Raw genomic sequence first — 72089 nt, 5'->3', positions numbered from 1 at the left:
ATAGGATGTGGGAATCGGAGGTTTAAGCCCCCACTGTGCCATCAGCTTCTTTGGTGACCTGGGATAAATCAAAAGTGTGCAAATGGATTAGGACTGCAAAAGCAGCCCTAATCTGGGGAGCAGGAGAGCAGAGTTGAATAACAACAGAAAAAGCAGTTCTGAGTGGACAAAACCAGTCACTCGCTGTCCACCTCAGGCATGAGGAGGTGTCCCCTGGTGGGGTGGCTCTAGTTGCTATCCCCAGAGCAGGGCTGTGGTCTCAGCTCCAAACCGGCCTCGGAGCTGCTTCGTGCCAGCAGCTCCATGCAGCAAGACAATGTCTTTTGAACCCACAGCCAGGAGGGAAAGAGCAACTTAAAAATGGATGAGGTAATGATACAGGGTAGAGATTTAGTTGGCATTATCATGTGTTAGGACTCTCATACCTCCTGTTGTCCATGCTGAGAGCCTGGGAGAAGAGTGTTTTCAATTGCACAGCTGATGAAAGAAACTAAAATAAGAACTGGAGGGGAGGGTGGAGAAGAAAAATCCAGACAGACCCGATTCTCCCCACTCCTGTCTAAATCAGGAAACAGACAGAGGCTTGTATGGAGGGGGGAACCCTGCTGTTTATATCATGGTCTCTCTCTTTTTGTTATCTGCAGACTAAAGTTTTTGGAAGCCAGTGATTAAAGAGCCGCAGTGACAGGAATGGGGCAGTCAACTTATCTGGGAGCAAATGTAATTTTTGCAGTTGCTTTGATAATAAGCCTTGGAAAAGGACCCTGAATAATCCAAATATGAATGACGGAGTATCCATATAGTCAACATGAAATTCACATTGTAAACACAGCATTAAACAAAAAAAAAAAAAAAAAAGAAAGAAAGAAAGCAAAACAAACCTATAACTTTGGTATTTTGCAGTTGTTTGGTAAACAGTTCTTGAAGTGCAACTTGTCTCTTTCATGCTAACAGGGCTTGTACTTTAGTTGAAAGACCACATCCAAAGCAGTCATTGTGAAATCTGAGATACACAACTTCGTTTGCAGAACAATACAATTCTGATAAACCACTTCTATGTCACCACATGCCTGCCCTTTGGGCTAATAGTTTTTTAGTATTGGCCTTAATAACCACCTTCATGAACGGATTTGATCAGTATTGTGTAGTATTGTTATTCTTTATCTCCTGATAGCAACAAACTGTATGAATACACCAATGCCCAGTTGAATCCTTACCCCCAAGAGCCCATAAATTGTTCTCCAGACTTTTTGTGGCTAATTTTATCTGCTGCAAGGCCTGGTGTACGCTTCTGAGATATTTCCTTCCACTTTGCTTACTAGTACTGCTGCGCTTGCACAAGCAGCCTGTCATTCTCCATTGTATAAACTTAAGCTTCACAGCAAAAATAGCAATACCTGTTCTTTGTCTTTGCAGATCTGACACTTCCCTAGAACATTTGCAAAGATATTAATCCAAATAGGAATGTACAAAGGAGGAGGTAAAGAGAGAACACACAAATCTAGTCCTTCCTTTGGGACTGATAGGGGATTGGCCTCAAGACAAAAACTTATCTGCGCTACAGCTATCCACAACAGGAAAATATCAAACTGATTTACTTTTAGCCATGGTTTTGTTTACTAACTCTTATTAATTTGCAGTTAAAACAAAGCAAACCTTACACTACACTAAAAAAGAACAAGATTCACAAGCATACCCTAGCCCTGTTCAAAACTAAGAACCAAATCAAAACTACTGTAATTAAATGGTCAGACCACCATGGAGTGTATAATGGAAGCATCTTTGTCATTGTTTTGAGGTGAACTAGAACATTTGAAATTCAAAGACTAGTGACAGCTCCACAACTGTTTCACAGGAGTCTATTTCACTTTGTGATTAGCCATTTCAGAATTTCTTGTATGTATTTTTGAATCATCAGATATCAGATAGATGTGAGCAGTCTAGTATGGTAATTCCTTAGCAATCCTATACACTAAATGAAACACAGTCATACCTGTCTTCCTGTGAAACTGAAGTTACTGAAATTAACTGTTTACTGAAATTAAAATACAAAATGAAAGAAAAATACCTTTTCACATAAAGAATATTTAGAAAGGAAAGATGAAGTGATTAGATTTCTAGTTTTAGAGTTTCTCTGATCTTCTACCTCAGTCAGATTGATAAGCACACACTCCAGAGAAGTGTGTTCTAAAAGTGTGGAAATATATTGCAAGTAATTAATAGAAAAATCAAGTGAGTTAACTTGATTCAGGATACATAGTTCAATGTGCTTTTTTTCAGAGTTGCTGGGTTCTTAATTGTTCTCAACAATTTAAAACCACATGAGTAAGACAAAGTTACCTTTTTGTCTCTCAGACCTTCACTTTTCCCATTTATAAAATATTTAACTTTGTCAAATTTTAAAATATGTAAAATCATGACAAAAGCCTATTGAAATATAGACTTTTTGCTCAGGGATTGGTTTCCCATCAAAAGGTGAAACAAGACCTGCCTCTGAAGAAGGGAGTTTGTTATTGAATGCATTTGAACTTAATTTCCAACATTAACAGCCTTTTCCCTGCATAAACAGAATCAGGAGTTAATCAAAGAATTTCCAAGTTAAATTCTCAGTTTTCCATATCAATAAGAGGAATTCTTCCAAACCCACAAGCTCCATATTTTCACTTTGTGTTGAAAGAGTGAAACTGGTAGCCAAACCTCAGTATGCTACACATGCAACAGCATAGCATCCGTTACATGGGTAATAAATTGCCTCCGGAGGAAGAATTTTCCAGCTCAAATGAGCTTCCAACAGCAAAGCGCAGGTGTTCCAAAACACTCCTTGGTTTAGATGTGGTGACAGAATTTTACAGATGATAAATCATAACTATTACTTTAGAACAACTACCTAGTTTTTATTTCTAAATTACCCATTTGCATTACACCTCCTCATCTCTGTGTACTCAGTCTGAAACACTCCTTTCATTTACCAGCGTTACTGGCCACCCAGCGATTACAGAGAATATGTTCTGAGACAGAGAGAGATACAGGGAAAGAGTGCGGGAGTGCGCAGCTGCCCGCCACCAAAACGAGCACCCATGATTCATTTTCCAGAGTATGGCAGTCAGTTCAGATAACCATCAAACTGAAATGCAAATCCATGTCCCTCTTTTAGACATCTGAATTTATGTATCTAAATATTCTCACTGTGACACTAGTATCGCAGCAAAATGAGGGAGTGTGACTGCAGGCTGTGCTAGCAGTCGTGGGCTAGCATCACCAGGCAAGGGCAGAAGACAGCCAAGAAGCATCGGTGGCTTGGCCTTTGGGACATGCTAGAAAGCAAAATACGTGGCCAGGACTCTTGGAGAGTTTTTGGTGTATGTCGCACTTTTGAGTCTTTGTTATTGTCACCCATGCTACTGGATTTTGCTGGCAAGGTAGTCCTATCCGTAAAACAATGATACTTTTCTTTTCCTGCGTAGACATATCAGAAACTGTCATCACCAGAGCTTGAAGTAGAATTCAGGATCTTTCTTTGAACACCTCAATCACATTCTTTAGCTTCTGTGAGGTTTCCTGGCATTAACAGATGCCACAATGTTTGGAAAGAAATTTTTGTGGCACCTTGTTGCTGAGTCGGCATTTCAGGTCAGGTTATACTCGGAACCTTTTTTTTACACAAGAAAATGAGCCTCTATCTACACTTCTGCTACCTTAGATTCCGCATGTCTTGTCAAATTACCTTCAAATTCACACACTGGAACCATTCGTGTCTCTAAGGTGTAATAATAGCTCAGTAAGAGCAAAAATTTGTTCAGATGACTGCCCTTTGAGTTCCCAGATCAGAAACAAAAACAGTTAAAATCAGCACTTTTTTAATGTACACAAATATATGTTTAGTTTAAAGAGAAAATAAGTTCACACTGCATGAAGTTTTTTCAACATGCAAGTTTGAAATAAACTTCTCCTCCTCTCCAGCACATCTGCAGTTCACCACATGCAGACATACAACGTCCGTTTTTGTTGAAACAGAAAAATGCAGTAAAATAATATGAGAGAAGTCATAGCCACAAATGGCTTCTGTGGAGTCACTGAGCTGTTTGAAAAGAGCATTTTTAATATTTTCTTCTGGGCAATTTTTCTTGTCTCCCACAAAGAAGACCGCCAAAGACCCCACACTCAAGAAGCAGTCCTCCTCAGAAAGCCAAGCTGCTGTTTGATGTACCAGTCCTTCTCTGGATAATCATAGTCTGGTTCAACGTGTTTGTTGATGAACATTTCACAGATATATTTTGGTCTTATGGTTCCCTGGTTCGTAACTCTTCCAAGACCTTGTGTGACACCAAGCCACCATCTGCTGGAACTCAACTTTTAACTCGTCCAGGTGCTTCTGCATTGGCCCAGTGTTGGCCAAGCACCACGCTTTTCACCCAACTGCCATGCAAGTGGGAAGTGGGGGCGCACAAAATTTGTTAATCCAGCTACAGACCTGCTCAGCAGGAGGAGCTACATTCATTTTTAAGCAGATAATATTACACTCCAATCTTCTTTCTTACATGCATACTTGAAACCATCAGTTGCTGCATTGCACAGAACAACCTTTACTTTTAGGCTGCCCCTACATTTCTTCTTGCACTACTTCTCTACTGCTTCTTCAATGAAACTAACCACTCCCAGCCTCTGAGTAGGGAAAATATTTTGCTGTAAGCACTCCATAGCATCTCATTTTGCCAGCCTTTCCTTTTCTTTAATAGGAATCCATTTTTCCTAGTTACTGCTGCCTGCAGCTCTGCATAATCCCTGTCATTACAGAGTTGTGCTGTGCCCCTCATCCCAACTGCCTTCAGCCTGTCCCTGCTCTCACCAGGTGCTCCACAGGATGCCGACTCCAGTGTGCTGCTCAGGAGGCAACAGAAAACAGCCCTTTGGAGACACTGTGATTTTGCCTGTAAGAGCCTCCATCCAAAAGCACCATCTAAAAGCAAAACTTTTGGAAAAAATCATCTGCTTAGGATGCAGTGGATGACTGCTGTGGCTAGAAGAGTTCCTTCAGGTAAAATAGAAAGAGGACACCTTGCTTTTAAAAATGCACTAGTCTCTTTCCTTCCCCCAGTTAGTAGGATGAGAGACACATCTGTCACAGCTGGAAAACTTGCCTGTACCTTTCTGGTTTGCAGTATATGTCCAACTATCCCAGTCTCTATCAGAGTACCTCACCAGTTATATTCCTAGCCAAACTGCAACTGTTCAGGTTTCTTTCTGTTTCCTGGCTCAGGGAAGGAAGCCTTTTAACTGGCTTTTAGCTCTCCAGACTGCATTTTAGATACATGGACCATATCAGAAATTATTTTCTCAGATAACGCTATGATACGCATGGAAGTAGCCAAGGATTGACTGATGATCTTCTCTTTCTAATGAAAAATAGCTTCCTTCTGCCTGATTTTTTTCAACCATTAGCATTTTTGTTACTGGTTTGTTTCAAGAAGACTCTTGTCATTGGTTTGCAGACTGGCCATCTACATGCTACCTTGGCTAATAAACAGTCAAGAGCATATTCTTGGCCAATAATCAGTCAAGAGCATATTCTAGTCATGTATTTTGTAAGTTTTTAATTAAATGACCTCAGTGTGCCCACTCTTTGAAGTTGAATCTATCCAACATCATTAAAACTTACTCACATGCTCTTACTTGGGTATTAAAATCTACTGAATACCTCTGAAAGTCTTTCATTCTTCACCCTTAGCAAGAATTGTAATTACCTTACTATAATAAGTAGAATAAACAACCTAGTCTGCCAAAATTTGTTTACTTACCCATCCCTGCAGGGTAGCTCCCACTATTACGCACATTTTTCTAGTTCTCTAGAAATATAACAAAATGAAAAAACGTATTCTGAAAATGCTTAGTAGAACCACGCAATTAACAAGAACATTTTTTGCTTCTGATAATTTAGATAATACTTTTTTGAATAAGTCCTTTTGGACTTTGCACTAATGTTGTCAGACAATGCAATACTAGTTTTATTGGTTTTTTTCTAAGATAATATTTCAGTTTGATTTTAGTGCTTAGTAAATGCCGGATTGTCATCCCTTTGAGACTTAAAGCTCCAATTCATAGTTAATGAAGCACAGGCAATAAAGCTCCTATTCATAGCTAATGAAGCATAGTCAAAACAAGGCAAAAAGCCAATCTTTACAGGTAGCTAGGAAATAAAAGCAAACCAAAACATTCTCTAAATTCAAAATTCTTTGAAATCACCTTGACCAGTTGCTAGGATACGCTAGTGTTGGTGTGCCTTAGCTGTACGTGCTTGAATGCTTATTAAGCAAAAGTTTCAGCTGAGTTGGTGGTTTTTAAACATAGGTATAAATGCTTCAGCTAAGCCTACAGGCTCATTTTATATAGATCTTCCATAACTCTCATCAGCCTAAAACAGGCTCAAATACCTGTTCTAGGAGTTACAAGCAGTGTTGTACTGAGCACTGGTGTCCTGTACCCCATTGCTATTACTACAGGTAATTTTTATGTGAGTATACTAATCTATACTCTTCATTTCCACAAATGGATTATTCTTTTTGAATGACTTCTCCTCTGTTCCCCCAAATATTGTTGTAAATAGATGAAACAGTTTCAGGTGAGACAGAAGTTCCATTAGGTAACTTATTTTATAGTTCTACTGTATATGCCATACGCAGGAGAGATCATTGTATACTGTGACTAAATTATGTATTACAACATAATTGCAATGACTGCAAGAAACTCAATTTTCTTTGTGACTGTGAACAGTCCTCTGTGGTAAAATGATCTGTTCATTAAAACGTAAACAGGCAATGCCATTGAATATTCTTCAGCTTCATAAAATCACACTTGATAGCACTGTTGATTGAAGTGGGCATTACGTTCACTTTTTATTGACTCCCCTCTCCCTGCTGAGCTGCAGATGGCATTCCTGTGGGCTCCTTTGCCTTGGAGCAGGAGAGTGCGTGGGCCTGTTGAAAACTGAGAGGCATATCTGCAGACTAACAAAATATTGCTGTGTTGAACAGCAAAATTGCTACTTAAAACTCAGTGAATACTAGTTTATCGAATTCTGGCTAGCAAAGATTATAGAAATACTCTACAAGTAGTCCAGACTTAGCTCTTTACCCAGCACTCAAAATACAGATTTCCAACTTCACTTTCTTCCCAAAGGCAGTGTTTTTCATGCTCTCCCAACAGGATCTCTACAACCACTCTCCTATTAATTCTGCTCTGCTAGAAAACTCTTCCAGTTGCTCCTATATCCTGTCTACCTACAAGCTACCTACCTGTCACTAGGATGCAGCTGTAGTTACCCTGCGTCATTAAGCAGTGTTCAGGTAGCTGGCAGCAAGACAGGGTAGTTGAATTACCCAGAAATTAGGACTTTGCTGGGCTTCTGCAAACAGGTGACTGGATGCTTGGTTCTTCTTTTTTCCTCTGGAGAGTCATCCACTATTTGGCATTTAAAATAGAACTGAAGGGATACAGGATATAGCTACTCGTGTGGTTACTTCACTGCTATAATAATTCGATTTGCTTACTGAGCTGTAGGACCCTACCCATCGGCAGAGTCTTCTCTCAGGGTTTCCTGTCCATCTTTTCAGTTGACCACTTCAACAGTGGAAGCAGCTTTCACTAGAGCTGGGGTGTGTTCCCTGCTGACAGTACGTGAGTTCCTCTGAAGGGATGCACGAAGCAGGCTCTGTACCGGGATCTAAGACCTGCACCCCGGTGGTTGTGGACCACAGCTAATTGCTTGTGGGCATGGGCTGGGGCAGGAAGGCAAACAACTCCATGCAGGCCTTACCACAAGGCAGCTGAGGAGGTGGGGCTGGCTGGGTGCCTAGCATGGGGCAAGGACAGGCCAGGAGTCCTTTTCCTTCTGCATATGCGTCCTCCGGGTGCACAGATGTCCCCACGCAAACTGAAGGTAGGAGTCTGGGCACTGGATAATTTATAAAGACTCCTTGCCGTGAGATTTTGGCCTTATTAACAGGAAGTTACATTCCTTTCATTGTAGTTCGTGAACAAGTTTGTTGATATGCATGGAAAAATCCTGTCCCTCATGTGTGCATGTGGGAGGCACATTTTTATCTTCCTTAATTTTATTCTGGGCTTTGCTGCTCTGCACTTGCATACAGAACATATTATGCTAGCACCAGCAAAAGGTCCGTGTGCCATGTGTAAAGCACTGAATGGGAAGGGAATAGGAGCTAAAATGTGTTACTACCACAGGCCATCTGCTCAGGTATTAACTCTCAGTGTCCTCCAAAACTATCTTTGATTACCCTCAGACCAAGGAATAACACCTTCCATTAATGTCAAGTTTTGACTTGTCCCTGAGGATGGAAGACATGGTAATTTTGAATTACCATTTTGAATTTCCCTTGAAAACCAAACTGTAACACTGACTAACACACTGACTTGCAGCCCTTAGAAGGAGATATGATTATCATTACATCTGCAAGTTCCTGGCCAAATTCCAGCTCCAGCACTCCAGCTGTGGGGCTTCATTGTTTTATGTTTCTATCCCTAAGTTGTAGGATTTGTTCTACCTCAGCTATAGATGCTACTAGGAAATTCTTTGGTGCACGTTCTACTCTGTGTCATCCAAGACAAACACTTGTCAAAGCTTTCATTTCTTATAAATGGGAACAAGTAGTTTGGATTTTGCCAGAAATGTGATGCTATCAATGTCTTGCAAAATCTACAAGCAACTCACTCACCCATATGCTCACCAAACGCTCTTCAGCTCTATCTGGGCATCCTGGATCTGTCTAAAAGCCATCTGGAATAATGCGTTGCCAACTTCTGATCTTCAGTTAAGTACAGTAGCAACTTTCTGAGCTCATAGTTGATAAAATGACTAAATTTGGAAACATCATAAAATTGCACTACAGTGGAGGAGCCTGTTGGATGCTTTATAACCCCAAAAGCATACTCCAGTGTTTTCTTTTAGTCTTTTAAAAGAAGTATATAAATAATAAACAGCTTGAAGAAGCTTCCAGAACAACTCTGGGGGGCAATTTTTCTGTCATTTTTACTTTTTCTGGATCTGCCTTTGCCCCTTCTTTAGCAGTTGCCTTTTCAAAGAATGTTAATGACATTTGTCGTTTCAAGCCTTTGTTTCCTTAACCTCACTTATCATCCACTCTTGCTGTACCCTTGGTCTATTCTTCCACTGACTGCTCCTATATTAAACTACTGCCCACACATGTGACCATTTCTATCACAGATGGAGTCATTGACTTTGGAAGACATCTCGGGTCCTTGTAAAGACAGAAATAACATCTTCCAAAATGATTTACAAACTCACAACCCTGTAGATGTCATGGATGCCCACAGCTCTCTGGAATTGCTAGCTACAGCTAGTAACTGAGTTATGCTGTCTTTAGCAACTGGAGGCATTTGTGTTTGCAACAATAGCATAAGCAAGCACTGACGATAAATGAGATTTTCCCTAAATTTTGCTCCCATGAGGCCAAGCTGACAACTTTACATCTTTCAGAAGGTGTTGCTGTCAAGACACTGCAAACTGATACAGCAAAATGTTAATTTTGTCAACATTTTGCTGATGTTGCAATTGATTATAATGTTAAGTAGAAAGATTTTAAGAAGAAAAAGTTGTGAATAGAAAGTTGTGTATAGAAGCCTTTTATCAATGGATTTTTATTGGACTAGATGACTTTGAGGTCAACTTCCATGATGAAGAGAATATACTTTTCCCTCTGTACTGCTTCACTGAACTGTTATAAATCTGTGAAGACAGAGCTGTAGATTAAAAAAACAAACAAACAAAAAAAACCCAAACAAAAACAAACAAACAAACAAAAAAACCCCAAAAAAGCCAACCCCAAAACAAACCTTAGGCAAGCTTAATGAGTGTTTATCCCAATGCATCAGTAGCACGTTCTGTTCTGTTCCTCCACTGCAGCAAACCAGCAAGTGCTTTTGATGTCAGTGAGTTGCACTAATTTACAGTGTCTACAAGATGTGCTCCAAATTTTGTTTTCCTTCTGTTTTCATGTCACTGTTTCTGAAAACAGTAGAGACTGTCAACAAACCCAGCACCAGATCTGCCCACTGAAGTAGTATGTAGACCTGCTCTAGTCAGAGGGGTCAGAGCTTGTTTATCTAAAGTCTTCTTAAAAAAAACAGTCATCCCTCTTAATCAGTTCTATATTTAAACAAAAGTATTGCAAAATTTGAAAACAACAGTCCAAGCCTGTGCAGGAATGCCATTCTTATGGCACAGGTCTCAGGGAATACATACTGTTCCCAGTCTCTGCTTTTAAAAGCTCTTTTCTAGTTTAGAATCTTCTTACATTTCCTGTAGACTTTTTCCCTGCCCAGATAACCTCATCTTGTGTTTTCATCACCTCATGAGTTTTGTTTTGCTCTGAGCTGTCTTTTGTCCCTGGCCTCCATTATGCTTTTGTTAGGGGACATGTATGACCATTAGCTTGGTTACACAGCTTATAAGTTGACTGGTTTGTACGATGTTTCTTATTAGAATCAAAATCTATCAAATAAAAATCAAAACCAACTCAGCCAGGATAGTCTGTAGGTTTACTAAGTAAAAACGGTCTCTTGGAGGATTTTACTTGTTTTCTTTCCTCCTGTCAGTGTCTCAAGGGCTGTAGGTGATGCAATGCCCAAGTGGTGGACAGGGAAAGTGCCAGCAGATGGTGCTGAAGAACATGCAGCGTGTTCCCGAGTTTTGGTTGTTGCTCCCAGCAAGTGGCTGCTGGTGTTTAGAGCGCACACAGCTAAAGAAAAAAAAAAAGCAATCTGGATTTTCATCTTGTTAAAGCTGATTAAAAATCATAGAATCATAGAATCATTTCAGTTGGAAAAGACCCTTAAGATCAAGTTCAACTGCAAACCTAACACTGCCATGTCTACCATCAAACCATGTCCTTAATACTATTTTCTTGCAGTATTAACCACAGAACTTTCAGCAAAAGGGAAGAAAGACTTTGTCATCAGAGACATACTATTTCCTCCACTGTAGACCTTATGTTAGAACCTTATTCAAATGTTTCTTCCATTAAAAAAATCCATATTTCATATCCTGTCATGTTCTTTATTCAACCACTGCTGCTTCCTTTTTCATTTCTGTGTGTTTCATTACAGGATATGAGACTGCTAAGCATGGGGCAGCCACTGTGCACAAAATCATTTTGAGAGATTTACTTTTACCAATCAGTCAGGAAATCAAGTCCACATTGGTCAGATCTCGATCCCTTCCCATTAAATTAACAGTGAAACTCCTAGGACATGGTCTCCCATATTTGTGCAACTTTCACTTTGTGACCTGGTCAAGGCTAGGGACACTCTAATTTTTCATCCTGTACTGAGTTGAAGGAAACTTTCACTTTTCCAAAGAATAGAGAACACCACTTTTCTAACTTTTCTTCATTCAAAAGCTAGCAGCCTTGAGGTAGGAAGGTAGGTTTTGGGGGTAAATGGAAAGGTGGGGAAGGAGCACATTTGAAATAATTTAGATTGGTGGTGGTTAAATACCTAAATTTTTTGAATGTGATTGTGGCAGTTTAAATGAGTGACTCTTGCCTTAAATTTTACCTTATTAAACTTCATAAATAAAAGATTAAGGGGACCAATTTGTCTGCTTGTGTCTGTTTTTATCCCAGTCCAAATGATTCTGTAATGAAGGAAGCCAGAAATGCTGCCAATAAAATATTCAGCTCCATGAGACCTTTCTGTTGTCATCTAGGGCAGGGTATCTTTTGGCAAATTTAGATCAGTTAATTTCAGAAAATTCCTCTATGCCCGTCTGCCAGAGCTGCTCCCCCGCACTGTGGGGACAGCACAAGGGAAAGTGTGTCATTACCTCCCTAACTCACACGCTGGCTTGACAGCACAACTCCTTCTTCACCAGCAGTTTAACACATTACCCAGGTTTATGATGTACTGCAGCTGAGACCACGGCACATATTTGTTTCTGCTCCAGGGGTGACAATATCTGGCAGATTCCCCCAAAACTGTCTTTGTAGTATAAAGATCTCAAAGGCCTGACAGTTCCTAGACAGTTTTCTGTGCCGCCTTCACTTCAGAAGGCGTGTTCAGGTGCAGGAGTGAGGACTAAGAGGACAGATGCATAGCCAAGGAAACTTCTTGTTTAACTCCTCCATATGAGATGAACCAGCTCCACCAGCTCCTGCCTTCTGGGCACAGGGCCGCACACAGCTGCTCTGCTGCTCCGCCACCCGCGCTGAGTGTGCCATGAAGTACAGAGAGATCTTAGTTGAGCCTCAGAGACGCATCTGCACTGCCCTGCTGGAGGATTCCTGGATGCCAGGGCAGTGAGGGTACCTAATATTGAAATGCTGTGTTTGAGCACTAAACCTTAAGGTCTTGGATTATATCCAGAGTGCTTGGGGGATGTAGCAGCGTTGCATGTGGTTCCTAGAGCTGTGGGGAATGGTACATTTCCCAGCCCAGAGCCTGCAGCACTCCTGGAAAGGCTCCTCTAACGCTTGACACTGATTTGTCTGCACCACCCACACCTGGCAACCCTTCTATGTAGTTCTGCATCTGCGGCGTTCATACCGTTATCCACCATCTTAGAGTCAAGAGGAGGGTAGGATTCATACAGGCTAAAGACCAGACCTGCAGGCTAATGGCCTCCCACATTCCTCCCAGTTTTGCAACTGCTAAAATGCCTAGGATTTTTTGAAAATATGTAATTTATGCCTTGAAGGGAGGAAGTATCTATTTCAGCTTTTGTCTAATGAAAGTGACTTAACTTCTTCTGGCAAAAATAGTCCTCTGGGTGTATGAAAGTTTCTGTTTCTGCCCATTTTACAGTGCATAGTTTGTAAGAAAATTCTGCAGTGGCAAAAAGCATGGTCTTGTCCAGAAGCTCAGCCCATTAATAAAGCACAAAGATGCACTGTACTCTGCCAGGCAAAAACATCAGACAAGCTGGAAGCCAATATGGAAATATTCAATGATTTTTTCAGTAGAAATGCCAGCTACTGCATTTCATTAAAAGGGAGGAGGATTTTAAACTAAATAACACATAGATTTTGTAAAATGTGCATGTCATAATTTACAATGAAAATAATTTGGGTTTGGGTCACTAGTCACTGAAGGTAAACTTTTATTAAAAAAATGAACTGATTTTCATTTATGGTGGCTCAGAAAAACACCTCTGGAGAAAGATCAATATATAATTTTTCTTAAATTTATATATATGCCCTGACCATGTTCTCATTTTATAATTTATATAAAAACTCAGGTAAAAACATGGGGAAGTTTGGCATTATTAAGGAGGAAAGGGTATATTTGTTTGGATTTTCCTTCCTTGACTGGATTTTAGAAGACACTGTACTTCAGCTGGGAAGATCTACTGAGGGCTTTTCTGATCTTTGTCAGTAACAAGAGATACAGAGAAACTGAGCCAATACTGTAACTGAGAGTTACAACAGTAATCTGAGTCAAGTTATAAACTGTACTGGGTTGCACGTATTGCCATCAAAGAGATACTGTTCGGGATAGCAGAGACAAAATCTGTGGGAATTCCCTGGGTTGATCAGATCTCTGGGTAATCAGTAGGAAGTGATGACAAAATGCTACCAAACTGAAAGAGTCGTATTTCATACCTGCTTTCCACCACTGGAAGTGACCAGATGATGGAGCACAGTGGTTATTGGAGTTATAGAACCAGATAGGTTCGGCTTTTAGAGCATTTTGCGACGCGTCTTTAGAACTTGATCTCCAAATTCCACTTGCACTTCTGCATGTACGCCCACAAACATACCTTGAAATGTGCTTCTGCAAACAGTCATGTATCCCCATATGAAAGACTTCTCAGTAATACATGGAATGATGCTGACTGCATGATTTGACTTGAGTCATATAGCTAAGTGGTCTAACATTACATTAAAAAATAATCCATATACCTTTCTTACTGAAGGAAGTATCGCTAAAATGGAGGATAATTTTCTTTTCATGGATTCAGTGGTATCTTACCTGTTACAGTAAAGCTGAGCATACCTTTTAGTTTTAATGTGTATTCTTCTGTTAGGTCTCAGGTACATTTCTGGCCTCAAAATATGAGTGTGATCTTTCCAAAGAAGATTTTAGTCCCTCTTCATTTCTCTCAGCAAGTTTATTACATATTTTGCTCTTTGAGAAAAATGACTCTTGAAAACTGTCAGAAAGGTAAAATTTATAGTTTTGGGTTAGCATGTGTCAAACTGATTTGTCTACAAAAATGAAATAGACATATGGAGTAAAAGAAGAGGGTTTCCAGGCAATCAAGCATCATGATAACTGAGTGACTTATAGTGTTATGCAATCTTAGGGGCACTAATGCACTGCAAGATAAAATCCCACCCTTCACAAGTCTCAGGAAATGCATTTTATATGTGCTTCACAATCTCTGCTTGATTTAATGCTGGTATTGTAAAGTGCTCTGTAATCTACATCCAGGCTCCAACTGTACTTTAGGAGTACCATCAAGGAAATTAGCATTAATTAGATAGAGGGAAGATGAAAGACTGTAGGAAGCATTTAGGACCCAGTAATCACGTTTGCTAAAGAGAGAGACTGAGTGTGGTCAAATAAAGCTGCTGAGTGATTAGGTCAGAGGTTCCTGCCTTGCAGGGGCCAAATGCGGTGAAAAATGCTGAGCAGTCAGAGCTGACAGGGGAGGGCAGTTCTACACTCGCTATTTCCATCTGAACCTGTTCCCCCTCCCTCTCCTGCCTGTCCTTACCGTAGCCACTGCTGTGGGCTGTGAATCGGAGGCACCTTCTCTGGCCCAGCTTCATGTTCCTCGGAGAAATGCTTTGGTCATGCTTAGTCTTTGAGGTGCCTGGAAAGTAAACAGTAGGAGGACTGAAATAATTGCTCTTACTAGGGTTGTGTTCTTGTGGTTTAACTGCAGCATTTCTCTACTCAGTCCAGCTGCAGCCATTGGGCTACATGTAGCTGTAGAGAATGGTGAACACACGGAGCGGCAGTTCCCTGGAGCTGTGACTGCTGCAAGAGGGGAAGTTTACACATACATGAAACAAGGCTTTTGTCAACACTTATTTCTGTAGATTGTGCCTGCAGAGGTATACAAGCTCTCCTATCACCACAGAAATTATCAGCAAGATGGATGTATCCTGCAGAAAGGACTCCAAGGCTTAGTGAGGGTCAGAGGAAGGCAGTAGACTGGCAGTAACGCTGAGAGCAGAAGAAAGGAGAAAAGTAACATTTACAGACTTTGAGAAGTCCATGTATGAAGACTTGAGAAGGCTTGAGTGAAGTAAATATCTCCTGCTCAGTGTAATTGACCTGAGCTGGAGATTTGTCTGAGCGAAGAGAAGAGGTAAGGGTTTGGCTTTCAGGGCTCTGTCTTGGCATTTGTTCACAAAGTGTCCCCACGCCATCTGTAAAGCTACTGCATTTCTCGTGTGGGGTGTCGTCGTGTGAGAAAGGCAGACGTGAGATTATGCTGTAGAGATGGATGTGTGCCTCAATTTCATATTCTTTGTTTTCCGGAGTTTTCATTTGGAGCAATGCAACATACTCCATCTGCCTTACCATGTGAGGCACAGCATAAGACAATCTGAGATTAGAGTCTGAGGATTCATATCCAGAGCCCCACATCCCTTGTGGAATCACTTCCACTTGTCTGTTAGTGAATGTAAAATGCTGCACTTCTTATTTGGATGCAATTTATCTTCACATTCTCTTGGTGGAAGTGACCATGTAAACTCTAGGATAAAATCCAGGCTGCAGACTTCAGCGACAGATAGATCAAAATCAATTGGTAATTCATTAATTAAAAAATATCCTTTATAATACAGATTGGCTACTGAAAATCTTTGTTCACATTTATTCAGTTACATAAATTTACCCAATTATTAATTGCCAGTGGGAAGACAATGTGCTCAGGAATTTGAAGTCTGATCTTCACTGCATCATTGAGTCAAAATCTGGTGTCAGGTAAATCTGATCCACTCAGATTGCTCCATGAACTGGAAGTCACTGCCATGTCAGGGAGGTGTTATGAGCATAAATTAGTGGATAATTGGTAGGCAGTAGATAACCAGTTGATAATTAGTGGATAATCAAGTGTGCTTTGAATCAAAAAATGCTAAGTATTGTTATCAATATTTACTTTTTCAGTAGGATATGACTCAGCCTTCAATTTCTAACAGTTCACATAACTATATAATTTGATTTTAATATTTTAATGAAATTTAAATTCTTATTTTATTAGGCAAAATTAAAAGAGCCCTCTAGCGGACATAGTTTTGTCTAACAACAAGGATGTGACTGGCACCGATCTTCAGAAATTAAAAAAACCTGTTCCCGTCACAACTTTAAGGTCTGCTTCCTCCCACGCTGTGTGTGAGTTAAGCTGGAATACTGACGCTGAGGTTGGGCGCACATCTAGGGCAATGGCTCTTTTTCAGGGTGGATTCAGTGGCATTCAGTGGGGTTCAGCTGAGGAATGGGGTTTTAAGGGTACTTCAGCTATTTGTGTGCTTCCAATTTTAGATCTGTGTGAATGACTGTGACATGGCAGGTGACGTGTGCATGCCGGGGCCAGCACAGAGTCCTCTCCAAATCGGTAACTTCCATGTCAACTTCCATGGCTCCTTGTAGGACTTCTCAACGAACAGTAGATCTGATGGACAGGCTGGTTTGTACTTTTATGTTTTATTATGTCTTGTGCAAGGTATGGATGTCCAAGTGTTGACAAACACTTTCAGCCAGCAGAAATTGGTATCAGCTGTTGCTGAAGGAAGCAGTCTCACCCTGGCCTGAGCTGCTAATGCCCTTACCCTGATTATCCCCTACGTGGTGCCAATACACGTACTTGGGCAGCCACAGGGTGAGCTGGAGAACTGATCTGGCTTAAAAACAGTTATATTGGCATAAGAAAAGCTTCTCCACCCCTGGAAGTGGGGACATGAATCTGGGGTGCGCAGAGGGGGAAAGATGGCAACAGCAACTTAAAACATTTGTCCAACTAGAGCTGAAAAGATCTGGTTCAAATATGGGAAGTAGCTCGGCTGCAATTATCACAGGGCTCTTTGAAAGCCCATTTATCCTGCTGAGAGCCATCATTAGACAGATTCAGGTAGAAGACATATTTAGCTTATTATCAGAACCCCTTCACTGAATTAGGAAGTACAGAATTGGTTTAGTGATGGTTTTTGTCAGAGTTAGGTTGATGGTTGGACTACGTGATCTGGAAGGTCCCCTCCAACCTAGGTGATTCTGTGATTCTATGAATAAACACATCTTGTGCCAGAGGTGCAAAGTTTGGTTTGGAGTTAGGCAAATATCGGGTGTTCCTGAATCACGCATGCTGATTTCAGTATATGCAGGGCACTAATAACACCCAGTGTGGACCACAGGAGGACTAAACAAAATGTATGTTACTGCTATTTAGAGACCCTTGAAATATATATATATATGTATCTATAAGTGTGTGTATGTGTCTATACTTGTGTGAAAACAAGTTATATGGTTAAACGGTTTTAAAAGTATATGTACAGGGTCAAGTTTAAGGGAGGAAGAAATGTATTGCAAGGAGAAGGCGTTTCTCAATATGATCATAAAACGCATTTATGATAATTCCATAAACCTGTATCCCCACAAGGGAAAGACGAGTGTCTAAGGGGGCTTTGAATGACGTATTTAGGTACTGCCAAATTAATGCAAGTCTTGCTGAAGTACGGCAACCCTTTTATTGGCTCAGCCTTGAATCAGGTCTTGAATTTTCAGGGGGCAGTAGGGAATGGGGGACAAAACTCATTGCAATTGCTGCTAACGCTGAAAGTCGCACTGATTCTGATCTATCAGAAGAAGGTGGTAGACAGTTGTTTCCCCATGTATGTGTTCATAATTCGCACTAAATATGCCTGAAATGTGGAGACTGTGATAATGTATTACTCTTATTCCATATTGAATATGTTTCAAGTAGAGGGTTAATTGAAAAGTAGCAGACTGTGCAGTAGCGTTCACATCTACTCTTGAGTTACCGTATTTTTCAAAATTGGGTGGTTTACCAATGTTTGTATATAACATAAAGGCACTACGAACATTTGTGGTTCTGAACTACACACAGTATTAGAAATCCTAGCTTACCCCTCTAACAATTTTCATACTAAGCTTGTTGTATACATAATTCTAGACACAATGAGCTGGAAATTTAAGATAGATTGTTTTGCTGTTTAACCCTTTTTTCAGTCCACTATTCATTCCTCATTCAGATTTCTTCATTATGCTTTTAAGTACATGAAAAAATGCAGGATCTATACTTATAACGACAAACTTATTTTTGCAAACTGGACACTGATTTTGTCACAGTTTCTCAAGCCCTTTGTAGCCAGACTACTATATCTTTCCCCCTGCATCACTTTAAATGTTCTTACATATAGCTGGCAGGGGAGGAAAGCTGGAAAATTTTAAATGATGTTACAATGGCAGTACAGCTGCCAACATAGCCTTTCACTCTAAGTCCTATGATATGTACTATATTTCATAAAAAAACTAGTTCCTGTAATTCCGTGTGCAAAAAGCATGAAGACATGGTACTATTAAATAAGTTATAAAGACATAAAAAAAAGAAAAAAAAAAGAAAGTACATTTATTTATTGTTAATACTGTGATTTGTAGGCGGACCTCAAGGCTTGACTCCCATTCTGCAAAATGTTGGGACTGGGAAGGCTAAATTAAGAAATACAGTACCTAGCTTATGTTTAAACAGGATTAAATCTTCATATTGGCTATTGCTAATATGTGTATGTGTAAACAGACACCATATTCATGAGAAAACTTGCACTGATTAATTTAATGCACATATGGAATGATTTTTACTTGGAAATACTTTTCATTTGAGTAAAACTGCACAGAAACTGATGGTATGCCAGAGAGATCTGCTGAATGTCCAGAGACATAGCGGGCTTTTAAGGAGAATGAAATATAATATGATGTGCTGTTTTTAGAGCAAGGTATGACACAGACTAGGCAGAAGGTCACACAAAGCGTATCTAACACTTTCTTTGAAAGTGTTTAAACACGTTTTGTTTGAAAAGATTAAAAACAGCATCAACATTTTTATCGCTTAAAATCTTATGATTTAGGGAGAAACTAACTTAGTATTTCAGGCTGCCCGAGTTTTGCAATTGCATGAAATAAACTGTGTGGTAAAACAGCTCCTGATTAAATTTAAATTGTTATGATTATCTGTTATTCTGATTTTACAGATCCCAAAGGAGTTTAGTTGGGAAAGGAACTGGTGTGTTATAAATGGAGTTATTATTTTAAATAAAACCTGTTAGTCAAATACTCTGGCTAAATTCTGTAGGACTTATAATCTTGGCAAAAGATGATTCTCCCTTTTTAATGTTTATCTTTTTTCCAATATTATATTATTTATGGAAAAGAATGGAACCCCTTCTTGACTGAAAATTCAGAATGAAAGAGTTAATGAAGCAAAACCATGTAATGAGCACAAACGCAATCACGATTAAAAAGTAAACATATATTTGACTCGCTCACATAAATGGAAATGATACCAGCAGCCCTATCTATGTACAAATCTATCTCAAACACCCATAAGCAAGAGACATTGCACAACCGAAAATGCAGGGCTTTTTTTTTTTTTTTTTAAAAGGAGCACCAGCCAAGCACATCTTCAGTGATGAGAAACCCACAGGGCGGCATGTGCGTTTTGCATAGAGGGCTGCATTCCATTCATGCACTGAAATTAAAGCTAAATGGAAACTGGAGTTCCTCAGGGCAAGAAACATAACTTCTAATTACCAAAGGTAAAAGATAAACTGGGAAAAAAAATATTCTTTCAGATATGGCTAAAATTATGATGTGAGTCTTAGAAATATTTATCTTTCCTTCCATAAGTGAACATTCTTCTGGTAACTTGGAGTTTTTCTTGGACTGTTATTGCTGTTTCACAATGATCTAAGGCTTTATTTGTAGTCTTAGTGGTGCTTATGTAATTACATAAATCTAAAAAAATATAATGTCCGATTATTCTAAATTCCAGTTAAAATAAGTCAATTGAAAAAGGAACTATACCTCAGTGTTTCAGTGACACTTCGGAGGGTCATATATTCATGTGCTCGGTGGGCCGCAGAATGAATGATCTTGTCATGGGAGATAATTGGGAGCTCTTTGAAATCCCAAATGTAATTAAATGTCTAATGTGTATTCACAAATATATTAAGCCACAAAAGGCAGCAGTGTCCAAAATCTCTGGTAGTCCTGAAAAAACCCTAGGGCTGAGCCAAGCGAGAAATGAGACTATCTCTGCTGAGAGCTTGTCTTTGAGAAAGCACTCAAGAAAGCCAAGGCTAATTAACTGAAAGTACGGAATTAACGTTGATTAAATAGCTATTCTTGTACAATTGAGGATAGGACCAGCTGAACTCTGCCGCAGATGCTTTATCTCTGTGTGGCACCACCATACATATTTCTGGGATTTCCTAGACCTACTGCCCCTCCACAGAGTAATTCTGCAACACCAGTCCAGTAACTAAAGCTGATTCTTCCTATAAGTGTCACACCGATTGCATAGGTCCAAGGTGACTATATAATGCATGTGAGGTATATCCTATGCTTGCCAAAGCACCAGCCATTGTGTGAGTGAGGTATATATCCATATCGTGTGTCCACAGTCTGTGGTTATCTAGGACCTCTGTGTACAAGCCAGGTCCAAAACTGTCAGCTCGTATGTCAGTACAGGGCATATGCAAAACAGCATCTGACCTTTCACCGAGAACTAGTCTCTAGGAAGGCTGAAAATCCCAGACAAATATAGAAAGTGATCAAAATTTGCCCAGGCAAGATTTCCAGGCAGGAAGGGGGCACATGCTGGGAAACAGAAAGCAAACAACAAACCAGGGGACGTGCCAGGAATTGCAGTTTTGCTGTATCATTCACAGCTGCTAATGCATGCTATTGCTGTTGGAAAGTATGTAAATATAAATTTTAAAAGTCCTTCTGCAGAAGAATGTCTTCCTACTGACTAATCAAATCACGTATTCAAAAGTCTGTATTATGTTATATATTAATGACTAGAGATGGATCAAACTCAATTCAGATTCATTGCATAATTTTCCACGATTACAGTTCACCTTTTTCTGTTGCTTAGGTCAGAAAAGTCTTATTAAAGATATACAACTATAATTTATCTTGTTTAGGATTAAAGGAAACCTTAGGAGGAGCGGCGTAAAACATGCTGAGAAATTCTCTCAATACTTGTTCATAACGAAAACCAAGCACCTTACAAGATACAGGACAAAAAATAAAAAACATTTTAAAAATGCACAGTGTTTAAAAGAAAACATAATTTTCAATACTTTGACTAGAAGCGTAATGTGTTGCCAGTAGAATAAGCTGGATTTTGTAGGCAGAGTCATTTGCAGAGCAGAGCGGATCTGACTCTAAACTTCTCCAGATACCAAGCTGAGTAACAATAGCTCATGTCTTTTGCACATGCTCTCTCTCCCCTGTAGTCCACAAGAAACCCTGGTAGGTGAGAAGTCCCTAAGCTTTTGGCTGGCTGCCAGCCTCAGGATGTTCACTTTCTCTTTCAGTGTAGGCTAGAGGGAAAAATGTCAAAAAAAAAAAAAAATGTAGGAAAACATTCAAGACAGCTCTTAGTACTGGGTCCTGCTCACTAGTGCATTACTGCATTTGGACTGCCAAAAAAAGAAACCAAAGCAGAAAGTTGAGGCAGATCAGAAATCACTGCATTTCCATACTGTAATATGTACTATATGCTACCATGAGAATCTGGCTCCCGTGCCTTTCTCCTTTGGAGAAAGTGTTCTCCATCTAGTAAGAATTTGCTGAATGTTGAAAGCCTCCCTATTAATTTTGAATATCCGGGACAAGAAATGTGCACCTGTGGATCTCGATACGCAGCTGGGCCAACATTCCAGCAGGCTCCTGCAATGACTCATCAGCTCTGATCCAGTTCTTCCCTCCAATTAATGAAAACAATAATACCTTCAAAGTCCAGTTTTAAGCCTTTTATCAAGAACCACCTGGCTGTTACAAGAAAATAATTAATTACTTCCTCTGATACACATGGAGATTTAGGACGTTTTACAGAGAACACTATAGAAGTATATTCATCTTCACTTAAAGTTGATTTTCGTGCCAGTGCCTTAGCTTAGTCTATTATATTAAAGACTTGCTTCTAAACAAAAAGTACAATGTTATCTACTTAGTGCAGACTCTTTTATTTCCTCTTTTATTCACGAATTTATGAAATTATCTAAATATAAGGTAGAAGAAAATCTCGACATGACATGTATGTTTTAGAAAAGAAAGTAGGAATTAAGTAATCACTGTCAGGCTAAGCTTTTGGTTTGCACCTTCTTCTTCAAACTAAACTATCAACAAACATAGGACAGAGACGAACACTACATATTTTCATATAAATATCTAAGATCCAGATATTATTGCTGTTTTTGCATTACAGCTCCCCTGAAAGCTGTGGAGTTTCCTTCTGATTTGCACTACACTTAACGAAAGCAGAATCAGCCCCTTAAAAGGTCATCATGATTCTATGATCATTTTATCAGAATGTGGCCTGTCGGCGTACCCCTTTTTTTCCTTACCCTAATAGTAACAAATAGGAGCTCTGGGTAGAAGTCTCAAGCACCAGACTTTTAATTTGGAGGATGATGAAGTGGCAAATTATCTCAGCCTTTCCCTTCCATTAATTAAGCAATACAAAATGCTGCATTATTTGATTATGCCATTTTCTTTATGGGACCTACGTTGTGGAAACGAATACCATTTTGTCACCATTTTGTTGCTGGCAAAAAGCATATTGGGGAAAGACACAATTACTATTGGAGTCTGTTGTCCCACAAAATCATGTGAAATTCCTTTTTCACTCTTTGAAACTTGGAAAAACAAACACGGCAAAAACATAGGACATGGATGATCTCTGAGGAAGAACAAACAGCCCTGATAAAAGTTACAAAATTATTGGGTAACTGCAGAGATAGTTAAGAGAAAACATAAATCTATGCAGTCAGCCACAGATTCAATCTGGCCCCTGCTTTCCCTTCAAGGTGTCCACAGCAGAGCCCCGCGGCAACCAGTGGGACTGTGGCTTTCTGCCAAACCCACCCGCTGTCTCCACAGCAAATCCCTTGCTTTGCTCCTGACAGATCCTTACCCCACGGCCAGAAGAACACCAGCACCTGAGGGTGAGTCCTGTCCTGCTTGAAACGCCCCAGGGGCTGCACATCATCAGTACAGAGTCCTCCAGTGAGCCGCAATCAGGCAATGCCCATTCTTGCCTTCCCACTGTCCCCCACTTGCCAATCTGCCCCTAATTACAGGTAATGACTGTGGAGGGAAAGAAAGGCTGATTACTAGACGGTCGTTACTACTAGAAGGTCAAGAAGCACCATATGGGTGCTGTGAAAAGAGCTTGGATGTGAGGTGCCAACAAAGGTGAGGTGTGGCTCATGTGTTTTGAATCTAGAGAGGGGTGACTCTCACAGTCAAACCAAACTATTGCTGTAAAACCAGGCTGAGGCCTGTCCAAACTGGTGGATCCAGAAGCACTTCCAGTCCCCTGGGTGAGGACGGCCCAGCCACTTCCCAGCTGTGTACTGGAGGCAAACTCAGACACAGGCTCTCTCCTCCCTTTCTGGGTTTCTGCAGGAAGCAACATGGAAACTGAGCAGAGAGCTGCCATGTGCTCAGCGCCAGACCTTGATAGCACTGTGAGGAGGCCAGGATCCTCGCTGGATGCCAAAGCAGGAGTCAGCTGAGACACAGCCTGGATGTGCCAGCTGCATCTACCAGGGACCAGGGATACCTGTTCTCCACAGGGAATGGGAAAGATCCTTGAAAAACAACTGGGTGAGGTCCGTTTGTAGCAGCTATGAGCCCAGGGTGATCTAATGGTGCTGCAATTTCACGTACTCACATTCCTCGATTCAAACCTACCATGAGCTAATCGATGATCCATTTGTCTCCCCATTGGATAGCAAATAATAGGGGTTTAGATGCCAAATAGGAATGCGGCACAACAGGGGAAGTTTAAAGCTCCTATTTATTTGGGACTTCCCCATATTGAGATCAGCAGCGATAGGAGGGCCAACTGAGCAGGAAGGATATTATGGGCTATTGCCTGCTCTTTGCAATCAATTCCTTTAAAATCAGTGCAGGATGTAGCCTTGTCATCCTGTTTGAAAACATTCTTCACATGTTGGAGTTTTCAATGCTAAAAGAAAAGGCGGCTAAAGGGTTTCTTATGGCTACAGGAATCAAGAGACACATATATTTGTGAGGATGAGCGTCACAGAATAACTCTTGATATCATCCTGCTGGCTCACTGCACCTGTGCAGGCATTGTGTTTTTTAGGAAGTGTTTCAGTTTACAATATCCTGTACTGCTCAGCTGAAGCCACAGCTATTTATGGCAAATGGCAATACTACTCCAAAATGAGAAGTGCTGGAATGTAGAAGTTCAGTGTTTCTTGATCCTTCTCTAGTGTCATCTGGCGTGTCCCCAGCCACAGAAATGCTTAGTTAGCTGTAGGTAAATCAGTTCAGATCAGTATTTATCTCTCTGATCAATATTTTCCTTTCAGGTAATTCCTGTTGAGGAAAGTAGAACTTCTTACCCTGCAGGAAAGGAATCCCCTAAACCATCAGGTATGCATAATAATGGCACTGGCTCTATGCTCATGTAAGTCAGTTTGATGTCCAGGCAGGACTTTCTGGAAAGGGCACATTTTGCCAGATCTCAGCAGCAAAGTACCAGCAAGTTCCATGGGAACTCATAATGAACTTTATAGTTCACTATTATAGCCCACCTGTTTCCGTGCTGCATCATTGCAGTAGCTTGCTCTTAATGGCACTTTCCTTCTACATTTTTATTTACATTTCACTTTTAAAAGACTGCATATTTCAAAATTTATTTCCCTAGGTGTTAATGATGTTAATTTGTTAATATTGTGGGGTTTATTTATCCTAAATAACAGTGTAATTTAAAATGAGATATAACTAACTTGCGAGTCAACCTGCTCCAAACTTGTAAACCTTATTAGGCATATTGCCAGGCAGAGAGCTACCTAAAGTCAACAAACTTTCCTTTGAACTCCAGGGGGCCATAAGATAACCCCTCCCAGGCAAAATCCCTGGGATCACTCCACAGCAGGGAGTGCTGGGCATGGCGATTGGCTTTGAAGACTAAATGTTTAATTTGGAAGCTTGTATTTTAAAAATCCAACAGTTTTTTGGATAGCGTAGCATTGACGTGTGTAAGCTCTTTAAGTATGACCCCCTTATTACTCGTGGGTCAGTGTGTGTGGAGGGATGGGTGGGCAGCGTGGGGCCTGTGAGCTGCCACCAAATGCTCTGGAAGCTTTTTAAGGGGGTAGAGCTATACTCTGAAAGGCTGTACATCACAAAATAGGTTTTTTGACAGAGTTAAGTTAGAAGGATTTGTCAGCACTTGTCATGTTTCACGGCTCAGAAATGCAGTTCCATAGAGAGAGGGTGTTATTAACCAGCATGGAATTTCTGCAGGATGTCATGAATCACAGGTTGTGGGACATCCTCCTGAAAGGCTCCATAAATTCTGAGTCACTTTTAAAACAAACACTACACAATGGCAAGCAAGGCCAAACTAAGGTAAATATGAAAACACTGAGATGCAGAAATAGGATCCCTTCCTCTGCCTCCTTCCAGCTGATACCCTCCTCCCTTCTCCAAACCACTGGAAATGCAGAGAGTTCTGGCGTCCCTTCAGGAAGAATGGCCTCTGCATCTCCACGTGCACATCCTACCAAATCAGAGCCTGAGCAAATCTTTGTTCAGGGCTTCAGGAACTGGTCAACTGTGAGCAAACGCTGAGCAAGACACGTTCCTTTCTTGATAGAAAGCACTAGGGAATTTATTGTAATCTGCTCTGGCATTTTTTTCAACGATGCATTTTTTTAAGACAGTTTTTCATAGTTGGAGATGTCATGAGAGAGTCATCACACGACATTTTTCCATGATGTCAAGGGGTTTTTTTTTCCAAAAGATGTGGCTGTACTGCATAAAATATACAACTGAGATTTGCACGTCAGTTAGGAGTCCGGTTTAAAATGGAATGGACTGAGTAGAAGAGACATCTCTTCAAGCATAGAAATGCAAAATAGCTGCACATGGCTGGAAATCCAAAGCTGAGCACTAATACCCTAGCTTTATGCTGATGTGGCTCCAATGTTAAACTGAAGATTGATGAATCTACCTGAAATATTTGTAAGGAACTCAAAGTTGATGGGAAAAAAAGACACTCACACTTCTTACAAACCAGGTCAAAATGGAAGAAAAATTGATATCTGAAAGCAATTTCACATTTTTCTATTTCTTACAGGTTTACTTTTCACAGCCTTGAGCAGACAACCAGAAATCAAACATAAGGATGCATGCAACAGATTTTCTAAGTATTCAGACCGGATGAATAAGCAAATGGTTGGAAAGTGGTGTGGTTTTCTGCTCCCTGTGTGGCGCTAGCTCAGATCCAGCAAGGTAGCAAGGTTTGTTAGATTCCATATTGTCTGCACTTACAGGAGGGCTTGTAACAAACTTTCGTGCTTTTTTTTTTTTTTTTTTTTTAATTCCACCATCAGGTGATATCAACACAAAAGTATAGCGGGGTTTGTTTTAACACATACGTCTTTGTAGCAACCTGAAAATTTAGACCAAATGGAAGGAGCTGTTAGAGGTTTCGGAGCAGTGGTTGCTGCAAGTAATGGCAATCTTGTAACAAAAGCACTTTGAGTGTTTCTAGTAAACTGGCAGATGTTACTAGCTGACTCTATTTGTTCCACTCTAGTAGTTTTTTCAGACGTAAGTGTAAGTGTAATACACCTATAGTAAACATTAAGAAAAAGAAAAAAAAAAAAAAAAAGAAAGGAAAAAAGCCAACATTAAACATACTAGACCCCAAATAAAAACCTATTACTGTTGTGGTTACTTAAGAGAAACAAATTATGTCATTCAGCAGAGAGACTGTTGATTAAGTTTTGGTACACACCTTTCTTCTCTAAAATATGTATTCTAGTCATACCAGTTTGCTTAAGAGGTTACTCAAATAGAGTAGTTTAGCTAAAACAGAATGGGATTTAAAATATTCAGTGAGTGTCAAAAATCCCCAAACCATAAGCACCTGGTTCTGGACTAAGCTAGTGCAGGCAGGATTTCTACTGAATTAAGTGGGAGTTTTCTTACTCTAGGCTTTAATTACACTAGCAGGGCACTTGTAGCCTGTACTTAATGGACAGTTTGTAGGCTGTTAAAGTATTTAAAAAGATTAGTCCGGTTGCTTCCCAAATGATCGTCTAGGATGACAACATATTTATATGTGTGTGGGATGGCAAGGAAGGGAGAGAAGGAGTTAATAACAGTTATATTCTTCAGATGAAAGTATTTCTGTCGGGGGGGGGGTGGGGGGGGGGAATCCCAACTATTTACTACAAGCAAAGGCATTTTTCGAGCACTGTCATATTATTACCCCATGCAATTCGATCATTGTTCTAATCACATACAGCTTGTAGTTTGTTTAGCTAGATGTCAGGTCATCTAATTATGTAACAGGAGCACTGGTAAAAACATTGCCATAATTGATGTATTATGAAAATTAAAACAAATATAACAGTTGTATTTGTTATTAGGTTTCCAGGCATTTTTCTGCAAAGGCACAAGGTATGCTACAAAACTGAGGTATCTTTAAAAGATGTATTTTGAATTTTATCATGCTAACCATTTTTAAGTTTTCCCTATATTTCATTTCCACAAATACTTTTCAGTCTAAAATAAATTGCTAAATCTTTACCATGTCTAAGAAAAAGGTGTGAACCTGCATTTCCTGGATTAGCTACTTCCATCTTTCTCACTTTGCAGATTCCTAAAAATTTTCCTGTGCAGATGTAAACCTACTGACAATAAGCATGCTTTTCTTATTTACCTTTCATAAGCCCCGCAGAAGTGGGCACCAGGGACCCACAGACAACAGGTTCAGTACCAGTGCTTCAAAAGTAAGGTAGCATCTCTCTTCTCTCGCTCCTGGGACACTGGCCACAGGAAAAAGTCAGATCTTTACGATCTTGGGGGTTCTGTTGGTTTGTGAATTGTGTAAGTTGTAAACTAGAGAATATTTGTGGGACTGTGGAACAGGTAATTTTATAAATTTTGCATTTTAAGTGCAGATATAGTTGATATTGATGCAGAGGATAGACAGAGCTGATCACATTTGTGAGACCAGGTAACTCGACAGTGTTTATGGAGTCTATGGTAGAGGCAGACATGGTCCCAATCTACAGGGCACAGGTTGGGGACTGCACAGCTATGGTAACATCAGGAGATGCAGAAATGCATACTGTAGTAAATACATAGTAAAGACATGTCTCTGTGAAGTGCATTTCTTCAAGCGATGCTTGCATGAGATTTCCCACCAGCATAATGCCATTGATCTTAATAGTTACTCTTGATTTACAGTAAAATCAGCTGAGAATCATAGTACTTAAACAATGTGAGTTGGCCAACGCAGGAAAAGATGAATCATTCCTCTGTTTCCAGTGGCAATAGGATCTCAAAAATATATTCATGACAAAGAAAACAGGTAATTGTTGATTTTTAGCTCAGGTCTATGTACATGAACAGCACAGCTATGGTCAATGTATCTATTCTGTTACTATATTCAGTTATGGGACATTCCATGATGTCTGAGGTTATATTTACTGGTTTTAACTGCATGCTCAGTTGCACGATTCTGTGGTGTGCTGTGGGAAAACTGCTCTGTCCTTTGTGAGTACCTGTACAGATGAGACTTTGTCCCATAAACATAGTAAACTACTTTCAGCTTGGCATGCTGACGTTTTCTCTCTGCAACCTCTGTTCCAATCAGTGGAAAGGCATGAGTCCAACTTGGAGCACTGATCTGTTCCAGCTGTTGGCATTAAGGCAACTTTCATTTTGGAACCAGGAGGTAAATGCAAGACATGAGACATGTTTGAAAGCATTTTGTCAGTGACTTGTTGTTAGCCAGGCGTGCTGCTGGCTAACAACAATGTTCAGACACAGGGCCAGCTGATACAAATTTTTAGAGCTGTGAAATCCCATAATGCTGATCAGTGGTGCTGTGGCAAGGCTGCAAGCAGAGAGCAATGAAATAGCCCAGTCTGGCGGGCCAGAAGGGCCAGACCTACGGGAAGAGGCAGGTCCCATGAAGCTGTTGGAAGAGCTTGCCCCTTCACTTGTCCAGTAAAGATAAGCCCTTAAGGAATCTGTTTAAAAAAGGAAACAAACCAGAAGATCTTCTGATGCTCTAAATACTTCCCATCCAAATCCGAAAATGAATCAAAACTGAAGCTACATTACAGCTGGAAGTGTCCCATCATCCAGGTAGGACACTGTGGTCTACAGGTATTTGCTGTCTTTGGTGCTGGATTAATACCCAGCCAAGAGAGTGTGCAAAGACCCAAAGAAGAGCACTGGCTTGCTAAGCTCTCTTTTCTTGCGTGAGACAGTGAGGCTTGTGTGGTGAGGAGAAGGAGCTGTAGGAGGCAATATTAGGAAAACACAACCTTCTGCAAGGGCACAAAGAACAACGGCCTTCTGGGAGAAACTCCGGCTCCCCCCCTCTGCAACCTCTTCCTTCCAGCGCTAAAAGCTGGAATAGCGCTCTAATTCTCATCAGGGTCAAAAATAAGAATGTGACCAAATTTGGTTTGTCCTGCTGGATTCACAAAATGTTTACAGAAGAGTTGCATGGAAGTGAAACTTGGGGAGCAATTGTTTAGCTTAGCAGCAGTGGAATGAGGAATGTGAGATGCGTATGTGATATCTGGATTCGGGTATCCGGATTCGGGACTGAAATCTACACTGTTACCTTTGCTTTATCCTCTGTGAACTCTCATTTTCAGTAAGTGAGGGTCATGTAAAATGACTCTTTACCAGCCCACATCCACACCCAGCCGACTTCAGCATTTCCTAATTAGGTTATATTCAATCTTTATAATGTGCTTGTAATAGATGTGGTACTGTAGCGTAATCTCAACTGATATTATTCACTTCCCAGGAATGTACAGCTGAAGCTGCTCTGCAGGCTCTGACTGAAAACAATGGGTGTGCAGCTGACAAATAAAAGTAGCTATTTTACATGCCCTGGTCTACTTGGATGCTATTGTTTAGGCGATGTCTGCTGAACAGGTATTCACATTAGAAAAACAAGCACAATTACAATTTTCTGATGTGGCAGCTATTTTTGAAACTCATTAAAGCCTGCTAGTGCTTTTCCCATGCAATGAAAAACTGGAATTGCCTGTTGTAATATTGGCTGGCAGTTATGAATGGTTTCAGCTCACATTTTATAATGAAGAAATGAGCTCGTGCTATATAATTGCAGGCTATCCCCAAGAATATTTTTATTCAGTGTTATTGTCAGACTAAATTAAAACCGCTGAAGAGCCTGATTCCTCAAGATGCCAGGTGCTCTCAACTCCCACAGTAGTTAATGGAAAGGAAGAGTACTCAGCAGTTTCAGAATTAGTCCCTAAATGCTGATAGTGATGCGCAAACGTTCGTATTAATCAAGACAACATTTTCCAGAGCCCTCCTTGTTCTTTCACTCTTCTTTTTCTTAGTAAAGTGAGCAATTATTACTGAAAGTAATATTTATTCTATGCTGTATCTATTTATTACATTTATACAAGCTACTGCAATATACTTTAAAGTGACTTTTGGTTTACTTTTCCCCTTCTAAGCTTAAAACAACCATTAACTTTCTTTTATTAAAAATTAATTAGTGATGTATTTGAAGCTGCTGGGGATCATAGACAGTGGCAGTAATCTGGCATTACAGACTTGTTTGCGTCCCCTCCCATCAAGCACTGTGGAATTTTTGTCCTCTTTTCCCTGGGGAGTTCTGCAGAGAAAAGTGCTCTGAGCTTAGGGGACCCAGAGAGAGCAGATGACAAAAGAAAGGAAAAGCCCTTTGGGGTAGTATGTGAACTGCCACCTCCTTTCACCAGCTGACTCACCACTTCACCCCGTGCACTCCCCCAGGCAGTACTGGGCAGCCTGGGAAGACTGGTGGGTGCAAGGGGAAGGTTGGTGCCTGCACACATGCCTGCTTCCACTTCGCATTTCATAATGCAATAGGAAAAAGGCTGACTAGGAAAGCCAAATCTTTTGTGGTGTTTGAATACAAAAAAAAAAGTTGAAAGTGAAACATCCATCATTAATATGTACAAGGTCAAGCAAAAGCCTTGCTCAAACTGCTGGTCAATTAGTCCTTCTTTCTCCCCTGGGACCAAAGTGTTATCACCACAGAGGATAATGAGTTAAAGCCAAGTAAGGTCCTCTGGAGCTCAGAGGTCATGGAACAAGAGTCAAAAAAATGTGTTCCAAATATTATAAGTCTTTCAACACTGTTTTCTAGGTATTCTGTTAAATATCCCATTGGGAGGCTTCTTTTCGTCAAACCTAACCACATTTCTTTGGACTTTCTTCTCTGAGTGATTTCAAATATATAAAGAATTTAGATGAAAAACAGATCCGTATTTTTTCATTGTTTAAAAAATGGTAGTAAATGCTCACTTCTCAGAAGAGTGATAGTGATTTTATTTATAGAAATTCCCAAAGTGACAGTTACAGAAATAATCTGTAGCAAACAAGTTGCAGAAGATTTTTTTCCCTCAGTCAGATCATACTCTTTCTTTCCAATGCTGTATAATAATTTCCATGAAAAGAAGCTGTATTATGTAGCCCTGGTCATTGTTTTGACCTGGTAAGAGCAAACACCAAGGAAAAACTATAAGGTTGGGGAAAATAACAGCATCCAAATAGGATTGTTATAAAGAAGATGGTCTTGCTTTTCTGCAGGCTCAGTGAGAGAAGAAAGGAACATAGGAAGTTCCGTTCAAATACACGGAAAAACTTCTTTACAGTGAGGGTGACAGAGCACTGGAACAGGCTGCCCAGGGAGGTTGTGGAGTCCCCTTCTCTGGAGATTTTCAAGACCCGCCTGGATGCAGCCCTGGGGGATGCGCTCTAGGCAATCCTGCTCTAGCAGGGGAGTTGGACTAGATGATCTCTAGAGGTCCCTTCCAACTCTGAAGATTCCGTGATTCCATGAAAGCAGCCTAATTTGCAGCAAAGAGAGATGTAAGCTGTGCATCTGTTGGGAAGACAGAAAAAAATGCGGGTAGAGAAAAGATGAGACTATGGAGCTACCTCAGGAGGTTGTGGAATTGCCATCAGTGGATGATTTTAGGAACAGAGGCTAAATGAACACGTGTAGGAGTAGCTGAGGTCTGTGATAGCCCAACTTGCCCACATTGCAACAGGGATCTGGAAGGGACTGTGAAAGACAGATGAGGAGATGAGTTTGTGTGTGCTAGGTAGCAGCCTGTTTCAGGAAACTCTAAAGGGGCTGCATCTCCCCTGGAAAAGAACAGGTGAGGTCCAAAGATTTTGGAAGGTTTTAAAAGGTAAGTGCTTGATTCTGCATCAGGGCCCAACATGGAGGAGATGACACCAAAGCCCCCGCTGACCCTACAGTTCTGTTGCTGTATAAAGTAACTTATAGAAGTGTTGTGTGTTTGGATATGTGTGCATTGGTAATCCACAGGAATTATTAAAAAGGAGACAAATATTTAGACTATTCCTATATAATATTGCTAAACACTATTTAGCAATAGTATTTCAGAATGCAATCTTCAGGAACCCTGGGAAATAGTATTAGACAGTTTTTGAAAAGGGTTTTTGTTAATGGTGGTAGTATGAATAGTGTTTACATTAAACAGTTTAACTTCTTAGCTTCCAGAGCTTATGTTAATCATGTGTACTTTAAGGATCACAAAACCTTTGTCAAAGTACAATTTTTAAACAGACAATTTCAAAGTATAACAGACTGCTTAACAATCCTTACTAAACTCATGATCTAGCTCCAGCTGAAAGAAATGCAAAAGCACCACAGACTTGAGTTGGACATATATAAATAAAACCAATATTATGACGAATAGAAGTCGTCCTGATTCAACAAAGCATTTAAACAGATACTTACATTCTCTAGATATCACAGGGACATAAGTATTCAAGTATTTAAGTATTCAAGCATGCCTACCATTTAGGAATCTTAAGATCATGCTTTGAACTACAGTTTTTTCCTAATGAGAGAGGCTTGAAATGACAGGAGAGACAGCATAAATATGTGGTGTAAATAGACCAAACAGCGGAGGATCCCATCACTCCTTCCTGGTGATCAATTCAAGATCTGCATGTCATTAACAATGCTGATACTTTAACTGCTAAGAAGTTGATGAAATTCATAATTGAGGTCCTCCTAGTCATCTTGGTTCTGCCTCTGGCCCCTACACTTCTGTCTTCCAGGGTTTCCCATAACACACTAAGCTGGGGAAGGGATCTGCATTTTTTTCTGCAGAGAAACTGAAACTTTAGTCTAACCCGTTACTGCCTCAAAAGGCTAACTGTATTTATGTGTACACATAACACTTTCCTATTAATATGCCTTTTGCTTCTTCATCAGAGAACAAACCAGTAACATTATGGCCTATAGAATCGCCTAGGTTGGAAGCGACCTTTCAGTTCATCTAGTCCAGCCATCAACCTAACTCTGACAAAAACCATCACTAAACTATATCTCTAAGCACCGTCTACCTGTCTTTTAAATACCTCCAGGGATGGTGCCCCAACCACTTCCCTGGACAGCCTGTTCCAGTGCTTAATGACCCTCTCAGTGTAAAAATTTTTCCTACTATGCAGTCTAAACCTCCCCTGGCGCAACTTGAGGGTGTTTCCTCTTGTCCTATCACCTGTTACTTGGGAGAAGAGACCGACCCCCACCTCACTACAACCTCCTTTCAGGTAGTTGTAGAGAGTGATAAGGTCTCCCCTCAACCTCCTGTATGATGGTACACTTGGGTGCAGTGCAGGGTAAAGAACATGCTCCTCGTACTGAGGAATGCAGCCTGCCTTCGAGAACCTTGGGATGACTAACATGGGATTGGAAACGGTAAGAGCAATGCCACACAAGCACCAGAAATGGCATGGCTGCAGCTTCAGGACAAATAGGCTTTTAGGGCTAAAGAGAAGCAGGTCATCTCCTCATCACAGTGAAAACAAGAGTGAACCTTAGAAGGGATAAAGACAAGGGAAAACTTAAGAGGAAAAGCTGGAGCAGGTGCCACAGGTCAGAGGTGCAGGAAGTCACGACATGAAAGAGCACAAGAGAGAAACTTGAGTTAAACCAACTGTGGCACTGTACAGTGGCACACAGAGGTTTGAAACCTAGCTCTGAAAAAGAAGAACCAGGGGGAGTATTCAGAAGAGGCAGGGATGTATGACATGACTGGGACAAGCTTTTGAGTGTGCCGCTCTAAATTGTTGCCAGCCTGTTATAGCAAACAAATCTGTGTGTCTGTCTGTTTTGCCCTCAGAAACTGTTGTGTGGATTTTCTTCAGCTTCAACACACAGAGCCACACACATGCATGCCCACACACATGTGCTTTCTGAACTAAGAAGAAGTATGAGCAATGTCATCCCTTGAGTGCCCCTTTTAAAACATTTTAAACCACTTAAATTAGGTTCCTAAATGAGAAAGTACTCTCAAGAGTGGAGTTGGTAGATTAAAGGTAGCGTGGAGTGCATTCACGTGTGATAAATAATTGAATAATTGCAAAGTTGGAAATGTATCCAAAGAAGACAGGATTTATTACAGAATTCTTTTTTTCTTTTGCTTACACAAACTTTATAATAGCTGTTTTCTCTGACTGTCCTTCTGCATAAACTGGGAGCAGCCTCTGGGCTGCTCTCAAATTTACTTTGGCTTCTTCAAAAGCAATTAAGAATTACTGGAACTGTGCAGTCTCTGGCCATGCCTTCAGTACTGTCGGAGGCCAGGGCACAGAGCCATCCTGCTCCCTTGGGCAGCGGCGGGGCTGCTCCTTCCAACCACCTGCTCGGTGGGTGCCCGCTCCCAGCTGGGGGCTGCACATCGGGCAGGGGAAGGACTGTTTCCAGGAAGCCCTTGCTCCAACGGAGCAAACTTCATCCTCAGCTATTAAACTGACATATGAAGGGCCTGGGTTTTTGGTGTGTTTTGTTTTGCTTTTTTTTGTTTTAAAAAAGAAGTTATGTCAATCAAGTGGCTAAAAGGATTTTCACAGAACTGAAAATACTTCAGCAAGGAGAAATTTCATGTGAAAGGGCAGTAGTATTTTCTGCATAAGTTTTATTTCAGATAGCAAGATCAGGGTATAAACTGCTATGTATGACCTGAAATTTCCTGCCCAGAGACATCACCCTGTACGTGTAAGGGCACAGCAGTCTGCGGGCGTGCTGAATGTTACAGTTTTGACACCTTGAAATGAAAATGTTCTCTGAATTTGGGCACTGTATTTACAGAAAAGAAAATACAATTGCCCTGTGGTAAAGTGCTTTAGCATTAAAGTGCTTCAATGCTAACAATGCAAAGAGAGCAAAGGGGAAAATTCACTCACCCAGATGTGGGTATGTAAACGTATTTTAAGCTAAGTATACATTTATATACAATGCATCCACTGTTTACACTTATTTAAAAATGCCATACGTAATGAAAAATATGCAAATATTTATAAAAATACCTTAGCCTGGGTAAGGTATGTACCACACTTAATATTTCAACAAATGCACATGCAGTGCTTGTACAGCAGTGCCAAATGTAACATTTTGAAAAATGACCCTTCCGTAAAACTGTCAGGTGTGGAGTGTTGAGTTCAGGTACCTGCCAACAGAAACTTCTGGGAGGATGTCACTGGGTGAAGTGAAACAATACTGGGGTCTCTATCTGGACTAACCAAGGAACTTGTAAAAAATTTAACGTCAGCTCAGTAGTTATGGGCTTCCTCGTCAGCAATCTGCTGAACTGCCGGCAGCTCTTTTGAACCCTTTCCCGTTCTGCGCAAGGTACTTTCATTTGTATAAAACAGATGGGCAGGTGCCCCGAAATCTGTCATTAAAGGGCTCTTGGCCCCAGCGGGTCCCGTGGAGGCGATGCTGGATGCTCCGCGCCCCGCGCAGCATCTTCGCGCCGCTGCCCAGCCCCGGCCACGCCGCTGGGTGGGAGGAGACGCCCCTGCGCCTCGCCAGCTCTCGCAGCATTTGCCGTTTACCTGCAAGTCGCAGACCGTGGAGTCGTGAAAGCCTGAGCGCTCCTTAAAAACGGGTGAATAATGGAGGAAAGGCGGAATGAGTGAGCGCGGCGGGCACCGCTGCGGGGAGCGGGTTGAAAGCCTCACCCTTGACGGACCAGGGCGTTCGAGGAGGTGAGGGGGGAAAGAGGGTTTGGGTGGAAAATCATCGGCTTTTAAGCACCTCTCCGAGCTGTCCGTGCCCGGGGGAGGCTGCCCACCCGGGGGCTTCATCAGAGCGCCGCCGGGGTAGTGGAGGGGGGTAGCCTCCCGGCGCTACCCGCAAGGAATTAAAAAAAAAAAAGAAAAAAAAAAAAAGAAGAAAGAAAAAAAAGGGGGGAGGGAACCCCCTTTATTGTAACCGTGGTTGTCACTCGCCTCCCCTGCCCGCCTCCCAGGCGGCGCTGCGCGGTGCCAGGATTTCCCTGCAGCCCGCCCTCCGCCCGCAGCCCCGCCGGCAGCGCCGCCTCCCCGCGGCTGCCGCTCGCCGCCCGCGGCCCCGCGCCGCGCCCCCGGGAACACGGGGCGCCGCCGCCCGCCCGCCCGCGCACTGACAGGCGCTTCACAGGTGCCGCGCTCGCCCCGAGTCGCGGAGGGGCGGCCCCGCTGCCCTCCCGGCTCCGCACCCGCGGGAGGGAGGTAGCCAGGGAGAGAGGGAGGGAGGAGCGGCGGGGGAGCAGCCGGCAGCGCCGTAAGTCGGGGCGCGGAGCGGGGCGGGCCGCCACCGCCGCCGGGCTGCGCGGCCGGGGGGCGGCGAGGGGCTCGGTTAGGTCCCTCTTCCCCGCGGAGCGGCGGCGGGGCCGCACCGCGCCCGCTCGGGGGGCAGGGAGGGAGCCCGGGAGGGAGGGGAGGCATTTCGGAGTGGCCAGGGAGAGTATCCATTAATCCGCGTGTCTGGCTGCCTGGGGGGATTTATGCCGGAGCAATCGTATTGCTAAAACCGTCTCGGGGTGTTTCTGCAATCACTGAAATTCCCCAGCTGAAATTCGCCCCTTATAATCGGTTTAAATTTTCTTCCTGGCGTATTTTGACATACCTGATTTTATGGCCTGCCATGGACATACCCTACATCAACAGCGCGGGCATTTTTTTGTGCGGGATGTGCCCTTTTCCTGTGCCTTTCTGCGTGGGTTTAAAAATAACCCTGCGCCTGAACGCGCCACCGGTGGCTCCGCACTGGAGCTGGGGGCGGGCGGGGGGGGGCATAGCTGGAGCTGGGGGTGCACAGCTGGGGCAAACACAGGGCTGGGGGAAAAGGCAACGTCCCGGGGTGATGGCCGGTGTCAAACAGAGAGTTCAAGTCGGGAACTCAAATAAGGGTTTGCATTGGGTTGCCGCTGAAGAAATGCGGGCGGTAGATTAATAAGAGGGACCTGACTTATTTTCAGTTGAAATTAAAAAGAGACCAAAATAGAGGAAGTAATTAATTTGGGACTTGCGTCACTGTAGATTGTTGTTACGTTTTAAAAATAGGAAGAGGGCTCATTATGAAATGTTTAATGTAACAAATATGATCCCGATCTCTTACTTTCCTTTGAAAAATATTTGCGGGAGGAGGCAAGGAGAGCTCCCAGGAGTGAAATTATTCGTGTATAGACCATTATTTTCAGTTACAAATATGTTATAAGTATGTAACATTGTTCAGCAAAGTGTCGGGGAAAAAATCAGAGGCTTTAAGGTATGAAAATCTAAAGCTGAACTATTCTTAAGGCGCACAGTACCAGAAATCTTATAATCCATGTGCTGTGGCTCAGATGTTTAGAGGAATGACAGAGATACCAAAAAAGGCATCATGATACTCCATGCAATTCCAGGAGCAGAATTTTCTCCTTCCCTACAGAAAAGGAAAGCTCATTTCTGGAAGCAAGAAGTGACAGATGTGGCATCTCAGCAGCTGGCTAAACATAAAAGCGTGTATCAGCAGGTGATTACTGTCGTGAGGATTTATTTTTAAAGTGTCTTGTACTGAAAGGGTCCAGCCTTTTTTAGCGTAAGTTAGCTCTATGGCACGTTAAAAATAGTCTTTCAGCAGAAGCATTCAGAAAAGTAAGAGAAAGCTCCTATGTTCAAGGCACTCCTTGCTTTGAACATTTGTTTTTTATTACAGCATGCAGAGGAGAGGAACTGAGCAGGTTCTTTGGTCGGTAGGGTAGTACTGAAGGGAATGATTTTTCCTGGCCTCAGCATAAGCCAACAATATGTGGGAAGGAAACAATGGGGCCTATCTCCTCATCAGATTAAAGGTAATCATGGTTACTGTTCTCTCCGGAGCACCTTGTGCATTCACAGAAGGGAAAACCAGGCTGCAGAAACTACCTCTGTGGTTCTGCCTCTCTTCTGTGATGGGTAAAGCCAGCCAGAATCACCAGGAGGTGGTCCGGGTGAATTTTGGAAAGGAAAGAGATGGATATCACCTAAGAAGCAGCCCAGAGTCACTCTTCCGCTGAGGCAGTGTGGCTCTGCACCGTCCCTATTTGACTGCTGTGGCTAAATGTCACATTGACTTCAAAGAGGCGTCTAAAACTGTTCCAAACCACTTATATCAGCTTTACTGTAACCAAAGAAAGTCATGGTTCATGGCAAAACATGTTTTGCTCTCAGCTTTTCATAATTACGTATGCTGCTTTGGTTTATAGTCTTCTAACTAGATGGCTTCTTATAGAAGAAATTCTGGTCCTCTGCCCAAGTCTTGAGAAATAATTTGGGATAGGAGAGGGGACTGGTATTTAAAAACAAATTTCCCTCTGCCATGCAGAATTTGCTGTCAAGTTCTCCTTTGCTTCTTGCCTGTGAGGCTGTGTGCCAAGGGCTCAGCAGTGCTCTCTGACCAGTTCTTCCTCCTGTTCCTCACCCTCATTGACAGAATTGCTGTGAAGGAAGTCACCTGGTGTCCATTTTGGCCTTTCATAATGATGTAAAATACCACAGGCTTTCACCCTCCCACATGCAAATGTTACTTTTTGAAAGAAGAAAAAAAACCAAAACACGACAACTAAAACCAACAAACAAAACAAAAAAAAAGCATCACTTCTTTACTCCCCCCCCTCCCCATCATGATCAAGGCAGAGTAAATATATTTTCTAAAGATCTGAACCATCTCTCAGGGAGAACTGGCTGCCTCTCCCTCCCACAGTGGCAAAACTGAACTAATTGGGTGGCCTGAGCCTAATAGGTGTGGCGACACTGTATCCCCACAGGTACAGTGCTTACAGGGGTGGCAATTGGCTGAAGGTGTACCCTGTGGCTGGTTGAGGTTTTTTTTGTGTGACAGCTAGGTGAATTTCCCAAATATACTCAAGTCTGAACTTAAATGGGGATGTGGGAAGAATTGTATTCAGGTGTGGGATGGAGGACTGATTTTAAATGATTTCCTCTCACTGCAAAGCAGGCCAGCTACTAGCCGGTGAAAGCAGTTAGCTGGTGTATGTGTCTGGGTAGAGCAGCGAGAGAGGATTTGAAGCACCACGTATGCAGGGGAGGGTTTTGTGTGAAGCGGGATGGCAGAATGAGGTGCAGCTACCAGAGTCCAAGCTCAGGTAAAGTTCATGCCGAGGAAGAGACCTATTTCTAGTGCTATGTGTTGATCTAGTGCTCATCTAAGAAAGATTTCTCGATGACATTCATGAAGATAACATTGTAAAATATTGTAAGCAATGCTTCTGTACTTACATTCACAGTGTCATTAAATAAAGATATTGATCCAGCATGGTGACTGCTGGGGAGATGAGTGTTACAGGAGTAGCTGGAACTGGCTGACGAGAAGACTAGCTTCCTCATAGTTTAAGGGTTAAATCAAGATGCAGTAAAGCTTCATAAAACATGCTGCCAAGATAAAATGAGGTGAGTACAAATGGACGGAGTTGGCCAGAGTGACAAGATATATTTATACCTTTACTTGGGTTTCATTGAAGTTTATGGAATAGTCAGGTGTAGAAACAAAATGCTTGTTTTACGGTTCTGCCACTAGTTAAGTCCACAAAAGCACGATTATTTAATAATTTTTGTAAGCTACTGGGAGATCTTTTTTCTTTTGAGAGGCTAGTGAACTGTTGAATGTGGTTTACTTTTTTTTTTTTTTTTTTTTAAGGGGGGAGATAGGCCATTTGCAGGCCATTTACAGGCTGAGCTTACATCGGAGTAGCATATTTTAATACCTAAAGCTCTGAAAATGTGAAAGTGCCACTTGAATAGTCAAACTGAGTCATATCTTCATGACCATGGTAGCTTTTTATGTGAGACTATTTTACTGAAATGTGTGTTTAACAAAAGTAATTTGAAATACTGTTATAGTTATCTTTGAAATAATGCAAGTTGTGCAATACTCTTAAAGCTTGATGACTAGTATCTTGTGAATGCCAGGGAGCCACATTGAGGGTTTCAACCCCCACTATGTGTGGGACAACAACATGCAACTTCGCTATGTAAATGTTGCGTTAATGTTGTTTACTTGCACTGAATAATAGAAGAAAGCTCACCAAGTCTGATACACTGCTTTGATTTCTATCATAAAGGTCAACAGGGAACAAGTTAGATAAGAAATTAAATGGACTGATATAGTGAGTTGTTGTGCTGGGGCTCATTCTGAATGAGCTAAGTGAACTTTTCTGTGGTTATATGTAAACAGCAGCTGACCTGTAGAGATACAAGTGCTGATGGTGAGCTGTGGTCGCTGAAACTAGGTATGACTTGCTTAGTCAGGTCTGCAAACTTGTTTAGATGCATTTAGATGGCAATTAAATTTTTTTTTAAGTAATCTGTAGAGAACTTTCTAAAAATAAATACTTCAGGTCTTTGCTGGGAAGATCTAAAATGTAGAGCTTGGTGCATTTTTTTATTCTGTCCTTTTGAAATACTCGATGTTTCAAGTCCAGTTCTCAATGTTTTGCTGTAGAAATTTTATGTGTATGTGAATATTTGTGCTGTGCCTTAAACAAAGGAAACGGGTGTTGAGTCTTCATTCCAAATGTTCGACTTATTTCATATTAGAATATTAGACGCTACCATAAAAACAGTAAACAAGCAAATTGTTAGTCTGTTTGTTTTTTTTTTTAATTTTTCAGTTGCCTTTTAAAAAAGTTTGTACAATATAGCAGTAAAGTCAAGCAAACCCAAAAACTTAAAGCCTGTTATGCTGGCAAAAGCAAGTATCTGTAAGTTGGGAAATGCCTGGAGAAAATGGTGATACATATATAAGTGCACTACGGTCACATTACTTCTCATAGCCCTGCTGTCTCAAATGGTATGTGGGGTGAATGAGGCAAGAAGCAATAAAAAGAGAAGATCTGTTTGAAATTCTGGGGTAAAGCTGAAGGTCCTGCTCTGTCATAGTCCTTTTGGGTGGTGCTGGGCAACATTGTAATGCAGATGGTGAAGGAACCAAATAATGGTTGCACAAGTAATTTAATCTTGGGATTTCCTAACTTTGTATTCTTTGACTTTGCGACCTTAGTGTTCCACGTATGATATTTCTAATTATGGGGTTCAGAATTCTCACTGATACTCTGCAAGTAAGATCAAAGGTGCTTTGCTGCCACCACAGTCAGTATCTATGAAGCATTTCTCTAAAGTTGTGAAACTAGCTTTCTAGCCAGCAGAGCTCTCTGTCATGATCCTCACAAGGAGAAACCCTGATACATGTAAGAGTATGAGTAATATTGTTTCAAATCTCCAGCAGGAAGCACCTGAGGCTTAAGTCTTTAGTGAAGAAGAGGCAGATGGATCTTGTTGCTTTGATAAACACTTTCTCTGTTTCTCCTATTCTAGTAAAGCTCCTTATTGACTTTTAAGAAGGTGGCTTTCTCAAGACACATAACTGGGTCAGCTCCTGGGTAGTAGACAGTTTTGTGTTTGGTTGTTTTTTCTAGGGCTTGAGTGGTGCACTACTACCAAGTGATGTACAGGAACTTAATGCCAGTGGTGCTGGGGATTTTTTCCCCCAAGTCCACATTCTTGCCTTTTTATTTATTTTTTTCTCCTTATTTCATTTATGTTGTCAAGAAGCATATGACAGTATTAATGGATTCTCCTCATTAAGAAAGCTTTTGAATTTTACAAAAATCAATACTTAAGTAATTTAGAACCCTAAGAAAATCCTTGAGATACTAGAATGATTTTTGAATGTTCCTCTTCATTCTGATACTTAATAAATATAACCTTTTAAATTGTATTCATCAAGATATTGTGATCAGAAACAAGTTCCATTGTTTTTTCCTTCTATGTGTATCTCCAGTTCTAGTTAAATAAAGCCTAAATCACGTATGTTTACATATATCTTTTTCACGAAGGTCTAAGTTTTCTAGAAACCTCTAACTTTATCTTTTTGCCTCAGTTAATATGGTTCAGTGTATATTTTGATTTGGTTTGACTTTAATACAGTTTATTCATGAGACTGGGTAAATAAGATCTGAAACTCAGGCAAAGACTAGTTCAAGATGTGATGGAGATTAAGGTGAATGTTTTGGTTTGCTTTTTCTCTCTTCTTTTCTGTGCTCAAGATGCACACCGTAAATACCCTGTCTTCAGTGTGACAGACCACCATTAAGGAACAGCACCTTGTTCAGACACTCTTGCCACTGCTTTTAATGATGAATTCTCTTGGGAAATGGTCATCAGTATTACTTCTTGGTTTTTATTTTTGGATTATTTGATAAGCTGTCTTTTGGGGACTAAAGCATAGTTTCCATTTGGCTAAAATTTATCTCCAGAGAATGTTTAGGCCAATCTTCTCAATGTTGAGATCTCAAATGATAGCTAAATTTTAATTGTACAAGCTACCTGTCATTCGAAGCATTAATGTGACTCATTGGTTCTTTGAGAGGATAGAATCATTGAATCATTTTGGTTGGAAGAGACCTTTAAGATCATCAGGTCCAGCCTTTAACCTAGCACTGATGTGCTTTAGATACAGCACTAGCAAGTTACCGCTAAACCACGTCCTTCAGTACATATTTCTGTAACCACAAAGAATAAAATCAAAAGCATCTCTGACCCTAAAAGCCGCGTGTGCCACAATGAGGTTGAAGGAAAAAGAAAATGCAGGTTCTGCCTTTTGTTGTTTGATGCAAAGGCCAGCCATGCCATTTTTCCCCAGTGCTGTGGTCCTTCCAAAGGCATTTTTCTTTAGTTTTTGCATGACTTGTCTGTATTCATTTGGAGGATGGTATGTGGCTGTGTAGTCTTTGGTGTTTCCCTTATTTTAAGGATGTGTGGCTCCTACAAATAGTGTTAGGGGTTAGCCCAATTTAAGGAAGACTTGAACAGTAGGAGAGCTACATGGTGAGCAAAAGAGGGACAAAGAAAGAATAGTGCCATTGATCGTCCTGCATGTCAGATGCAGCTCACATGGTCCTGCTCCAGATAAAAAAGATTACTGCTCTTCGTCAAGTTTAAGCTGGTTCTTTGCTTGCTTGTGGCTCTCTAGTAGATGACCTTGGAAGAATAACCACAGTTCATAAGAGGGTAAGATGCAGCGTATCTGGGGGTCTTTTCTGCTTGGATGTTTAAAAACCATATGGGAATATGTAGTTAAAGAGTGGAGCAGTGTCTCCATGTATAGGCTGTGTGGCATATGGAATTGTATTTTATTTCAGTTCAAACACTTGTAGTGAAAAGGTAAAATAGGAAGGGAGCTATGCTCACAAGTTACAATTCTATTGCAAAGCTAACAGTATTCCCTGCCCTAAAAGACGCAACAACTGAAGAACTGTCTCTTGTGAAACTTTGGTGTTGTCATTTTATGTCTGCATAACTCTTAATGTACTGGATACCTGGCTTGTGATTAGGGCTCCTGATGCTACAATAATAAAATTTTATAGTAATACATTTCTCGGTTTGGTCATCTTGCCTAGAAGTAAGTTGTAGAATCTAGTCAGATGGAAGAAAACATTAAATGAAAATGTTGGATTGTTAATGTTTTTGTATATGGTCTTGTTTCTTATTAATGCTATGCAAAGTAATCAGTGGTACAGAGAAGTCATACAGACTGAATAGGAAAATCTATTGTTAGGAACAAGATAGTAGACTGAGCAGGCTAGTAATTTGTATGGCAGCTGCTCTGTTCCTGTATGTCCCTTCCCATTTGTGCTGTATGATTTTAGTGGACAGGGAGGCTATATTTCTTCTGGTTTTGTCTACATGCACCCTCAGGCATGATGAATATCCGTCTAAATCTCCAAAGTCTTTTAGATAAGGTCCACTAAGGTCAACAGCAAAGACAACAAAATCGTCCATTTTATGGTAGAGTGGGCTGTACAGCTCTCTTGAAAGTACGTATTTCTAGTCCCAAAGAAGAAAAGTTACAATAGCAAGAGCCCAGTAGGTTAGGAATCTGTGGGAGTTCCTAAAGGAATTTGTGAGGACAAAAATAAAACCCACCTCTCCAAACGAAAGCGATGAACAGTCAAGCGGCTTATGCTGCAGTTTTCAGATTTTTGTCTGGGAAGTAATTACACTTCTAGTTGCAGTAGTTATTTTACCTTGAGACTACAACAGTGCCTGTACCTTGGCAGAGGAATATGCATTGTAAATAAGGTATTTTGTGTCACAGTGTAACAGTTGGACTGCTGGGATGTGCTCTGACAAATTTATAGGAGGAGGAGAGGAGTAGCACCTAATGAAGCAAGAACAGAGTAGTTGGAAGATTTTGTCACTGCCTTTGGTAAGAACAGTGTACCCATTGAAATGTAAATCTTTATGTGTATTCAAGTAATCTCTGAAAATACAAAGATATAATCTGCGTGAACCTGAAGAATCTGTAAGGAAAGAGGCAGGCTTCACTGCCCAAATGAGCAATCTAAACATGAAACTAACTGCTGTTGCCAAATTCCAGCTAATTTTCCTTCATCAAGACTCCTTCCATGTCTTTCTCCCTTGCACCTATGCATAAGTATGTATTCCTTCCCCAGTTGCACTGTCCTCCATCTCCTGGTTCCACATGCCTAGTTTTTATGCAAGGGTTCTGTCCTTCCTCTGAATTTGGGTTGATGGTTATTCCTTCTTGCTGAGTTGTTTGTGGGGATAGAGCAAAGTAAGCAGGAGGGGTGGTATTTTTAATAGAGAGGGGATTTTGGAAGACTTTAGCTGTCAGACACTAAGCTACTGAATCTTGTGGAAATTATATAATTAAAACACCTTAAAATTTACCGTCCTGGTAATTCACAGTGACCAACATATTCCCAGACCAAAATTTGGTTGTCAGGACTAGCTTTGAAAGTACAAAAGTGCCAAACTTTTTAGCAAGGCTGTGGATTTTGATGGGTGATGTATGCATAAGAGTAAAGAGCATTGCAGTAGAGCAGGGGAGTAGAAATACATAATTTTGTTTTGTCTCATTAAAGAAACAGTTTAACAACTTTGGTTAAAAATCTCCCACCTCTTTCTATGTCCTCCCAATAAAAAAAAAAAAAAAAAACAAAAAACAAAACAAACAACAAAAAACCACAAACAAACAACAACCATATACAGATTGCTGCAGAGGAAGTATAGAAAATGGCTTGAATGGCTTGAATGGCACAGTCTGATATTTATAAACAACTCCGAAAATGAGCTTGAAAATGGAAGCCTCCAAAACATCTGAAGGGTAGCTGGACATGTTAAAAAGGCATAATCTAAAAAATTGTCTGTATTCTCTCTGTAATAAAACAGTGTAGTATCTGCAGAAGTAGGAGCAGCTGTCTGTGTGTGTACATTGAAGAATCTTGTCTGAAATGGTACCAGGTGCTTTTTCAGGTGCTCTGATTCAGTGTGTCCTTTCAGTCCATCTGGTGAGGTAGCTGTCAGTAGTTACTGGGCTTCCTGAATTTCAAGTTTGTAGTTCTTGGGTTAGTATCCTGAAAGTACAAATGTGGTCCCGAAGTCAAGTTTTACAGTAGTAACAATACATAGGAAATGTGGTTTGAAAAGAAGTTATAGAGTATTGTCAAATTCAAGAACTATCTCAATTTCTCTTGAGCAAAAGTGAATGAAGCCACATCTTATTTTTGAATTGTGCTTCTCTTCAAAACCGAGTATCTGAAGTTGGACACTGGAGTCTCCTCTGTGATGGACTTGAGATAACCTTGTTAGAAAGTTGTACTTTAAAATGTTTAGCTTTCTGTGTTCATTTTGAATGGGCTAAGTTTCTGTGAAATGTATGTCCTTCTGCTTGCAGAGCATCAGAGGAGAAACAGCTTTTAAAGCTTGCAGATCTCAAACTGTTCATGGCAATTTAACAGGAAAGAATTTATTCAGGTCTCCATGCAAGATTTGAAGTAGTGGCAAGCATAGTTACCTATTTTTATTTTTTTTCCTATTTTGTGTGGAAAGACAAGAACTTTCCAAGCACAACAGTCTGGATGAAAGCTCTGTTTTGATAACTTCCAGGAGATTTGCCCTTTCAACCTTCATAATCATCTTGATGGCCAAGAAAACAAGCTGTGGACAAAAAGGCTCTGAAAGTTTAGGATGGCTTTCTCTAGATAAAAATGCTTTCCAAAATATTTAATTCTTAAGAGAAATGTAATGTATTTAGGGAAAAAATACTGTTCATATCTTGAATGCCAAAAGCCAGAACAGACCATTGGGAACCTGTTCATGACAAGCTGTAGGCCTTTCCTGAATTGTTACCCAGTTCTGTGTTAGTATGACTCCTGGCTCTGCCTGAATTGTTTGATTTAGACAAGGGGCAGTTTTAATTTTTTTTTTTTTTAAATAAAAATCTAAATAATAGAGAATCCACCACAAACCTTGGTAAATTGTTCTTGCTGTTATGAAAAGGTACGCTTTTTTTTCTTGCCTTGTTTGTCTAGCTTCAGTCTAGCAAACATAAGTGATAGTATCAGTCTTGTGGCTCTTCTGAACATCTCTTGTTTAGTGGCATCCTCCTGGAATTGTGGCTACTGGGACTGGACATGGTGATGGCCAAATACAGAATTACTGGACCTCCCCTTTCCCTTGCCAGTGCCCCGTTATGCATCAGGGAATTGCAGTAGCTCCTTGTGACTACAGCACAAAAGGATGAGTTTCAGTTGGTGATCTCTTATGACCTGCAAAACTCTTATTACTGTTTCTGAGCATAATCTTCCCTCCTGAAAGTATGGCCTATGTGACTTAGTCTTAAATTTTAATCTTGAATGCATGACTTTGGCTACTGTTAAAACTCAAGTGGCTTACTGTTGTGCAGATATCAGTTCACCAAGATCTCTCTCTTCTTCTCTCTTCCACTATCTGCCTGTTAATTTTCCTCTCCTCCCCCTGATCCCCAGTCCTCCACTCCAGGTCATTCTAGGCTAATTCTCCAATTTACATGGATGAATTGAAGGCAAAGATTTTTAAGAGCATCCACTGGCAATGCAGGTTGAAAGTCCTGCTGAGCAGAAGGCCCACATGAGTCCTAATGCCCAGAGAAAAAAAAAATGCCACGACTTCTGTTTGTAACTTCTTGTAGCACCAGTCTTGTTTGGGAGTTGCACTACCATTTACAGTGTACAAAGGGAGAGAAACTCCTGTGAAATCAAGCATATTAAGCTGGTGTATAAGAAGTCATAATTGATCTGCTCTGAGATCCTGTGACAGGAAAAAAAAATAATATTCTCTTGGTTTTGAGTGGATGTATGGGGCAGAAGAGGAGCTGTGTACACTGGGCATTGTACAGACCTGTCCTTCCATTGCAGATGTACTGGTTTTGTTACCTTGTCATCTATTTAGTAAAGCAAGAGTCCTGATTCTGATCTGATTTGCAGTAGTTATAGCATCCAATAATTACACTGATTTAATTACTGCTAAATGAGAGAGCGAAGATGTGGACTAGGTGGACTCCAAAAAATTAATCTCGGTTGTTTTTTAACCTATCGGAAAAGTGTCATTAGTAGCCGTCAGCTGCTACAGTGTTTCAACATGTTGATTTGGTTTCATTCTTGCATTTAATTTGATTATTATAGGAAAAAAAACCAACATTGTACTTCTTGGGGTGAGGGGTTGTGGCTTTCCAAATGCGGCATGTGTACCAAGACAGTCATTGTGTTAGTAAACTCTTTGTTGCAGTCTGTTGAGGGCATGACTGCTAAGTTTAACCAAGGAGCAAATGGCTATTCCCAGGTGCCTAGTAAATGACAGCCTTTCAATGGAAAGCCCAACAAGAGTATATAGGTGTCTGGAAAAACACATAAGAAAAATCTCTGTATCTTCTCAGGCATAAGAAAGGTGACTAGCATGAGGTATGAAGGGAGTTTCGTTATTTATTAGGCTTAATCAAGTTCTAAAGCAGCACTCAGTTTGTCATTTTGGTCACTGGGAATGTAACAGCCAAAATTTAAGGCAGATGAAGTGTCTCCCTGAATTTTCAGCTATTAACAATATTTTTATTTTTAAAATGGAGATTTCACTTTAAGATGTAATGCTCTTTCAGCCTGTCTTGGCATCCTGGGTGAAACTGCCTGCCTTGTTTCAGACAGCCTGAAACAGTCACTTTGGGAAGTGTGAACTTCCTTAATCAGCCGCCACTAACCTGGGAAGCTGGTGTCTACTAGAAGTTAACTGTTCTACTGCAAGCTGCTAATGTGTTGTATCTGGAGAGTTTTGTTTTACCGATTAGGTGCAGATTTTTTTTTTCCTTGTCATTGTTGTTTGGGCTTTTCTTCTTTGCCCATGGTAAATTGTCTCTGCCTTCCCACTTTTGTTCTCCGAAGTGAATGGGTTATGGTCTTTTCAGGAATGGCAAGAGTTTAACAGCAGTGTCTATGACCGGATTTTTGTTTAAGAAAAAATATATATTTAATTTTAATTATTGTAGGATAACCCGTATTTAGTGTTCTGTATTCTGAGAGAACTTAAAAGAACAACAATAACATCCCGTTTTCCCCAAGGATGTGGTTTAACTTAAGAAGCATAAGACTATAACAATAGGGGCGTTGATGAACTATTTCTAACATGGATCTTTGTAGCTGTTGGTGAACAACTTAACGATTTCCTCCAGTAAGGATTTCCCCGGGCTCCTTTCTCGGAGCCCAAGTATGCTGCCCCGCTGCTTCTGCAGCCAGAAGGAGCATACCTCTGATGATTCCTGGTAGCGCCCACATACAAAGGAAAAGAGGGAATACGAGTTTGGTAATATCATCTTCCTTCTAGAAGTTAATGTACGTGTCTCTTGCTGTGACTGTATTTCAAAGTATTTTGGTTATAATATTCCTATTCTTTCCCATGTGAGCTATACCCAGAGAGTCTGTGGAACAGGACCTGCATTATCAATTAATTTCTTCCTGTCCAGTACTGAAGCAGCAACACTGAGATGCTGATGCCCTCCTCAGATGCAAGTTCCCTCTTAAATTTCTTAAGTGTACTGTCTCTGGCCATGCGCTCTTCTGTCATTCAGGAAGCTAAAGTGTGTTGCTTCCCTGTGTTTCTGCAGAGACTGTCTCTGTTAAAAGAAATAGTACAGACTTTTACAAGAGAAGAGAGTGCCATGCTGTGCCTTAAATTAATGCAATCCTGATGCATTGTTACAGTATTATATAGGGGATTTTTTTCTGGATATGGTTTGGATTTGTACTCGGGACAAAAAAAATCTCCCCCTAAGGAGATCAGGAATATCTGGCCATTTACTTCTGTGGCTTGGGTTCTGACCACCTTTGCATTGGTTTTGTTTTCTGAGTTGGTGGGATTTCTTTTGATAATTGTTGTGTTTAAATTTTTTGTTAATTTAGTTTTTGTTTGGGGGATTTTGTGGTCATTTTTTCTAGTGTTTGAGCAGATGGTTTTGTCAGCCCTGCAGGGCTCTACAATGTGTCACCTTTTCTTAAATTTCCAAAGGATGGTAAACCACACTAAGCAACATATCATTCCTCCCATGACTTGAATTCTGACTCCCTGGAGCTTGCAAGAGCCATTAGAAATTTGCTTTAAATAGCCGTCAGTAAAAGGCAGAAGTTCATTTTACCTACTTATTAAGGGATTAAGTGAATAAATGTGCCCTTTACACAGGAAAGTACGTCCCCAAATTATGTTATTTGTCTGCCTACTGCCTACATCCCACTGCCTTCCATACCAGCTGTATGAATTGGTACATGAACAACTTGCAGCATGCGGTAACAGCTTGTTCTTGGTCAAGAGAGAGGTGCATCCATGCCCAAAGGGATTGCTGCACCTCAGTTCTGTGCTGTTAGAGTTGTATAAATAAGACATGTGATGACCAAGCAGAATTATGACAGTCTAGCAGCAAGTGCCCTAGTACAGTGTAAGGCCTTGGTAAACGTGTGCTCTGTTTCCAAACTAGCTTTTCTCAACTCTGAAGTAATTAGTGCAACCTAGATAAAGTATAGGCTTAGTATATTTAGCTGGTGTTGGTCTAGTCAGACGTAAATGTAACTTTTGCCTTGTGCAACTGATTGTTTCTCCTACCTGTCCTCCAGCTCTCTGTATCATATGAGGGGCAGAACGTCTGAGATTTCTGAGATAAGCTGAGGCATTAATAAAAAGCCAGGTTGTTTGCCTTGAATTTGGCTGTCAGACACCTGGTATAGGTGTCTTCAGTAACCTGGGAGTGGAGTGCTGCTGCTGATCAGTCTTAATTCTATGGACTACCGTTTGGGCAATGGATTATATATTTGTCAACTGCAGGATCTCTCTCCCCTTTGAGCTCCCTTGTCAAAGTAGCATGAGGAACACAGTAACTGGTGCTGAGGACCGTGTTTAGCAGTTAGTTGGCATTTGTAAAGGGGAGTGAAAGCGACCTGGAAATGCAGGGCTCTGCTTCTGGGGTAGGAGGGTAGGAGAAGAGCTGCCTCAATGATGTTGAAGGTCTTTTCCAACCTAAATAATTCTATGAGTCTATTTGGCCTGTGAGGGCTGCAGAGAGGTGCAGCTGGGTGTTGTCATCTGTGTTGCCTAACGTCTAGCCTAGTTTCTGTTGAAATATCTCATTAATTTTGGGGTTTTCATTTATGTGGGTTTTGGAACAAATTAAATGTGACCAAGGTCCCAACAAGGATCTGAGATTTGTTTTCTGCTGAAGAACTCTTTATACAAATGAACACCAATTTGCATCATTAAGCGCACGCTTCACTTGGGCTGCCCAACAGGATTGAACACTGAGACAGCAATTGCCTCTTGTGGTGCCTTTCTTATAAGCTGACAGCACTTAGGCCCAGCTCGTGCTTTGGCATGTGTGTGTGTTCTTTTACAGCCTTTCTGGGGACGCGGTAGTTGTTTTATAGCAATCTGAGTTTTCTGTGATCCTCTTCAAAAGGGCCATATATCTTGTATTTCTTTTGACACTGCAATTGGATATTCCCCTCCCTCTCCTTACACACCCCAAGGATTTATAGTGTTTTAAGGTGTGTGAGGGTTTGTTCAGGTAGAAGAACTCATCATTAAGAGTTGTAACTTGTTTCTCGCAACAAAGGCAAGTTGTTGTTTTGGTTGAGTATGGTATTATGCCACTGTGTTTGTCAGTGTCAATTTATGCCAGGCTTTAAATAGGATACTCTGCCATGAGTTTGTTTTCTGGTAGTCTGTAATCCTTTCAGGCTAGCTAACATTAACGAGCGGCAGCATTACTGTGGCTGGTTTTCTTTTGATCATGCACAGCCCTAGTCAGGAAATGGGTGAGGAGCATGAGTCATGATTACATTACCCTAATGTGACTGCCTACTAGAAGTTTCCTTTTTGCCGCCAATACGCTTTCCCTTGACATTACTTCTGAAAACAAAATGTCCATTTCAGAACACTTTGAAATATTGACCTTTAAATAGAGGGATTTATGTTCTCGTGCAGTCTCAAGGCAAAGTTCTAAGCAGGAGCCCCTGCAGAGGGCAGAGAGAACAAGAACGTCTGCAAAATGCTTTTCCAGAAAGCTGCAAAGGACAGGACTTAACTTGCAGTACGCTAGGTCTCCTTGGCTTCATTGGATACAGCATGTTTCCCTGACCCATTTAATTATTCCATCACGTTGCCTGCACATGCAAGCTCAAGGTCCAGTCTTTTCTATATACAGATGCTGTAATCTTACTCACCATTTGGCTTAACCTGTGTCTTAGAGCTATACTTATCTTTTGAAACAGAGCTGCAGTAATGGGAAGATAGATGCTGAGTACTAGCTGAGGTAAAACCCTGAGCGTTGAGAAGGTAGCTTTAGTGGGATTTGAGACAGCAGTATCTCAGACAGTTTAATTAAATACATGGGGTTTAGAGTTTCAAAGAAATGCCAGCTGCTAATCAGTAAACTAGCTTTAGTACTGAATTGCCACTCTACCACTGAATATTCAGACAGTATACCTCTGTACAAGTGCTCAGTATATTAGTTTCTTTCAAATTAAACTGATTAACTCTGCCTGGTTTTAAGAGCAGTACGTGAAATACAACTGTTGGCACAGAGAGTGAATGTACTCTAATACTACTTACTATATTCCAGGAAAAAAAAAAAAAGTCTGATCAATCTAGTACAAGCAACTTAAGTTAACAGAACTAAGTGTCTGTGGCAGAAAGCTCCCAGGAGAAGTGGGGACCCTTGCGCTGCTGTCCAGTGTGATGTGTCCCTATCAGCTGGAGTACATCGGAAATGTCATGGTCATGCTGCAGAGCAGAGCCAGAATATGGCACGTCTTTCAGTTGTCGCTTATTCCCCCAGATTCTTACCTCTGCTCAACTGATGCCGTCAAATAGCGGAGTTGTTTTTTTAGGAGTACAGTATAAACTCACAGTGAAGATGTAATTTCTATTTTTTTTCCTTTTGTTTCATATAATGGTGTTAAAACAGTTACTTTAGTTGTATTAACAATCTAGTTTGAATTGCATTTAGATAACAAATTTTAGAAGTACTATTTATTCCATCATTTCATCCCCATTCCTTAAAGAGGGTGTGAGTTGGGCCAAAAAAAATTCAGTGAAGATTTTTGTAATCCATTGAATAATTTCCTTTCTTCTGTCTACCCCAATACCATGCTCTTTCATCTCATCTCGATGACCATTCAACTCTCTGAAGGGGGCAGAACTGCAACAGAGCAGAGGATTCATCCTTTTTCTATGTAATAAAACAAATAAGCCCTGAGTAACTCTATATTTTTCTGTAGCTTTGTACCTCTGCCTCATTTTTAGCCTCTGCATATAGAGGGCTCTCTGGCCTTCAAGTTTGTTTTAAACCTGGTTTATCAGCCACTTCAATATGGTAAATACTTATTTCAAATGAAACACTTTGAGAATTGAATAATAGGAGAACTGGTGATTATAATATGCCTATGTCACTTGCGTGTTTCAAAGAGATGATAAAGAGTATTTGACTTAAAGATGAAGGGTATTCGAGAATTGGAGGTGGGGAGTTCAGGGTAGGATGGATTTTTTTTTTTTTTTAATTGTGATCTTGCAAGATGCTTTTATTTTAGATTGCCTTTTGTCAGGAGCTACCAGTTAAGGAAATGTTAAGCTAGGGATCCTTTTCAAAAAATAGTAATAATAATATCTTAACTATAGTTGGAAAAACTTCATTTCAACACGACAGCAGCCTTGAGAACCCTAAGGCAGAAGCTAGCAGAGCTCCCAAGCCATTTTTGCGTCAGAAGTGAATAAAATCTGAATGTAATTCCATGGACATGTTTTCTTGCAGGTTAAGAATTGCCCATCCCTTCTGCCAGAACTCGGTGCTCTCTAATGATGTTTCATGAGACAGCTGAGCTATTCATGTTGCAGATGAAGGTAGCAGTCTCACTGCTAGCTATGTGATCTTACTCCCCTTTTCTAGTTAGTTTTCACCCAGTTCAGCGTGATGAACTGGCTTATAAGGGGTGAAGTGTGTGCACGCAGTACGGGTGAAGGGGAGAATGCCTTTCTGACTCCAACAGTTATATTCAGCTTGAACACTCTTGAAGCTTTGCCATCAGTCACACTGCAGCTGTTGGTAAGCCTTTACTGTAAACTGAGTCAGTGAGGAGAATTGTTGCCGTGATGGATTTGTAGTGTGGCTTGTAGATCTGCCTACCCACGGAGGGTACAAGGAACTGCAGTGCAGAACTGGGAACCAGCAGCGAGGAGCGAGGAACCCAGGGCGGGAACTTCTTAAACCAGCTTTGAGGGCAGAGCTGGGTTGGGGAACTACACCCTCTGTGTCAAAAGAGAAAGTCATCTATGCTAACCTGCTCAGAATTACAAAGGATTTGTAATCCACTTAAATTGATATGAGCGCTGGCTGACATCAAAGGGGCAGTACTGCCTGCCTCAATCCACATCTTCCCAAGTTCTTCCATATGGCAATAGCAGCACTTAAGTGAACATGCCTTGAGCTGTTTTGGCTAAAAACTGTTCCTTTCTTCTTCTGCAGTTGAGATTTCAACCAGAGCAGTTACCCCATCTTTTAGGAAACACATAGGCTCAGGTTATAGGAGTTTTGTTGGTTTTTTTCATCACATTTCACAACGGTTTTCCTTTGGACTAAGAGAATGTATGGACAAGCTGTTAAATCTCTCCATCCTGTGGCTTAGGAGTTTATGGTCCCCAGCTATTTGCTCATCTGGTCTCCTGGCTTTGTAGGAGGAAATGTGTGATTGTACTTCAGTGCACAGTCTGTCTGATGTAGCATAACCTCACCTTCACTGGCTGCATGAGTTAAGGTGCTAGACTTTGTACTGACATGTACCTATGCCTAAAGCTGCATGGTCTTGCACTCACCCAATTTTTGAAAGCCAATGATAAAACTGAACTATATGGTATTCAATCTCTATGTATGATATACCAGCCAAAAGAGCTAAGGAGAAGGTAATAAAGAGGGACTTGTTTTCAGTCCATGGAGCCAAACAACAGAATACAGTGAGCTCATTAAATTCCTGTCTCTGGAGAAGAGAAGAAAACAGGTTTTTATTATTCTGGAAAAGATGCTAACTTTTCAAAGCTGAAAGAAAGCTGTGACTGAAACCTGTTGGAAGGTGAATTTTTTTTTTCTTGATTGAGGGGGGGGAAAAAAGGGGATTATTCCAATGAATGGTCAAAAGCACAACTGCAAAAACAGCGTCTGTAAGGCACTTGACTTAATATTGTATCACAGACAGGTTTTTAAAACGTTAGCTCTCTGCACTGTCAACAAAGCACATATTGAAAACGTAGAATCTCAGAGTAAATGTCAGAAAGAAGTCAGCATCAAAGAGCTATGTATTTCTATTGAAATAATGCAGAGATTTATACAGCTTTGGCTGCATATTATTTTTATGAGCAGCCTGCAAATAAGTGTAAAAGTTGTTGCAGTATAAATTTGCAGGTGATGGGGATCAGTGAGGAAGTATATTCATGAGGAAGAGGGAGAAATCTCAACTGATTTATTGATTGACAGCCTGAGCACATTCAAATAAAGTGTTTTCTCTTTCTGAAGTATGGCCTTGCTATTTATCCTAAAAAATAAAAATCTAGCTTATTTGCTGGAAAATGATTACTTGGAAAGCCTTTTTTTTTTTTTTAAATGAATGTATCTGTACCTTCATCCCAAAAATAGAATGGGGTTGCCCACTCTGAACCAAGAAATGGCAGTGATAACAAACTTCTACTTTTGCCAATATAGTTTATTCTGCTTGGAGAACTCATTTTTGTTATAGAAGCACAAGAACTCTTAAATGGTTTGTAATATAATGCTACCCTGTAAATACAGGAAAATTCCTGTTGTAAGATGGTGGGGATAACAGCAGAAATATGATCTTGCTTATAAACAAGGCAGCAGTGATGGGAAGAAAGAAGTGATTTTTATCTTTGTATATGCTGTTAGGGAGAATGATATTGGAATGTTGTCACTAATTCTGATCTGCTCTGAAAAGGATGTTGGAAAATTGGAGAGGGTTCAAAGGAGAGAGAGAGACATATTTGAAGGCTTAAAATTACTACCCCACCATCACCACATGAGGAATTCCCCCTGTTCACTTCGATCAAAAAGGATGACTGAGAAACAACTTGGTTAGTATTCAAGTACCTTAACAGGGATGAATGTTACTGGCTGATAAAGGGCCTTTATAATATCACAGACTGATACAGAACAAAATAACAAATGGACACTGGGGCCAGTTGCTCAAATTAGACAGTAGCCCCAAATTAGATAACTTCAGCATCTCCTTCCTGCTGTGCTAGTACAGCTGTTTGAAGGATACAATGAACTGTGAGAATTATTTTTTTTTTTTTTTTCAAATCAGGTTGGCTTTCGTTTATTTCTTTTTTTTTTTTTTTTACAAGCTAAAATGAAAACTCATAAATAGGTGAAATACCTCATTCATTTCAATATAATGCACAGGTACTTTAATGGTTTAAAGTTGAAGGTGTTCCCTGGTTAATATGCTTTACTTCAGCTTGATCCATTTGAAAGGGCACTATGCAGGGAAAGGTGGCAACATTTGAAGATGTCAACAATTAAAAATCGTTTCAGAAACTTGGTTGTTCACTTGTGAACCTAGGTTTTAGCGGGGGGGGAAAGAGGAGGATGCTGGAGAAATGGAAGATACCTGGAGATAAAGACACTGTATGCAGCCTGTCATTGTCTGTGCTTATGCTTAATGACAGTTAACAGTTCTCAGGTGGACTGCTCACAGCGAGTGTACTATTTAGCTTTGATTTACCTGGGAAGAAGTGTTTGTAGCAAGGGAGATGAAAATGTATCCTTATGTGATTTTTCTTACATTTCCCTTTCACTTTCCCTTCCAAAGACGACTGATAATGAATTCCTCTGCTTTTTTTTTTTATATTATTTCTCCCCAGATAGTATATAGATGAAGTTTTCCAAGCTTTCCTTAACATTCATTAGTATATCTGTGTTTAGCCACTGTTAATCTGGAAAGATATATCAGGTGGAACTCTGCAGCGCTACCTTCCATCTCAGTTACTACACAATATTTTCATGAATGATTTGAATGTATGCTTATTACATCCACAGATGATGCTAAACCTGTATGCTGCAGAGGCTAAGATTAAAATTCAAAGTGATCCTGACCATTTGAAGAGTTTGAAATGAATAGAATGCAATGCAGTGAGTACAGAGGCTTTGCTACAGGGGCATAGTCAAGAACAAGATGTAGAGTAACTAGCTAGACAACAGTTCTAAGCTAAAGGAGATAGGTTTTTAATGGACCACAAACTAAACATAAGCCAACGATGTTGTGATGCAGAAAGAAAAATGCAGACACTCTATTAAGAGAGAAATTGAGATCTCAGCTTGAATATCGTGTTTGCTTTTGGGCATATTTAAGAAAGTCTTGAGCCGAGGGGAGGAAGACCAGAAAAGGATGTTGGGGGAAGGTTATCCGAGCTCCAGAAAACATGACCTGTTCTAAAAGACTGAAATATTTGTGTTCTTTAATCTGAAGAAAAAAAGGCTGAAAGGAGACACAGAATGCATAAAATAATGAACTGTATTCATCAGGGCTCAGGTTGGAGCAGGGGAGACTTTAGGTGCATCTTCTCTGATGACTAGCTTCTGTGAAGTAAATTAATGTGTGCAGTCTGCACCTGTAGGGAATTTTAAGAGGAGGGTGGATGAACATCTTTCAGGACTAGCAGAAAGCATCTGGGTCTTTGCAGGACGATGGAGAAATGAATGAACTACATCATAGGGTGCCCTCTTGACCTGTGTTTCTGTAGCTGTGGGAAGGATTAGGGATTTTTTTTTCCTTGATGTCACACTTGTATGTGACAATGGGATAAAATAAGTTAGATTTCGTCTAGGAAAGTAGGCTGAGTGCAGTTTGAGAAAATTAGTTGAATTGAAGTGTGATTAGCCTGATTGTTTTTGTAAAGTAATTAAATCTGTAGCTTTAATCAGAAAGGTGCAAATTCTTTGATGGAGGGAGAAACAAAGGGGCAAGGATTTCTAATCTGATCCGGGAAGTTGACTTTAATACAGATGAATTCAAAGGCTGGGCCTCTTAGAACCTCTTAATTTAACAAGGTAAATTTAGATAAACAATCTGGAGGGAGAAGTGTTACCACCTGATTTGGTTAAAGATACTCAGAAGGTGGTGGCTCTTTATAGAGAGGCTCACTGGTGGCCTGGTCTAGAAGTGGGCAGAATTGTGGCCTCTCATCTTCAGAGGCTGACAGTTGATACGGGCACCTAAGTCCACAGGACCATAAGAGGTAAGCTGTATAGTGCATCATCTGCTGCTTTGCTTGTACCTGAAGACTCGGTTATACTGAGAGAGTGTTTTACCAGCATTCAGGAATTGTGACTGCATGAGTTCAAGCCCCTGTTACAAAACCAATAAAAAGGTGGTTTGCATTGATGTTTCAGGCATAGTGAAAGTAACAGCATTGACAAGGACGGTCTCAACAATTTGTTTGTGCTGCTGAAAGCTACTGGTAGCTAAAATCTAAAATGAACCCCTAAAGCCTTCTATGCTTGCAGACATCTCGTTGTGTAGAAAAGTTGCAGTAGTTCATTGCACAGTTTGTGTCTGTCTTTTGCTGGGTTACTGTATTATCATTTGGATATTTAAATAGTGTAGAGACTCTGTTTTCTCCTAGTGACTTGCTCCACGAGGTAACTCAATGCTATTTTAGATGATGTTTTGGAAATGGGTTTCTCTAAAGTTTACATCCTTCTAGCCAACGATGTGTAAGGCACATCCCTTGCAAGGGCTTGTCCTGTAGGAAGCTCACAGCCTTCCCAGAGTGCACACTTGCTTCTGGTCTTGCCCTGTGTAAATAGGATTTTCTTTCTATCGTTTCTTTGCCTCGGACACTGCTTAAGGATCTAGGTCTCTTGGGATTTCCACACAAATAAAATTTTGTACCTTGACCCTTGTTTGTCTCTGCCTTTGTAACTTAGGTGTTGATATATTTGCTGATAGTCTGTCCTTTTAAAACGGACTGTGGAATAAACTACAGCATCCATGGAAAACTTTGAGCTGTGTGGAAGGTGATGATTGCTGAGTGGACAGAAGGTTTGCAAGGCAGATTGAGAACTGCCTCTGAAAATATTAGTCTTCGTTACCAAGCAAAACACTTACATGAAAGTGTGAAGTGATAGGAATGAAAATGGGCAAGTGTTACAGCCAAACGAAAACTTTAATTTTCACTGGGCTGAAGTTTTTCTGTCTTGGCTCATGCTTGGATCTTATTAGGAGCGGGATATCTCTTCAACTGGAAGAAAAATCGTTTCATGTTGTTTTTCTCTTAAATTAAGGTCTTCCACGGTAGGCTGGCAGTCTGGGACTGGACTTTTGTTATGCGCTTAGTTTTCTGATAATTTCTCATTCAGCTTTCCAGTTTGGCTATACATCACTTAGTTACTGAGTTGAAATTAGTCAAAACAGAGACTTTAGGATCAGAAAAAGGTCTCATTTTAAGACAAGGTGAACTTTACTGTGTGGCCTAGTATCGAGATTGGAGTGAGTTCTGTTCCTTCTCTTAGCACGTGTGTGCTGGTGATTTCATTAAATCTTGCTGAGCTCAGGGAGTGTGTAAGGTTCTTGTGAAAATCTTGTGGAGTCATTTTTTTAGTTTTGCAGGAGTTGAGATGGAGGCTTAGTCTCGTAAAGTTTTTCTTCATTTGCCACAATTGGATTTATATTTTTTTTTCTTACTAAAAGAACTACTTTTTTTTTTAAAAAAAACAAACCAACCAACCCACACATGTTATATATTGATATAGGTTCTTTCTTATTTAATTGTAAATTAAATATGAATAACAACAGTATTCTAGGCTAAGTGAATATTTCCAGATTTATGATATATTTCAGCTGTTCAAAGTAGCGTAAAATCTGTACTCCTTTTAGCAGTAGTTGACAAAGGGGATAGGTATGCAGAAACAAAGTACAGTTGCTCCGAAGCTTATGTTATCCTGTACATGGAAAGCCTGTCCATTGAGGAGGGAACTCTCATCTTTTACTTACATGGTGTAATTTGCGGATTTTCAATAGAGTGGCTAGTAAAATCTAGAGCAAGGGCAGTCTTTGTTTTCAGCAGAGAAAACGATGCTTGCAGTAAGCATGTTATTTTGAAAGTTCTTATCTTCAAATGTAAAGCCTCTTGCGCTGACCAAATGGAAGGCAAGGCCTTCTCAATTGCAGGGACTGTTGTATAGAGAGGGATAATAATTCTTGACACTGAGTCTCTTGCAGCATCCTCTGAGGTAGTGTGGTTTTACACTGCCCCTTACTGGGGCTCTGCCATAGTGCAAGAACTAAAGGAGAGCTGAATGCCCAGAAATTTGCTCTATTTTGGGGTTTTGCATTTTTTTCCTCGTGACCTATGAGCTAAATAAAAGACAGTGCTGCTCCTGTGTGTCAAAATGGATTATTTATATTAAAAGTTATTTTACACTTGATTTTAGTATTTCTTGATGTTCAGATGTTTCATTGTGTCCTTGAGGTTTCTTTGAAATCTCCTTGTGGAGTTTGGCGATAATGGTTTTTGATACACATCCAAACCGGTGGAAGCCATGAAAGCTTTGAATGGACAAGGATTTATCTTTCATTTTTAAACTAGTGACCAACAAGGATAACTTTGGACCACATTGACACTATGTTGCCATTCATTCCAGATTAAAAGATCTGAAAGAATGAGGAATTAGAGGGAATTCGGCCTGTTATTCCTGGGAAGTGAGATAGAGCTGTGTCCACTAGATAAACACAAAACAACCTCACCATTCGTCTTTGTTTCCTAAGAATAGTCTTGTCTTCAGAGTTGAGGACATTTTGTTTAGCTAAGTGGGTTGCTTGGGTAGAATGGTAATCAGGGGGAGAAACAATGCAGTGAATTTTTCAGTTAAAAACAGAAAAGTAACAGAGTTGACTAATCAGTTCTGTTCCCATGGTATGTGGCACAAATAGAGAACTTATATAGGACTTTTGTATTTTACAGTACTGACACGGAGTTAAGTTGGTGGAGTTCTGGTATGTAATGTGAATCTCCTAGTATTCTGTAGATCCTAATGAATTACCATTTTGTTGTGTAGAAGAAAGCTTTGAACTACTTTTAACTGACTGATGCGATCAATTATATTTTCAAAATTGAGCTTAAAAGTATAAAATGTCCTTATAACTTATTGAACATTGAGCTTATTTTGTATGACAGATTTCATTTATTTATCTGTTGTACTTTCTGGGGACGGCTTACTAACAATATCTGAAGTGCAGTAGATATCTGGTGGGAATCAAAAAACCCAAAATGCTAACCTGGCTAGATTCCCAGCTCCCCTTGTGATGCACAGTTAAGTACCCCACTGTAAAAACTAATTACTCAGGTTAAAGGATTTGTGAAAATGCTTAAATGCTTCTTGACAATCTGGCTGTATCGCCATGCAGTAAGAAGTTTAAAAAACTGATGACTGTTACTGGGCTTAATTTGGTGAAGGGAAAATATCTGCTGGGGCATGGATAAAAGGCAGCAAAAGTAGCCCTTGTTACAGACAGCTTCCCTTCACTTAGTTCACACAACCGTCTTTCTGGGCAAAAACTGCAACTCCTTTACAGAGTGAGGATGGTGATGGACAGAGTGTGAGGGATTTGTGTCTCAGTATTCCGGTGAGGAGGAGTGACCTGTGATGGTGGCCCTTAGACTAAACACGGGAAAGTACAAAAATCTCCAGGAGAAAAATGCTTTTATTCTGAGATTGCTCAAGAGTCAGAAACTGGTACTGTAAGGAAGAAATACACCTTTAAAGCATTAATGAAGAGTGTTTTTCCATAACTTGTTGGCCCAATAGCGGTGTTAACCCTTGTGGACTGCTTTGTCAGGCTTTTCAGAGACCACGTTCTAATGGGATGACTTGGTTTGCAAACACTGTTTCATTTGGTTGCACAGGGCAACTCTGAGTCACCATGGCTTCATGGCCTACATAATTAATGAGCTAGTCTATAACCAATTGCTATGGAGAATTTCTGTATTCTAAAGATTGTAGTCACAAGAATTAATCTCTTCTAAGATACCTGCACTTGGATGTTTCTAACTAATCATAAAGACCTGGACTAGTACTTTTTTTAAGTACCTAAAGCTATCCTTTTAAATGGGCACAATTATCAGAAATGTTATTGGTGGCAGTTTGCAAGAGTACCAGCAGTAAATGGAGGTATCTGAAGTTCTCTAATCCAAGGCGGTCTACTCTATCTCCAAAAAGGTTTTCTGAATGACTCTGTCAATCTTTCCGGGTCTACCAAAAGATTAATGTTGTTGAATGTTATAAATGTGTTCCTGCATGTGCTGTCAAAGGCCAGGATTTTGAATGCCAGAATAAGGAGAAGAAAGATTGAGATAGTGATATTTATCAAAGGAATTGTGCTCAGTAACCGTGTCTAAGAAACTCTGACTTCAAAAAAAGCTATGAAGTCAGAGAAAGGTTAGCTAGCCGTTGTTAGTCTAAACTCTTTTATCCTGTCTAGTGAAGGGAAGCAACATCATAAAGCTAATCTGCAGGCTGGAACTGTCAGTACCATTACTAATAGTATTTTATTTTTTTTTTTTGGTAGAAACAAGACTGAGTGAACCATGAAAAATAAATTAATGATCACCTGATTTTTTGTATCCCATGCAGGTTTTCTCAAGCTCTGGAAGTAGCAGGGCAGTTGGTTGCTAACTGACTCGAAACTTGTGTTCTACCTTGGAAAGATCTGCAGTGGGAGACATTCACCTTCACGTACCCCACAGTTCTCTGCATCAGAAGAAAAGGACTTCCTGTGCAAGAGTGGTTCAGGATGATGATATAACATTGATAACGCTGAAGATCTCCCAAAAATAACTGACTTTGTAAGAGGCTTCTTCTCCACTTCCTTTTTTTTTAACTTCCTCTCTCAGAAACTATAAGAAGATGCCAGCCAAGACACCCATCTACTTGAAAGCTGCTAACAATAAGAAAGGGAAGAAATTCAAACTAAGGGATATCTTATCTCCTGATATGATCAGTCCACCACTTGGAGATTTTCGTCATACCATACATATTGGAAAAGAGGGACAACATGATGTTTTTGGAGACATTTCTTTTTTGCAGGGCAACTATGAGCTATTGCCTGGAAATGAAGGAGAAAGCAGAAGCCAGTCTGGTGGCCACAATGAGTTCTTAAGGGCAAACAGCACTTCTGAATCCATGTTTACAGAAACTCCATCACCAGTGCTCAAAAATGCTATTTCCCTTCCTGCCATTGGGGGTTCTCAAGCCCTTACGTTGCCCTTATTGTCACCAGTGACATTTAATTCAAAGCAAGAATCCACCAGGTCATCAAGAAATCCTAGGCTTAGCTGTGAGCCAGTAATAGAAGAAAAATTGCAGGAAAAAGGTAACCAGATGGAGGATGGAGAAACATACAAAGATGACATATGGGAGCGAAATGGTTCTTCTTCACATTTTACTAATGGTAGAGACAGTCACTCATCCAGCTTTTCTGAACGATGCACTGATTGGCAAACAGTTGATTTATTTGATGACAGTCGACTTTCATGTGAACTAACCAAGACAAAGACTAAGTCAGAAGAATCCCTTTCAGATCTTGCAGGCTCTCTTCTCTCATTACAACTTGACTTGGGACCTTCACTTTTGGATGAGGTCCTCAATGTAATGGACAAGAATAAATCTTAGAACTGGTACTCCCTTGCTTCTTTATAAGTGATTCACTTAAACAAAGACAAACAAAAAAAAAACATAGTTCAAAAGTAGACACTTAAAAATCACTGTATTTGCAGTTGTTTGACGGGTTTTCTAAAAATATTCTTAAAATACTATTTTTTTACCTATTGTTTTTCATGATTTTTATTACACTAAATTCTCATAGCAGGAACGTAAATTTTAATAACAGTTTTCAGCAAATATAAAATGTTTTTAAGTACCAGTATTAATGATCAGAAACTTAAACAGAGTTTGAGGATGATACTGATTGTGACATTTGGTTAGTTCACCTCTACTGGCTTCTGAATATATGAGAATTTCTAAGTGTCAGAAAGGAGACTGATACTAATTATTCACTCATATAAATTATTACAACATCACTTTACATGTAGGCCTCTTTCTAGAACCTTGTGTTTGAGGGTTGGATAGTGTTTTTCTTCATTTTCCATAGTACCACTTCTGTTATACCTTCACTGTAACTACTTTCTCGATCTTATACTACCACTCCGTATTCAGATGTGAACAATTTGAAGGCTTTTTCAGCTTGAACACCTGGTCCAGAGTCTCAGCTGCTTTAAATGAATATGCACAAATTTACACATGTTGAGGCTTGGGCCTGACATTGTATATGAAATGATATGTTGTAAACAGGTGACACATGCAAGATATTATGGTTAAATTATTTTAAAAGTTGAAATATATTTTTTGTGTGCATATTGGCATTTTACTGCAGAGCCTACACATACAGTATATCATCAAAATAGTTGCTTGGCATTATTGGTGCTCTTCTGAAAATTGTATATTTGTGTGTTTGAAATGAAATATGTATTGATACTCCTTTGCTTTTTTTCTTCATTTACTGCCACACATGCTTAAAATTGAAACCGATTATTTTAATTTTTGAAGAAGGCACTGGTTATTCACAATGCTTGTGATGTGTGCTGCAACAGCCAATGTTTTGGGAAATGTGGATCCTTTAATACAGTACCTACATGGATTGCATAACTATCTTGTGCAATACAATAAAAAACCCTTTAAATTGCTATGTCTTTGTGATTCAGTACATAGCCTCATCAAACCATGAAGCTTTGTTTTCTGCTGTAATGAAACAGACTGCAGTAGAGTTGCAGAAATATGGGACCAAGGGGCAGATCAATTCTACTATCTTAATTCAGTTGACTTCTCCAATTCGGTTTATTTCCCGAGGTTTTAAGGGCAAACTCCAAGTGGCTAGGGCCCTCTGGAATATACACTGATTTTTAAGTAGTCTGAAACAAAAGTAATACTTTGGTCCTAATGAAGTTAATGGCAAAGTTCCAGCAGCTTTCACCAAAGTCTTTAGGTAAAACCTGACACAGTTTGTAGACTGTTCTTCATCAGATAACCACATTTATCTGTATCTTCCTATCAGAACATGTAAGTCATGGATGATTTAATATATATTATATTTATCCTTAAAATTTCTAGGGATTCAATGCTAACTAATTCCATTCCTTCAATGTGTTTTAGGAACACAGACATTACCCCTGTTTCCGGTTAAGCACTTATATTATTGTGCATTAATGAGACATGCAGCTACAGTCTCCCATGTTATTCCTGTAAATGAGGAACTGAGATGTAGAATGTCCAAGAACTGTGTTTATTTTTAATATAATGCTTAATTGCCTTTGACTTCATATTCTCTGTGTATAAGCCTGGATTAGATTTCCAATGCATTCATGATGCAAGAAGAACGGTGGTTCTGTGACTATAGTGCTTTTTGTATTTTAGAAAGCAGGTTAAAGGCTCTCGTTGGCCACATGTTTTTTATGAGACCTGAGAATTTAGAACCTAATGAGAATTTAGGCCAAAACTTTCACTGAAAAAACCTGTCAGTCATTAGCACAGGGGAAGTTTGGGTGAAATGGGGAATTAGACATTTTCTGTGTAAACCAGCTTCAAATACCATGATTAGAACATTAAAAGTATTTGCTGAATGAAAAGCCATTATCTTTCAGGACTTTTCAAGAAAGCATTTTCTAGAAAGCAGAAACAGATTCTTACAGGAGCTATTGCAGTTGTGTTATTTTTGCTTTGTTGTGTTTTATACTTGATTTCCTGGCTTAATCTGCTGAAAAATGTCTCACTGCCGCAGGAGGGTTTGGTCTGTATTATCCTTCCTATGTGATTGCTTTTCTAAATTTGTAAATCCTCAGGTCTTGTGATGCGGGTGGGTGGTCTGACTAAAATAATAACTATCGCTTCAGGCAAAAAGAACTACTGTGTTATGGAGGAGAACCTTTGCTTAAGTCAAGAACAGGACTTTTACATTGGCAAAGTAGATTTTGTCTTTCTTTAAAGCTTTCTTGTTACTTCCCTCAGAAGCTGGATCCCCGAATTGTTAAGATCTGCTCAGTCTTACATGTAAAGACCTAGAAGATGTGAAGTTGTTATGTGCTCAGCTTCTGTCCTGACATGGTCTTCTGTAAAATACTGCTTTGCGTAATTTGATCTGCATCTCAGCTGTCACAATACAGCTTGTCAGATTAAAACCTAGAATTTCTGGTTTGTAGGGAGTTGTGCCTTCCTGAAGCCTGATAAAATTCTTAATGGAAATTAGACTTTCCAAGGGGGAGTTACATGGTAATTTCCTGAAAAGCAAGATACTGCTGCATGGTGACCTTCTGTCTGGAACAGAGGACTGGAAGGAGTTGCTTTGGATATCACATCAATTTTCTGTGGCCACAGGGAAAAGTATGCTAACTGTACAACTGCCCTAAAAGTTCCACAGATGCTTCACAAGTCTTCTAGTATGCCAGAAAATACTTCCCTATCTCTTCCACTAACTGAAGTAGTACAGTGAAGACCTAAAGATATAATCTAAACGTGCCAGAGGAAGAAAGCAGAAGCTATAAAGCATATTCCTAGTTCCTGCATGAGTATTTGCTAAATTCCTCATCTGTACAATCCTACAAGCTGGGCTATGCACAATACAGTGTAAAAACATACCAGGAAGTCCAATAACCATCCAGTTCAAGAACCCTTGAACCCCTGTCCCAGTTCCCCTGCCAGCCTAACAGAGGTGATCAATATTATGCTGAGGATATCAGTGGGAGGTAAAGAGCAGGTCAAATACTTGTGCACATAAATATTTTTTTTCCTTTTTTTTTTTTTTTCTTCTAACAAGGACCAAATCCAATGCCTTAGAGGAAACTGAAAAGCAAAAAAAAAACCAAGCTTCCAAGCTAGATCCCAAGTGAAGGATGGAAAACAGCCTGACAAGGAGGCTAGCAGAAACCCTGAGACAGGGGTTTGATGCAAACACGGTTTGTCCAAACACACAGTTCCTTTTGAAAGTCCCTTGTATAGGTACATCAAATAATTAATGACTTCCACAGCAACCTTACTTTTCTCCTCACATTGCCAAAGCTAGATTATGTTAATAAAAACCGCTCATCACTGATATTTGTTTGAATTCACACTCTTGAAACTTTAATGTACTGAAGATATCCACTTAATTTCACCTGTTTACCCATACCACTACAAAGTGTATACAGGACAGAACCATCTGGATTTGCTGGCAAATGTGTATAAATAACTGTACAGTATGCAAACATGACAGAAAAGTGCAGAAAGCCTAAAAAAAATAAATACATCTGAAGAGAGTCATAATACCTTGTTTAAGGATGATTTTACTTTATTGTCCTTTTTCATTTTTGCATTTCTCGGTGTTAACAAGGAAGCTAGTTATCAGGATTAGGGCTGAAGGATGTTCTCTAATTTGCGTAGGAAATTCTCAACAAGCAACAAGAATAGGCTGAGGCCAAGTTTCAGAAAAACATAGGAGGTATATCAGCTCAAAGTCTTTTTCATTCCTGCTACAATTAGTGAGAGAAGGGACAATTCGGGTGGCTGCCTTTTTGAGAATGTCGGTCATGACCAGAATTGGAGGCAGCTGTTTGATATGTCAAATATAAATAACCCAGATGCAAGCCTAGCAGGGAAGGTGTTGGACCCAGTATAGTGAGGCCAAATAAAGTTTGGATGATGCAAGAAACAGCTAAGAAAGAAACATGCCAGGATTTATTCCAAGGAAAGAAATTAATGGTTGTTGTAAGCAAATTAGTTAAATTAGCAGTGACTTAACTGTTCTGCTTGTCATCCATTTGCTTTTCATATGAACACAAAGTACATTAGTACATCTGTTTCCTATAAATGCTTTCATTTTATGTGTTTTTTAAGGGGTTTCCTGACTCCAAACGTAAGGCTGGATCCATCACTAACTGCTTCTCCCTAGTTATGTTTTACAAATGCTAGAAAATCAAGGAAGTACCTAATACTTTCTGTTTACTTTTGAATGTTTTCTCCCTATAACAATTGTAAAAGGACTGATTTTTTTTCCTGGTATAAATTAACATCACTCCAATAAAATCACAGATTATGATTTATACCAGAGTATTCCCAGAGAGAAATACATTTCCAGAATATTTACACCAGAGAGAATATTCTTTTGCACAGGTACATTGCAGTATGACCCCACACATTCTTCAAGCTATTTCTATTCCTCATTGTCTAAGACCATTCTTTCTTAGCTCATGCTCAGAGAAGCCAGGACTTCAGCTTTCTGGATGGGTGACTTTTAGTCTGTGCTATGTTTCCTTTGCTTCTTAAGATATTCATATATTTAGGAACCTTTCTTTTATTACAGCCTCCTTCCAAGGGTGCCACGCAAGCTGTGTCAGAGATGAAGACCAGCACCTGTACGGCATCACCAGGTCAGGAACTGAAGGCCATGGGCTGACCTGAAATGGGGCTCCTGAGCCCGTAGACAGGAATGGGGTCCCACTTGAGAACCCTGACACCTCTGGAAGATTTTTGTGGGTAATACTTTTGACCTGAGAGATGAAGCTTAATTTTATCTTCAGTAAGTCATAGACAGTCACAGAAGCCCTCTAATATGCTATTAGATTTTATCTAGTATAAATGAAGGAGCCTTGGGGTGTTCCCTGTTTGCTATGTAGGATAGAACCATCCAGCAAAGAAAAGTCAAACCCATTTGCTCATTTAGCAAATTGCTAATGCCATTCCAGGGCACCTGACTGTCATATTAAAAAATGCTGCAATTTTAGAAAACAAAATGCTGAGCAATAAAACTACTTCTCAAGGAGAAAGTTGCTCCCACATATTGCAGAGGTAGCTATATTTTGATAAAATTCACACCAAGTTAGATACCACATGTCAGCAGTTAACCAAGCGGATTTTTTGCCAGTCCCTTCTTGCCTCCTTTCAGCTGTAAGTGCTTTGAGGTCACAATCCCCAGATATTCCCCAGAGATTACCATACCAGTCACATGACACTGTAAGATACTGGTTTATCCACTTTTGAAAGATCAGTGGACCAGAGCCTTTTCCTTGCTTCTTGCCAGACTCCTCCATTATGTACTAAGTCATCTCAGTTGTGCCTAACAAAAGCAAGTCAGGCCCAGACTCAACCCAGAGGCAGAACTAGTCAGCAATTATGGTCCTCAGGAGTTATCTGTTGCAATCTCAACTGGAGTAAGGCAGACCAGCTGAGAGTCCTGGGAGGAGACAGCCAGGAATAGACCCCTCACTGGGAATGCGAAGAATAATGCCATCTATTGTGCCAAACACATTTCCTGAGGACCTAGACCATGGCTAGCCCTTCAAGATTCACCCTCAGGAAAGTCACGGGGAATAACAGCTGTCTTCAGTGTGTGAGTGGATTAACTCTACTGACAATTGTGTTCTTGGTCAGTAGGCAGATTCAGGCTTTGAATACAAGGGATACATGAGTGAGCATCAGGGAGGAGCCTTTGTTCAAGACAGTTCCAGTCTTCCAAGGCAGGGGAGCAAGGTCAAAGCTACCAGTAATCAGAGAGACAATAGGTCACTGGGAGCAAATGTGGAAGGGAAGAAGGAGAAAGGTCCAGGAACAGGTCTAGTTGGAAGGCACAGGACCGAGAACCTCACATGAACAGCACTGCTGCACATTAGGAGTCCTGTCTTATGAACTGCTTTGTCAACTGAGGGTTTTGTTTTTTCTTCATCTGGGCACACTTACAACTCCCAGGTGCTTTGCCAAAAGGGAATTATGGCGCTCTGACTCTGTGGACTGCACTTTTTGCCATACACTTGCTAGTTGTCCTTGTCACAGACCAACCCCAGGTTTCCACCTGCCAGGGCAGAGTGTTGCCATTCTCTTCCTCCCAGGCTTATGTTGCCTGCATCCTATGGCAGAATTTTAAAAGCAAATGAGACACAGTCATGGAAACGCAGTAAAGTTATGTTAGGCCAGGCTCCATCCCTCCACCTGACCCAACAAATGATAAATAGTCACATGTCAAATTTCAGCAAATGACTTGGGGGTTATGAATCTGAACTACAGTCTTAGGTAGCGGAGTAACTTTGTGAGAAGTATTTCCCAAGATAGCATATATGTCCACTGACTTTTCATACTGTCTATAAACACAAGTTCACTAGGAAACATTTAGCTTGTCTTCCCCCCTCATCTTGGGGGAAGAAGTACTTTTCTAGGTCTGAAATGACACAGATCAGTGTCACAGGCACATAAGAACAGCTGTCCTGGATCACATCAAACTCCATCTAACCAACATCCTGTTACCCACAAGTGAGTGGCCAGGGAGGACTACTGGGTATAGAAGGCTGTTGCATTGAGGAGGCATAATTTTCCCTTCATACATGTAAACTGACTACTCCCAATGACCTTCATGTGTTTCAAAATGGTTTAAAAGATTATTTGCTCTATCACCTTTACAGGGACTGTGGCGGGGCTGACAAGATCCTCCTTTCCCTCCTTGAAGATGGAAGTGACATTTGCTTTCTTCTAGTCCATACGAACCACTCCTGATCACCATGACCTTTCAAAGATTATCAAGAATGCCCTTACATTAACACTAGCACTTGTGGTTGCACACCATCAGGCCCAATGGACTTGTATAGGTCCATTTTGTTTAGATATTCCCTAACCAGATCCTCCTCCACCCAGGGTAAGTCTTCCTTGCTCTAGACTCTCCCACTGGTCTTGGGAGCTCAGGATACCTGAAGGTCAGTCTTACCAGTAGACCATGATGAAGGAGGCACCAAATACCTTAGCCCTTTCCACAACCTTTGTTACCACGTCCCCTGCCCCTTTCAGCAGTGAGCACACATTTTGCCTACTGTGCTCCCTAGTGCTGCTGTTGTACTTGCACATCTCTCACCATCACCTCACATTCAGTTCAATGGGATTTGGCTTTCCTAACCTTGTCCTTGCATGCTTTGACAGTGTTTCTATATTCCTCTTAGGTCACTGGACCCAGCTTCCACCTCTTGTATGTTTCCTGTCTGAGTTTAGTCAGGAGCTCCTTGTTCATCCATGCAGGGCTCCTGCCACCTTTGCTTGATTTCCTTCTCATTGGGAAGGACCTTTCTTGGGCTTGGAGGAGGTGATCCTTGAAAAGAAACCATCTCTTCTGGATTCCTCTTCTCTCCAAAACTGTGTTGCATGGGATTCTTCCAGGTAGACCCCTGCTTTTCTGAAGTCTAGGGTTGTGATCTTGCTTTTTCCTGGCTTCCTCCTCTAAGGATCCAGAATTTCACCATCTCATGGTCACTGTGCTACAACCAAGGCTGCCCCCAATCTTCAAATCCCCAACTGGTTGTGATCCATGTGGACTAAAAATGCATTATATGTTGTAGCATAGGATAAGTTCTAGGTTACTCATTAGCTGGCTACAGATATGGTGCATTCTTCAAAAGAAAAATGTGCACCAAGAATAATATTTAAGAAACCCATGATCATTGTCACTATGTTTAGACAATCAGAAGAAAAAAATACCTTAACTGAAAACATTTATGCCAGGCTTCTTAGGCACCTATCTAAAGGTAGTATCAGAATAAAAAGAAAAAAATTTAAATCCTTGGAGTCCCAAAAAGCTATCATTGCTATCTATTTTATAATGTAATAACTGGATGGCTTATTTGCTTTCTAATATTTATTTTCTTTATAAGAAACAGAATTCCAGCTATTACTTTCTGTTTCTGAATCATACTGTAGGATGTTAGCCCTGTCTCACAGGGCTTCCACCTCTTCCTTTTTGACAAAACACTCTGCTGCAGTACAGAAAAATTCTGGGGATATAGTCTCTTTTCCTCCACCTTAATTTCTAGTAAATTTTATCTACTGGGTTGGAAAAATTGTGAGAACAGACTTACTCATAATATTTCTATTTCCTCTCCTGGCAGATACACATATCTGCAGTTCGTGGTTCATGTATTTATGTTTCATCATCAAGTATTTTCTAAATTCAGAAAAGCTTCACGTCACTTGTTATTTTATCCAAACTGCT

General features: G+C 40.5%; 1 protein-coding gene across 5 annotated transcripts; it reads left to right on the top strand.

Annotated features, from left to right (window-relative positions):
* The first annotated feature begins 36149 nt into the window (after positions 1-36149).
* CDC42EP3 (CDC42 effector protein 3) lies at positions 36150-64890 on the top strand. 5 transcript variants are annotated; one of them, XM_063328820.1, is made up of 3 exons: positions 36692-36913; positions 39900-40062; positions 62678-64890. In XM_063328820.1, the coding sequence occupies exon 3, from the start codon at positions 62951-62953 to the stop codon at positions 63713-63715; it is 765 nt and encodes a 254-aa protein (XP_063184890.1). In that variant the 5' UTR covers positions 36692-36913; positions 39900-40062; positions 62678-62950; the 3' UTR covers positions 63716-64890. The 5 variants fall into 5 exon arrangements, with proteins under 5 accessions (XP_063184889.1, XP_063184890.1, XP_063184888.1 ...); XM_063328819.1 differs by lacking the exons at positions 36692-36913; positions 39900-40062 and adding an exon at positions 36150-36357; XM_063328818.1 differs by lacking the exon at positions 39900-40062.
* The last annotated feature ends 7199 nt before the right edge of the window (positions 64891-72089 follow it).

This window comes from Chroicocephalus ridibundus, chromosome 3 (assembly GCF_963924245.1).
Source record: "Chroicocephalus ridibundus chromosome 3, bChrRid1.1, whole genome shotgun sequence".
Taxonomy (NCBI): Eukaryota; Metazoa; Chordata; class Aves; order Charadriiformes; family Laridae; genus Chroicocephalus; species Chroicocephalus ridibundus.
This window is presented reverse-complemented; position numbering and strand designations above follow the sequence as displayed.

What these genes read in the sequence shown, in the direction of transcription:
- CDC42EP3 (XM_063328819.1), top strand. Translation starts at nt 62,951, where the DNA reads ATGCCAGCCAAGACACCCATCTACTTGAAAGCTGCTAACAATAAGAAA.